The sequence below is a fragment of the Phalangium opilio genome, unplaced genomic scaffold, assembly GCF_054372755.1.
Source record: "Phalangium opilio isolate 3A_F unplaced genomic scaffold, DU_Popi_V2 ptg000042l_1, whole genome shotgun sequence".
NCBI classification, from domain to species: Eukaryota; Metazoa; Arthropoda; class Arachnida; order Opiliones; family Phalangiidae; genus Phalangium; species Phalangium opilio.
In genome coordinates, this window is record NW_028324166.1 from 9,644,562 (window position 1) to 9,716,650 (window position 72,089).

Below are 72,089 nucleotides of genomic sequence, written 5' to 3' on the forward strand. Positions count from 1 at the left end.
TTTCATTTATTTTTCATTAATGTTTTAATATTAAAGTCAATACAAACAGTAACAAATTATTGAAAAACGTAATTGTTAAACCTTTTTTAAAGATGATATTCATGAAAGAAAACAGTTTTATCCTTTAAATAAAATTAGCAAAGAAATTGGTAATCTGGCGGTGTTGAACCCTTCATAAAACTATGCTAAACGTGTTAAACGACACTCTTAAAAAACGAGACTAGGTTAGATACTGGCCTCACAGTAGGGCCAGCTTGAGAAGCCAAAGTGGGGCACTTGCTTTTGTGACATGTTTTATCATTATTTTGAGAAAAATTAGAGTACTAAATGGATTTATTTTTGTAAAATCTGTAGTGCAAATTAGATTAAACGCGTTTCTGGTGCTCGAAAAACTCTTAGTGAAAAGAGATTATTAAATTTAACAAGAACGTTTATATCTACTGCTTGAATATTATAGCCTCCAAAACTAACTTAATACCCTATGCATTTGTTCGAATTGAAAACTTTCTGACTTTTTCAGAAGTGTATAAACCCGTAAAAATGACTTTATATGCAACAAGCCTCGCTTAAAGAGGTATAGTTCTGCATGTGAGAACTTTCCTTCCTATAGGTGATGAAGTTCTCTCAAGATGGAACCCTGCTATGAATACACTCTAAGAAATGGAAGTCTTAAAAAGGTGTTAAAACGGTGTAAACACCGTAAAAACACCCAAAAGAGTGTTTATTACCTGGGGTTTTTAGAGGCCAATTTAAAGTGTAAATTCGGTGTAAAATAACACTATTAAAATACCGTTCGAAATTAAACATGAAAAATTATAATACTGCTAGTTTCTTAAATAAGGTTTTTCATTTATTTTTCATTAATGTTTTAATATTAAAGTCAATACAAACAGTAAAAAATTATTGAAAAACGTACTTGTTAAACCTTTTTTTAAAGATGATATTCATGAAAGAAAACAGTTTTATCCTTTAAATAAAATTAACAAAGAAATTGGTAATCTGGCGGTGTTGTACCTTCATAAAACCATGCTAAACGTGTTAGGCGACACTCTTACAGGTGTTAAGCGATACTCTTAAAAAACGAGACTAGGTTAGATACTGGCCTCACAGTAGGGCCGGCTTGAGAAGCCAAAGTGGGGCACTTGCTTTTGTGACATGTTTTATCATTATTTTGAGAAAAATTAGAGTACTAAATGGATTTTTTTTGTAAAATCTGTAGTGCAAATTAGATTAAACGCGTTTCTGGTGCTCGAAAAACTCTTAGTGAAAAGAGATTATTAAATTTAACAAGAACGTCTATATCTACTGCTTGAATAGTATAGCCTCCAAAACTAATTTAATACCTTATGCATTTGTGCGAAGTGAAAACTTTCTGCCTTTTTCAGAAGTTCATAAACCCGTAAAAATGACTTTATACGCAACAACCCTCGCTTAAAGAGGTATAGTTCTGCATGTGAGAACTTTCCTCCCTATAGGTGATGAAGTTCTCTCAAGGAAGAACCCTGCTATGAATATAGCATTGATTGCTAATAATACTGCGGAATGGCGGATAATCAAAATTTAATTAAACAGGAAAACTATACTCGATATTTGAGTTATGCCTCATGAGTGGTCAAAATGTAGCTACTATAGTTTTTTTACGTCATCGGTTTTGCTCATAAGTCTAGGAAAAGTACTAGAATTTCTACCAAAAAATCTCTCACTCTTAAAGGTGTGAAGCGACACTCTGAAAGGTGCTATGCCGCACCCTTTAAGGAGTTGCACAACACTAATATGAGAGTAAAAATTCACTTTCAGTGCGATATAAGAGTTAAAAAGGTGTTAAACTGCAGCTCTGTTGCACAATTTTATACTTATCTTTAGCACCAATTGCTCAAATAAGTGTTATTAAACCCTTTCAGGGGTGTAAATGTACACCTGTAACGGTGTCAAATTTGGACCCATATAAACTACTTTTAAAGGTGTTAAATCACACTCCAATTTCTTAGAGTGTGATATTTTTCGTTCGTGTATTTTAAAAGGAAGGAAATTATGATAGTTAGGTTAAGCCATTTACCCTCCCTTAAAAATTCCTCTTACCCGTGGACAATAAGAGTTTCACGCTCTCCCTCTTTCAACATTCAAAGAAATCGAGGGAAATTTTGAAAGCAAAAGCAAGTATTTACTGACGTTCTTTTTAGAATGGTCTTAAGGCACGGGGTATTACAATTATTGGGTGTTTTACCGAATTCTTTCTCTTTCAAGCTCTTCTGACCATAAGTTCATGTTAGAAATTTATAAGAAGCGATAAGTGTGCATCGGCATAAGTCTATGTTGTAAACTCATCACTAAAACTACCTGTTCTTCGATTCGCCGGAATATTACAATTACGGCATAAGTAAATTAATACGGGTAATAATTCTATCACCGTTTAGGGTAGGGCATCGAGGGGCTATCCACTCTGATTTTATGCACGGTAATTTATTTAAGCATTGTAAAAGATATCGCTATTCACTCATTAGGGAAAAGTATAGAGGGGTTATCCACTCATTAGGGTAGGGTATAGAGGGGCTATTCACTCCTACGATGTGGCTACTATTACGAGCCCTTGGGTCGCCTTGTTACCTCTCTGAGTGACGATGACGTCACGGAGAGGTATTACATTGAACTTATGTGTGCGTCTGTCTGTGTGGGGGTGTGTCTGTCACCGCGTTCGCAGTTGGCAAATCGGAGAAACGTGTTCGCAGAAAGCAAAATTAGCTTCTACTCCATTATCATCGTTAGGATTAAGGGCATGCGGCGATCGGCTAGGGTTACGAGAAACGTCCAGAAGCAGGGCTTGCACCAAAGGTTCACATAATTGTGTCTCGATTCGGAGAGGTTTATATCGATTTCCCAACTTTGTTCTTTAATGTTTCAGCCAAAAAGAAGCTTTTAGTCAAATACCACAACCCACAAGGAGTGCCATAATTTGTAGCTAGGTATACAATCTTAAAGGGATAGGCGGAAATTTTAGTGTCTTGTAAAACGTGTTTCCTGGTTCGTTCAGAATTTAATGATAGACATGGGTTCCTAAATTTAACTAAAACGTAAAAGACCAACCTTCTAATTGTTGAAATTTCTAACGATCGAACCCGCGTCTTTCTTTCAAGTTCTAGAGAGTAGAATATTAGTTTCTGACTGGGTCCTGACTGACTGACATACTGACTGATAATCTAGGTCCAGCCCAAACCGCTTGCCCTAATAGGCTGAAAATTTGCAGGAACGCTACTCATAAGTAGTAGGCGCGTACTAAGGATTTTTCCAATCCGCCGCCAATTTAATAAATGGCGCCCAGAAATGTAAAAAAAAACTTCTCTATGCAACAAAGTCCGCGCGTTTCAGCCGATTGCACAAATATTTAGTACACTTTAACCTATAGACGGGCTGAATGGTCTTTCGGGTTCGTTTTGATGCCACGTTTTTAAATGGCTGCCAGAAATTTAAAAACCCTTCCTGAAATAATGCCCGCATGAAAAGTACTAATAAATGTCCCGCTGGGGTGACGGGTAACGCCACGTGCCTTCGCTCCTAGGGTGCTACAAAAATATTAGTAATCAGAAAAATCAACCTCTTATTACAGGCGAGCGACGCCGCGGGTAACAGCTAGTTTCAACATAAAAAGAAACAGACTATAAAGACTTAATTTCTGTCAATAACTTTCTTTTATGAAGGACATTCCTAAATGCTACTATCTATTAACTTATTATTGTAAAATTTTATAATACGTAACGTTTATTGAAGGAGAACAACGCGAAATACTTTCATCATTCTACAGTAATGGGACAGTTAAATATGTGAATTTAAATGACTTTGACATTGACCAAGTAACAAGTACAGCCTATATCAGCGGTCCAAGTCAGATATATACCATGATGGACGCTAGCAACATTATCAAATCTAATGAAAGCTCAGGATTGTGAGTATCCAAAGGATTTCGCAAACGTGAAACCACCGCAAAAATATACTAGTATTTGATTCAAATTATATTGAGGAATTATTCTTTCATACGCTTTGACTAAACATAGCAGTCTCGTTTGATGAGAGTTTGTTTAGTTAGTCGTTACCCATTTCTCCAAACGTATGGCGTTCAAATGATTAATTTGAAACAGGGGGGGGGTACGTTTTCAGTACGTAGTGATACTGATTTACTTGGCCGTAAATAGTCTAGTTTCGATGTTCCACGCTTGCGAAATGATATAGTGGAGAGGTAGTCTGATATGATTTAATGATTTAAGGAAAAAATTAATGTTTTTATAGGTTTGTTAGCAAAAATATGATCACTAACGAAGAAGTCGTTCTTTTCGACGATCTGTTTTTGCCAAATGGAGTTCAAATGTCATACGAATATGATAGCCTGCTTATAAACGAGCTCGATAAGTTCCGAGTTTTAAGGTGAGTTCTATCAGGAATGGCTAAAAAGGCTCCCGGTGTTCCCTTGATGGTGGAAACATATGGCGAGGCCTTATTTTTTTTGTTTTGAAAAGTGTAGCTCCTCCCCCATCGTCTGCTTAGCCATCTCCTGAAGGCGGTAAATGTCTAGTCGTTTCAAACTAGGAACCGAGTGGATAGAGGGTGGAGTTTGCGGAAGAATTTTCACTTTTTTGGCAGCCAATGAAAATATTTAAGCGGGAAATAATCGTATTTCGTCAGTCTATGACGTCGCTCACATAAAATAAGCCACGCCAGATGTTTCCAAGATCATTTCACGCCTATTATGATTTGACCTTAGCCATTTCAACTCCCCTCCATTCATTTCTGGTTCTATTTAATTTATTTAATGCACCATTAACAAGATGGCTGCAGGGCGAAATCAAAAACTATTTTGAAGTCACATAAGGTATAATGAACCCGCCTATATAAGGTCAGCCCAATTTGATTCCTTATGTTTTGCCATGCTTTGCAACCCTTTTTTCTTCTATTCGTTGGTGCCAAATGTGCACCGCCGCCAAGAGGAAGGGAAGCTACTTTATTTAAATTGCTCATTGGTTGAACTTAATTAACAACAATGAAATTTAGCAAGCAATGGTCATTTTTTAATATCAGTATTTAACATTAACACATTTCATTTTGAGGAATAACTTATTCAACTTATTCTACAAGTAGGCTTTTAACGACCCTACCTAAATATAGCCAGATGCCGCCCTAGCACTAATTTCCGCGCGCGAAAACCGCGAAACACATTTAAAATAGAAACAAATCAAGGAACACTTATCGCTTCGCGATCGTCCATGGTTCGGTGGCAACGGCAAGGGCTGGTCGATGTGGGCATTAACGCTGTTCTTGAAACAATAGCTACGGCGTGGCCATCGCCTTGGCTATTTTCCTGGTCTGCCGCTTCTAAGACTTCGGGAGGCTAAGTTGGCATCTCCAGGAAGTCGGAAGTCCTCCGCTTAAAAGATGCTGAACGGCTCAACCAGAATCGAATGTCCAAATCGTCAGAAAATAATGCCAGAATGATCTTCTCACCACCTTGCAACTCCTTTCTGTTCACCCTTCTTCCGTTGCCGAACGTGGGCACCAATCATGTTGGTCCAAGTCTCTGACCTGTATTTGCCAACCGCACACAATTCGTCCTCGCTTTCGCGCCAAACCACATAATTGGTTGTGTTTTCGCGTCAAACACTGACGTCAATGTCCAGGGTGTTCAACCCTGGGGTCGCGTAGTCTCTCGACCTTCGGACGGTGCCGGATTACCTAGCTTTGGCAACCTGGCTTGTACCATGCATGGGCGTAAATTCTATACAACATTTCTATCTTGAATTCTATCTTAGAAAATAGTTACCATGGCAGGCTTTCGACCAAACCCAATGCTTGCTAAATTGTTTCATATGTACATATGAAGAAAGAAGGGCAAAGCTATTGACACAAGAGAGATGGGGACGAGCAGAAAAGAGGACCAACCGAAAAGAAAGGGTGAGAACCTTCCTGAGGGCGACAAACTGGCGCCTCTAAACTTTCTCGGACCAATAACCTCTTTACCTTAACCTTGACGACCCCTCTTAACAATCAACTTCCCTTGTCTATATAAAACTACTAGGAATTAAATATTCCTCAAATTCATAAATGTTTCAAAAAACCATAATATTCCAAAAATATCGTTGCAGCTTATTATGAGTAGGGGTCCGGTAGGGGACAATTTCAGGAGTATTGAGGTTTGTCAGCCATATTCAAAAGTTAAGGCCTGAGTAGTATGCAAATTGTTGAAGTGGAAGAACTGACGGATCCCATGTTAAAGTTTTGCTAAAGTGTCCCAAAATAATAAAGAAAACAAAAGGTAACAGGCGGCAAGGTCTTGGAGAAAGTTGGTACAATGTAACCTAGTAAAATGGCTGCTTGGTCTAATTTCACTAAGCCTTGGGACTAATGTTAATTTTTTTGCATCTATTTAGAGTAAAGTTTAATAAAGTAATTAAAAATAGTAAAAATAAACATTTGCGCGTTTGGCAATTGTGAATGTAGATTTTGTTCTTTTGTTTTAGAACTTTTCTGATTAGGGGAATTAATTTAATTTTTAGTTTAATTTTTTAGCTGGGAGAGCTTAATTTGATTTGATTTTATCTTATCTTTTAAACTGACTGAAAAAATTTAGAAGATAAATATTTTATTTTTTGTGCTCTTTGGTGAGCAGCCCTTTTACTTTGGGCTCCGAGAGAATTCTGCCGATTAGCGGGCATACAGGTTACAAGAAAAAAAATAAGGTACACTTTGTGCAACATTTTACAAAACTTTCCACTACACACAGAATAAAAATGCTGTAAAATAAACACTATGGTAATGGCAATAGCGTATGCCATCAAGATGATGTTAATTTAATTGCGCATCCTCCCTGTTTTTAATACCGTCAACAATACTGTTTTTCTAAACAGTGAAACTAACAGTTTTAAGTATTAATTGTTTGTGTATTCAGGGGCGTTTGTAGCTTTTAAAGTAACCGCTTCAGAGGTTGTTTCAAAGACAGTCTTAACCGTTGAATATATTGTAGGGGTCAATGAAAAAACCAGCACTATATGCTGTTTTACTACCAATAAATCACAGTTGCATAAAATGTCTGCTGCTGTAAAACTAACAACAAAATATGTGGTTTTAAACTCACTAAGCACTGTGGATTAAAACGTGGTTTGCTGTGAAAATCAAAACACATCATGCTGTTTCAAACCGCTTATGGTACACTAAAAAATAGGGTTGCTGTAAAAATAACAGCTCTTAGAACAGTTATAAATCCCGGAGATAATTTTGCTGTCAAACTAAAAGCACTCAAACCTTTTTTAAAAACATTAAGCTCTGTTGGTTAAGATACAACTTGTCATTTATATAAGACGACTAGCTGTTTTTAACAGACTGTCCATTTGGGTAAATTAATACTGGTTGCTGTTATACACTCTTAGAAATTCTGTTGTGCTTTAACATCTTTAAAAGCAGTTTCACCTTCCCGAGTGGTTGATTTATCAGCAAATAGCGCTATGTGCTTAGCAAGGTTCAACCTTGAGAGAACTTAAGAGGACATTTCTAACAAGCAAGGGTAGTTCTCGCATCAATGTGAAACCTAGGAGGATATAGGGGTGAAGGAGTCTTCGACTGCCCGATTTCCCATTAAAACGCGCTTACAGATTATCGGCCGTGGTTTCCCTCCGTTCTCTCTCGTTCTGGGAGATTCATAGCCGCGCAACTAGTTCCGCGCACATCGTCATCGGGCGTTGTCTTTTCTTCTGATTTCATTTTTGGTAAAGGCTCAATTTTTTAGTGCTTTAACGGAACATTTATCATTATTTCATTTTTTATTAATTGTAAATTATTTGTTCTTTGATAAAACTGTTGTAGAGGGTACGCTTTTTTACTCTATCCCTAAACCAAACATTTAAGCAAAAAAGTGTTTAAGATGGATTAAAGCCTGTGGGAGAGTAGAGTTAACACCCGATAACATTAAAAAATGTCATTCTTTCCCAAATCTCTTACTTTTTACAACGCATATACATATAGGCGGTGTTGCTTCTAAGGCCTAAGCTAGCATGAAAAACCCGCTCTTGTTTGAATTGGGATTTGCGTGGTCACGTGATGCGCATAACCAAAGTCACTAGGTGCGCGTGAACGAATCTCCCATGGGAGAGGCCGAAACTTGAGCTCTAAGAACGGGCAGTCGAAGACTCCTTCACCCCTATATCCTCCTAGGTGAAACTACATAAAAAGTTGGCCACTTGATCGACTTAAAATCCACTGTGAAACTGCATGGTAAGTTGGTCATTTTCACCGACTTAATAACTTCTGAAAAAGGCATAAAGTTATAAATTAGTATAAATGCATCGGGTATTAAATTGGTTTTCGAGGCCCTAATATCCCAGCAGTAGATACAGACGTATTCGTCAAATTTAATAATCTCTTTTCACGAAGAGTTTTTCGAGCACCAGAAACGCGTTTGGCCTAATCTACTCTATTATATTTAAAAAAGAAAATCCATGGAAGTGCGAGAACTTGGAACAGTTTGACACTAACGACGTTTTTGAAGCGGAAATTTCTCTAACTGTAACTAAAGTCGACGATTTAGAAGTTAGTGTTCGGATTATTTTGAGGGGGCTAACTTTGAAATTTGGGGGCGCTATAGCCCCCATAAAAGGTCTAGCGACGCCACTAAAAGAGTGTCGCATAACGCTTTTAAGAATGTCGCCTAACGCGTTTTGTACATTTTCGGTCAATTTTAGAAATAAGTAGGTTGAAATTATAATGAAGAAGAGAAATTGCAAAGTTAAAAAATTGGTTTTAAAATAAGCAATTCACTGACTTTCCAAAATATTTTTATTTTCATATGGGTCCTTTCATAATAAACACGGACCTTTTCCAAAAGGCTTAGCATGGTTAGGTAAGATCAGGGTTGGCAAAAATCCGGATTTTTCTTGAAAAAGCCACTGGTATGGTTTTTTGCTGGTTTAAACCGGATTTTATTGGTTTTATCCGTCTTTTTTTCAAAAAGAAGAAAACTACTCTCTTGAGCTTAATTCTGGCACACATTGTTTTACATTTAGTGCGAAAGTTGTCTTGCAAGGCCATCTGATTGAGAATCATTTTGAAAGTACATGGTAGTTGATAAAACGCTTTAGACACTTCTCTTTTAGATGAGTAGGGCCCCTAATTTAATCGGCATTTTTCGACCCGACCCGAAAAGGTTTACAATTCCAGGTCGGGTCGGGTTGGAAAAATTATTTGAACTTTTTTGAGGGTCGGGTCCAGTTTTCATATCGTAAAATTAAAATCGGGTAGGGACCGGGTCAGGTTTTTAATTATCTTCAATGGGGCAGGGTCAGTATCGGAATTTTCCTTACGCGTGGTCCGTCCCTAGGTGTCCAACATTTACACGAAATCTTGTACGCTTCTCGCAAAATCGCGGAATCTTTCACTTGAAATTTTTCAATAAATCACGAAATAGGGAAATCAAAGAGCGAATTCCTAAATCTTTGGCGAAATCGTGAAATGAAGAAGAAATCATGAAATCTTTTTAGAAATCGCGAAATCAAAAAGGAAATTTTTGTCAAAACTCGGAAATCAGAGAAGAAATCTTTGGCGGAATCGCAAAATCAAAGAAGAAACCCCGATATCTTTGTCGAAATCTCGAAATTACGAAATCCCTTACGCTTTTATGGGGATGTCGGACCCCTCGGTCCGACGCCACAACTTAGCGTTGCCAAATATACAACTCAGTCTCACAGGTTTCGAGTGGGACGGTGGGAGGAGGGTGCGTCGAACTAACCTAAAAAATATGGTATTAGACCCTTTAGATGCAACTAAGAGGGAAAGACACGTGGGTAAGACTTTGCCTTCAATCTCGCTTTTGGGTGCCTGCGCTGTACACAATTTTTTATTTTTTCGAAAAATCCAACGGATTTTTCAACGTGGTTTAAACCGGTTTAATGCAGGTGGATAAAACCGGACTGGATACCGGCGTGCCAACCCTGGGTAAGATTAGGTTATATTGCTTCAAGGTTTAAATTAAAGCGCTTCAAGGTTTAAAATAAAGCGCTTCAAGGTTTAAAATAAAGCGCTTCAAGGTTTAAAATAAAGCGCTTCAAGGTTTAAAATAAAGTGCTTCAAGGTTTAAAGTAAAGTACTTAATGTTCAAATTATAGTATGCAAAACTTTAATTTACGGTGGATTATACAGTAAAATATACGTTAAATTTATACTTAATAGTGTAACTATCTGTGTTTTTAATTATACACTACTGTATTCTTCACGGCAGAATCCTTTTTTTCCCGGAAAACAGCAACGTTCTATTAATAATAACATATCCTGCACTTCCGTTTGAGAAATGAAAACTAGCTGTTTTTTTCCACAGTCGTTAACATAAAAAAACAATGTTTTGCTGTATATTTAAAATTAAGGTAATGTAATTTCAAAAAACAGCGACTACCTGTATATATTAAGGCTTGTTAGAGGTTTTTCTGGATAACAGCATTAAACAATCAAAAACATGGTGAAAACTATTGTTTTTTTGACATTAGTTTCTCAGTGTGTACCTGCAATAGCATCAATGCAATGGCTATAGGTAGGGAGAAAGGGTTAAAGAAAGAGGGACAGTTTGGGATGTTTTGTTTTTGAAAGAAGTAGGCGGGGTAGTTCGGAGTAAAGGTTGAGAATTTGTGTTAGGGTTTTTTGAACTACACACTGAGAAACTAATGTCAAAAAAACAATAGTTTTCACCATGTTTTTGATTGTTTAATGCTGTTATCCAGAAAAACCTCTAACAAGCCTTAATATATACAGGTAGTCGCTGTTTTTTGAAATTACATTACCTTAATTTTAAATATACAGCAAAACATTGTTTTTTTATGTTAACGACTGTGGAAAAAAACAGCTAGTTTTCATTTCTCAAACGGAAGTGCAGGATATGTTATTATTAATAGAACGTTGCTGTTTTCCGGGAAAAAAAGGATTCTGCCGTGAAGAATACAGTAGTGTATAATTAAAAACACAGATAGTTACACTACACTCTAAGAAATTGGAGTGTGATTTAACACCTTTATAAGTACTTTATATGGGTCCAAATTTGACACCGTTACAGGTGTACATTTACACCCCTGAATGGGTTTAATAACACTTATTTGAGCAATTGGTGGCAAAGATAAGTATAAAATTGTGCAACAGAGGTGCAGTTTAACACCTTTTTAAATCTTATATCGCACTGAAAGTGAATTTTTACTCTCATATTAGTGTTGTGCAACTCCTTCAAGGGTGCGGCATAGCACCTTTCAGAGTGTCGCTTTACACCTTTAAGAGTGGGAGATTATTTGGTAGGATAGTAGTAGAAATTCTAGTACTTTTCCTAGACTTAAGAGCAAAACCGATGACGTAAAAAACACTATACACTCTAAGAAAATGGGGTGTGCTTTAACACCTTTAAAAGTAGTTTATATGGGTCCAAATTTGACACCGTTACAGGTGTTCATTTACACCCCTGAAAGGGTTTAATAACACTTATTTGAGCAATTGGTGGCAAAGATAAGTATAAAATTGTGCAACAGAGGTGCAGTTTAACACCTTTTGAACTCTTATATCGCACTGAAAGTGAATTTTTACTCTCATATTAGTGTTGTGCAACTCCTTAAAGGGTGCGGCAGAGTGTCGCTTCACACCTTTAAGAGTGGGAGATTTTTTGGTAGGATAGTAGTAGAAATTCCAGTACTTTTCCTAGACTTAAGAGCAAAACCGATGACGTTTAACTTTATAGTAGACATTTTGACCACTCATGAGGCATAACTCAAATATCGAGTATGGTTTTCCTGTTTAATTAAATTTTGATTATCCGCCATTCCGCAGTATTATTAGCAATTAATGCTATATTCATAGCAGGGTTCCATCTTGAGAGAACTTCATCACCTGTAGGGAGGAAAGATCTCACATGCAGCAAGCATGCAGAACCATACCTCTTTAAGCGAGGGTTGTTGCATATAAAGTCATTTTTACGGGTTCATAAACTTCTGAAAACGGCAGAAAGTTTTTAATTTGTACAAATGCATTGGGTATTAAATTAGTTTTGGAGGCTATAATATTCAAGCAGTAGATATAGACGTTCTTGATAAATTTAATAATCTCTTTTCACTAATAGTTTTTCGAGCACCAGAAGCGCGTTTAATCTAATTTCCACAACAGATTTTACAAGAAAAAATCCATTTAGTACTCTAATTTTTCTCAAAATAATGATAAAACATGTCACAAACGCAAGTGTTCCACTTTGGCTTCTCAAGCTGGCCCTACTGTGAGGCCAGTACCTAACCTAGTCTCGTTTTCTAAGAGTATCGCTTAACACCTGTAAGTGTGTCGCCTAACACGTTTAGCATAGTTTTACGAAGGTACAACACCGCCAGATTACCAATTTCTTTGTTAATTTTATTTAAAGGATAAAACTGTTTTCTTTCATGAATATCATCTTTAAAAAAGGTTTAACAATCACGTTTTTCAATAATTTTTTACTGTTTGTATTGACTTTAATATTAAAACATTAAAGAAAATGAAAGACCTTATTTAAGAAACCCGCAGTATTATAATTTTTCATGTTCAATTTCGAATGGTGTTTTAATAGTGTTATTTTACACCGAATTTACACTTTAAATTGGCCCCTAAAAAGTCAAGGTAATAAAACTCTCTTTTGGGTGTTTTTACGGTGTTTACACCGTTTTAACACGTTTTTAACACTTCCATTTCTTAGAGTGTAGTAGCTACATTTTGACCACTCATGAGGCATAACTCAAATATCGAGTATAGTTTTCCTGTTTAATTAAATTTTGATTATCCGCCATTCCGCAGTATTATTAGCAATCAATGCTATATTCATAGCAGGGTTCTTCCTTGAGAGAACTTCATCACCTATAGGGAGGAAAGTTCTCACATGCAGAACTATACCTCTTTAAGCGAGGGTTGTTGCGTATAAAGTAATTTTACGGGTTTAAAAACTTCTGAAAAAGGCAGAAAGTTTTCACTTCGTACAAATGCATAGGGTATTAAATTAGTTTTGGAGGCTATAATATTCAAGCAGTAGATATAGACGTTCTTGTTAAATTTAATAATCTCTTTTCACTAAGAGTTTTTCGAGCACCAGAAACGCGTTTAATCTAATTTGCACTACAGATTTTACAAAAAAAATCCATTTAGTACTCTAATTTTTCTCAAAATAATGATAAAACATGTCACAAAAGCAAGTGCCCCACTTTGGCTTCTCAAGCTGGCCCTACTGTGAGGCCAGTATCTAACCTAGTCTCATTTTTTAAGAGAATAGCTTAACACCTGTAAGAGTGTCGCCTAACACGTTTAGCATAGTTTTATGAAGGTACAACACCGCCAGATTACCAATTTCTTTGTTAATTTTAATTAAAGGATAAAACTGTTTTCTTTCATGAATATCATCTTTAAAAAAAGGTTTAACAAGTACGTTTTTCAATAATTTTTTACTGTTTGTATTGACTTTAATATTAAAACATTAATGAAAAATAAAAGACCTTATTTAAGAAACCAGCAGTAATATAATTTTTCATGTTTAATTTCGAACGGTGTTTTAATAGTTTTATTTTACACCGAATTTACACTTTAAATTGGCCTCTAAAAACTCAAGGTAATAAAACTCTCTTTTGGGCGTTTTTACGGTGTTCACACCGTTTTAACACCTTTTTAACACTTCCATTTCTTAGAGTGTATTAAGTATAAATTTAACGTATATTTTACTGTATAATCCACCGTAAATTAAAGTTTTGCATACTATAATTTGAACATTAAGTACTTTACTTTAAACCTTGAAGCACTTTATTTTAAACCTTGAAGCGCTTTATTTTAAACCTTGAAGCGCTTTATTTTAAACCTTGAAGCGCTTTATTTTAAACCTTGAAGCGCTTTAATTTAAACCTTGAAGCAATATAACCTAATCTTACGGTCTTACCTAACCATGCTAAGCCTTTTGGAAAAGGTCCGTGTTTATTATGAAAGGACCCATATGAAAATAAAAATATTTTGGAAAGTCAGTGAATTGCTTATTTTAAAACCAATTTTTTAACTTTGCAATTTCTCTTCTTCATTATAATTTCAACCTACTTATTTCTAAAATTGACCGAAAATGTACAAAACGCGTTAGGCGACATTCTTAAAAGCGTTATGCGACACTCTTTTAGTGGCGTCGCTAGACCTTTTATGGGGGCTATAGCGCCCAAAAAATTTCAAAGTTAGCCCCCTCAAAATAATCCGAACACTAACTTCTAAATCGTCGACTTTAGTTACAGTTAGAGAAATTTCCGCTTCAAAAACGTCGTTAGTGTCAAACTGTTCCAAGTTCTCGCACTTCCATGGATTTTCTTTTTTAAATATAATAGAGTAGATTAGGCCAAACGCGTTTCTGGTGCTCGAAAAACTCTTCGTGAAAAGAGATTATTAAATTTGACGAATACGTCTGTATCTACTGCTGGAATATTAGGGCCTCGAAAACCAATTTAATACCCGATGCATTTATACTAATTTATAACTTTATGCCTTTTTCAGAAGTTATTAAGTCGGTGAAAATGACCAACTTACCATGCAGTTTCACAGTGGATTTTAAGTCGATCAAGTGGCCAACTTTTTATGTAGTTTCACATTGATGCGAGAACTACCCTTGCTTGTTAGAAATGTCCTCTTAAGTTCTCTCAAGGTTGAACCTTGCTAAGCACATAGCGCTATTTGCTGATAAATCAACCACTCGGGAAGGTGAAACTGCTTTTAAAGATGTTAAAGCACAACAGAATTTCTAAGAGTGTATAACAGCAACCAGTATTAATTTACCCAAATGGACAGTCTGTTAAAAACAGCTAGTCGTCTTATATAAATGACAAGTTGTATCTTAACCAACAGAGCTTAATGTTTTTAAAAAAGGTTTGAGTGCTTTTAGTTTGACAGCAAAATTATCTCCGGGATTTATAACTGTTCTAAGAGCTGTTATTTTTACAGCAACCCTATTTTTTAGTGTACCATAAGCGGTTTGAAACAGCATGATGTGTTTTGATTTTCACAGCAAACCACGTTTTAATCCACAGTGCTTAGTGAGTTTAAAACCACATATTTTGTTGTTAGTTTTACAGCAGCAGACATTTTATGTAACTGTGATTTATTGGTAGTAAAACAGCATATAGTGCTGGTTTTTTCATTGACCCCTACAATATATTCAACGGTTAAGACTGTCTTTGAAACAACCTCTGAAGCGGTTACTTTAAAAGCTACAAACGCCCCTGAATACACAAACAATTAATACTTAAAGCTGTTAGTTCCACTGTTTAGAAAAACAGTATTGTTGACGGTATTAAAAACAGGGAGGATGCGCAATTAAATTAACATCATCTTGATGGCATACGCTATTGCCATTACCATAGTGTTTATTTTACAGCATTTTTATTCTGTGTGTGGCAACTAAGACGTTGCAAGCAGAAAATAACCTCTCAGTTTCTGGTCCTTCTAGATTGATTGTTCATGAACTGACGGAAATACTAGTGTCCAAGATTAGAATGAGTAAACTTTCCTTTGGAAATCTCTTTACACTGTGTAAAAACTAGAAACATACTCTTTATATTCGTCGATATTCTAAAATTGTTTCATTCAACGATGTTATTGAAGCAAATAGTAATGATTATTTATTTTTGTCTAGGTATTATATACGAGGGCCAAATAAAGGAAAATTAAGTGTTTTTGCGTATGTTCCGGGTCAACCTGACAACATAAGGCTTAGTTCATCGGGTGGATACTGGGTGGCACTAATCTTGTCTGGAAATAATACTGTCTATGTAAGAACATGTTAATTGTTATGATTTCATATTTTAAGGTATTTAACATGTTTAGCAAAGAGATTTGGTTTCCTTATTAAACTACCTCAAAACTCTTTAATTTCGAATGATTTTAAGTAGGGGTGAGCGAATACCACTTTTTGGGTATCGAACCGGTTATCGAATACCCAAAAATTTTCCTTATCAAATACCGAATCGAATAGTTTATTCCGAATCGAATACCGAATAGTTGGGCCTTAGTTATTTTTTTCCTTCCCGATTAATCACGAATAGTTAAGCCTAGTAACCGCGAATATTTAACCCTAATATTCGCGAATACTAGGCCAACTATTCGCGGTTAATCGGGTAGTAACCCAAATATTCGCCAATAGTCAATACAAAGCAAGGAGAAGAACATTTAGAAGCTCCTAAATTTCAAAATACCTTTCCTCATTGGTGGTCAAGTATTTCTTAAAATTTTCCTATGCACTTGCTGGTAGTTTTTGATGGGAGACAAAAAAATTGGGATGATATTTTTTAAATAATGTGGCTCGCTCTAGTGCCAAGGACCTAAATTTATGGTAGTCGAACTTTAACCGAACAGTCAATTCGGTATTCGATATTCGAATCGAATAGTGAAAATGGGCTTATCGAATACCGAATCGATATTAGATCGAGTTATTCGATTGAAACGGTTAACCGCACACCTCTAATTTTAAGCCCATCTTTAAAGTAAAATTTCCTTTTTGGAAGAATTTCGTTGTAGCAATGTTTACAATCTTATTTCAAAAACCAGTTTAAATATTAGCTGGTCAAATGCGCCTCAAACAAATTCAAATTTCTGTATATGGTATAACGCATAGTAGCTTTTCGCTGATAGTCTAGTGTTTTTGAGTTCCCCGCTAATGAACTAATTACGTAATATTTCATATCCCGTAATATTAAATAACCGTTAATGAGAATTTTATAAAATTTTTAGTACGTAGACTTGATAAATCGAATAGCTTTTCTCAAAATATCTGTTTACTAGCACTTGAAAAGTATCAAAACTTCTGGTACCATTAAAATAGTTGGTCAACTTCAAATTATCAAAATACCCTTAACTATTCGAGGAGGGCCAGTATAGCTTATACAATCCAGCAATAGCTTTACAACCAATTATCTAATTAGATATGGTTATTTTATTTCAGTCGACTGTTGGACAATGCGTGGCGATTGAACTGGACAAAAACGGAAATATTCGAAAACAGATAGCAATATCGGAAGGACTTAATTGTTTCATTTCGGAAGCTAGTGAACACTTTGGAAGTTTATGGATTGGATCGGATAGAAATTCATATCTACTTAAAATAGATCGATATTAAACGAGAAAATACGATGGAAAATTTATAGAACAAAGTAAAAGCGTAAAAAAATATTGATCTTGCATTACATTAATGTTAGGAGTTTCTAACATTCTTTGCATAATAAGAAGCTTTTCTCATCCATTGTCTGACTTATGCAAGCAATTATTAAATCATTTTAGAAGATCGGTGTTACTATAGACCTTGTTAGTTCAAATCTTAATAACAAACAGAATATTCGTGTTATTTTATAGATTTTAAAATATATTTTCTACAATGTTTTAATTAAAACTTACACACTGTTTATTACTAAAGAATAAAGGTGGATATACTCAAGTTCATGATTATTGCATAACTAAATTTATAATCATGAGAGTAGGTTGTCTTTCGGATTTAAATTTATTATTTCTTAAAGAACGTGTTGTAAATGCGCATTCCCGAATTGCAGTAACACAGAAATGGATATTTATTTATTTCATTTCCCAAAACAATCCTGATATTAGAAAACAACAGTTTAAATTTATCAGTAGACCGAGCAATGATACCTAAAATGGAAAATACCGACAATTGCGTTTTTTCTAGGTAATGCATTTCTAATTTTGTTAATTTTAATAAGCACTGCTTTTTCATGGAATTTTAAAATTTTTCCGTTTATTTACAATTACAAATTATTCCGGAAGCTTTCGGACCCCGGCTATTACTCAGCCAAGTTTTAAATCTAAACTCGGTAAGATTAGATTTAAAACTTGGCTAAGGAAGGACCACGGTTCGAAAGCTCTCATATTAATAATTTTTAATTGTAAATAAACGTTAAAATTTAAAAAGTTCCTTGAAGTAGCAGTCCTTAATAAAACCAGGGATAGATAGACTTTTTTAAGACGGAATGGGTAACAGGGTTATTCGGGTGCGCGTCCAAGTCCACGACCCCCTTACCCGTGACAGAGGGATATAAAAGAAGAGGCGGGTCTTATTTTCGTTATGGCGTTGTATGTATATCCGGGTCAAATAAACGTCGTCTGCCCCTTCGTCTGCCAAGTTGGAATGGGCTTGGATTGTAATTTTTGAAATAACATTGTTTAAAAATGGATGTTACGCAAGACATAGGGCTTGCAACTGAAAGAAAAACGGGGAAGAGCCAAGAAAATTAAAAGTGAGTTAGAATTGAGTAAAAGTCTTCATAGATATTACAGAACGAACAGGTTTTAACCAAACACTAAGCTCACAAAACTCCTGCCCATTCACTAAGCCTTGGTTAACTTCATCAAATTCGTTTACAAAATCATGAGGATAGTAGACATGGTTGGCTTAAGAAAGAATTAGTGAACACTTTGCACCCTTACAGATGTACTCCAAATCCAAAACACCGGCACCAAATTCACTAACTACTTCTTAATTGCTATTAAAAACAATTCCCGAATAATTACCGGACCCTCGCATTTAGACGGCTCCATTTTGAGCCCCTGTGAAGACGCTTATCTGTACAACCATAGCCCACTCGATCCGCGCTCCCGCTATAGCGCGAGCAGCTTGCGTCGTGACGCGCGTGATCGAGTGGGCTATGGTACACCGCAAGAGGGGTCGTAGTCATAGCGACAGAGGTAAACAGGAATTACGTATTTTTGGCCCTCCCCGTCAGCAACGTCACCAATACGTAGTTTTTGTGAGCCAATAAGATAATTTAATTTTTTGGTTACGTGTTGAAGGAAGGGGCTATATCAGGGATAAGGGAGTCAGATGGATTGGAAATGATGATGGGCGACCTGCGGCACCATATCTCTCCCAGTGTACCTCGCGCACGCCCCTACCTTTCCGTAGGCGATTGCTAAGTGCTGCCGCGTAGCGCCATTTTATTTGAATGAGAACTAGCTTCTATTTTTGAAATAGAGGGAGCGTCCTTTACAATTTCGTCCGGCACGACCCTACCTAACCGCTGGGGATGATGGGAGGACTATGGTGCCGTAGGTGGGGGTACAAAGGCAACGCTTAAGGTATGGGGGTTTCCACTCCATTACTCTCTCCTTCAAGGCTATATACTCGTCTATGAGTCGGACTGAAGTAAAGGCCAAACATTGTTTATTCCGTCTTAAAAAAGTCTATCTATCCCTCATAAAACTAACAAAATTAGAAATAATAAAACACCATGGATCCAAAATTTAATATCTACGATAGGTAATGAATTGTTTGGTCAATGAAAGAATAATAGTTTTGTAATAGCTACTTTGTTTGAAGGATCATTGTTCTCTGAATTGCTGCGGTTAATTCTGGGATGAAGAGACAGAGAGGTCTTTATAAATTGCGGCGCTTTGGTCTAAAATTTGTTAATACGAAGTTCAAACCAAAGCAAAACAAGATTATTATACATTTTGTGTGTTTCATAATTTTGATTATTTTCATTTTTGGCCACCTCAATTGACGTCAAATGACGCACTTTACAAAGACGTCTCTGCTAATCCTGGAATTAACCTCAACAAATAACAAAACATGCCTGATAGCAAACAAGCCAGGGATGTTATTAAATTCACAATTACAATATCATTTACGGTGTTCATTCTTTTATTCCTCTCAGACATTGATATTGTAAAAACTTCATTTGCAGTTGGTTTAGGTGCTCCATCTTTGATGTAAATGATCCTTCAAAGAAAGCATCTATTTGGAAACAATTATTCTTTCATTGATGAAACAAGACATCATCTTGCAAAGGTGCAAGTGCCAGTGTTTTCCATTTAAGGCATCATCGCTGGGTCTACCGACAATTTTAAACCATTGTTTCCTAACGAGAGCATTATTTGCGAAAAAAATAAATATCGTTTTATCTGTTTCTACAACTCGGGAATGCGCATTTACAACTCATAGTTATTTTATTAATAATAAATTTAAATCCGAAAGATTACCTACTCCCATGATTGTAAAATTAATGCTAAACTCATGCACTTGAAAATTTTCACCTTCATTCTTTAGTAATAAACAATGTGTAATTTGTGTTTAAAATAGGCGGGAAAATGTTTTAATATCTATATTATAACACGAATATTCACTTTGTTATTGAGATTTGATCTAACAGTAACTATGGCAACACCAATGTTCTAAATCGTCGCTTTAGCGCCAAAGGGAAGATTTTCCCGCCATCTACGTTTTGCTGTTGAAGTAAAACATTCAGCTCTCACTTTAACTATATTTCACTCTGGCCAGCGATACAACACGGTTCTCGTCGGGAGTGTGGCGCACTTCTGTAGACCAGGCTACTGGGCGACAAATTAGAGGAAATTACGGACTTGTCGGCGATGCTCCCCTACAGTTATCGACTACCCCTTGTCCGCAGACGGTGACCAACCCAAATTCCATCATCTGTCACCGCCTGTACAAATCTCAACTCCTTGCCTATTTAATCACATACGATCTAGCTCTTCGCTCGCGGCTCCTCAGTAGTGCTCCGCGTTGGGTCCCCCGCTCTAAAATTCTTCCTGGTGCACAAAGCCTATACGCTTTAGTGGGCAGTTGGGAAAAAAATAAATGTATTTTGCCAACTTTTATGTTTTTTGTTTTAACGAATGGTACATAAATTAGTTTTAATTCCTTTCCATGTATTTTATGAGACGAATAAGGTCCTCAACAAGTTAAAAAAATAACACTGTTTTAGAAATCTAATAATTGTCAATTTTTTATTAACTTTAGTTCCGAAAATTATATTTTCTTCTGGTAACATCAGTAAATATTAACTAAACAAACCCTTATTTCAATTTATTAATTTACCGCGGTTGAAAAGAATAATTAAGGTTATAGTTACAAAATTTTACAGCGCACGCCCTGACTCCTTTGCCAGAGTTCGTCAAACAGAGTTGCAGAGGTGTAGTGAACGTCACTCAAGCGAGTTGTGGGAGAGAGAAAAAATTCCCATGCTAGTGTGAGCACTCCATGTGTGTCTTCCACCGTCGCGCTCTTAAACACGAAAGACGAAAGATCCCGTATAAATCTATAAATTTTGCACGCCATCTATGGTGCCCGCGCAAAATTAAAAATAGCACAATCTTGAAATTCACTTAATAGCTGGACAGAAATAAAATATTAAAACTTATAACTACGAGTTACAACTTACAAAAACGAAACTGACCCTTGGCTACCGGACGCCTACCGCGTTGTTTGAATTATAGTCTGTCAAACGAAAGAAGAGCCCTGAGAAATTTGTCCAAATTGGTGTCGCCACCATCGACCCCATAGTAATTTATCAACTTGTTTTGTTTTGTCAATAGTCGTCTGTAATATAGTCTGCTATAAACAGATAGGCTTAATCGCAATAGAGCCAATACATTTTGCAATATATATTTAATATGTTTCATGGTTTTTTACGATCATTGAGCATCAAAGAATAAAAAAAAAAAAAAATTAACGACAAGACACCAGTTTTATCTTTATTGAACTAGCATTGCAATATACAGGGTGTTTGTGAAAAGTCCATCAATAATGAAAGGGCGTATTTATTGGGCCATTTTGAGTCGAAAATGTTCTATGACATTTTGCCGTCCGAGCCACGGTTTTCGAGTTATGATTTGAATTATTTTAGGGATGACCCCTTCATTAAATTAGCGCTGTCTTTCAATTTCTTAATTAAATTTAAGGGGTCATCCGTAAATTACTCCAATCATAACTTGAAAACAGTGGCCCGAACGGAAAAATGTCATAGAACATTTTCGACTCAAAATGGCCCAATAAATACGCCCTTTCATTATTGATGGACCTTTCACAAACACCCTGTATTTTAATGACATTAGTTAAAGTACTTGTCCATAAGTCTAAGTAGTTCAGCATCAAAGCGTCTTCAGTCCACGTCTTCATCAGAGTCTTCGCTGTCTTCTTGCATATTAATTATAAGAGGTTCAATTGTGGTTTCGATGATGGGATCTTTTTCCCAATACTCATGCATTATATTCTCGACGTGCTCTTGCCTTACGCCAATTCTCTGGTGTCACACGTTCAATGGCCCTCAATGTTGCATCTTTGACCGTCGAGAGTTTGAAACCAGAATTCTGCTTCGCAACGTCGTTCATCACTTGTGCCCATATTAGTTCAATCGGGTTAAAATGGCAATGGTACGGTGGAATCCTCACTACCGTGTGACCTCTACTTTTATCAATCTCTTCAATTTCGTACTTCAGGGTTCTGGACTTGTGACGCTTTACTATTTCTTAAAGTTCCGCTTTGAGTAGGGTTTTATCATAGGGAATATCGTAGTCATCCAGCCATTTCTGCATGTCGCCTTTACGGGTTGCTGTGGTAGGTGCTTTGTCCACAATAACTGAATGATATGACGCGTTGTCCATGAAGATGGTTGCATTGTCTATGTTGGGAAGAAGTTACTCGATAAACCACTCTTTGAAACATTTAGCGTTCATGTCTTCATGGTAGTCGGCAAGCCCCGATTTTTGTCTACAAAACCTTTCGAGGAACCCGCGTGAAGTGCAATAAGTCTCTTTCCTTTACCAGAAGGGACCTTTGGACCAGATACTGCTTCGGACTGCCAACATTTCGATACCGTATGGTTTTCGTTCAGCCACGTCTCGTCTATGAAAATAACATTGTCCTTCAAATCAATATGTCTTACTATTTTAAGAAATTGACGACGGCTAGCCACGACAATGGTTCTCTCCATAAGATGCTGGCAACTATCGACCTTTTTATATTCGAAGCCAAGTTGACGTTTAAGTACTTGTCGTAATGACTCACGGCTACCGCTGAAAATCGGTTCTTTTGTAACTTCGTCCACGTGTCTTAAGGCTTCTAGTAATGTATCTAGCGTCGGGAGCTCTTTTTCCATGTAGAATTGGTGTAGTCTGCGTTTAATAGCTTCAAGCTGAAAGCTGTCTAGCTCAGTCACAGGTGATTGGCGGCTTCTAGATTTTCCGGGGCTCTGGGCAACCTCGGCGTATGCGTGTCCTTTCTCTTCCGCGTCTTTAACCTCTTTCCGAATCCTTTTAATTGAGGTTACACTTACTCCAGTTGCTTCTGCAGTGCGAGCTACTACTTGCTCAACAGGATGAAGAACACGATTTTCGTTGCGCTCTCTTTCAAAATAACGTCCTACATTAGAGACAATAATTCGACCTTGACTACGGATAGTTGAGCCTTTACACATTTTCGACATGTTGAAGTAACTAGTAGCAGTAACCTTTCATATATTAATGCTAAACAATCATGTTTCTAATTGAATATATGCTTTGGTCCCATTGAACCGAATTCCCATTCGACAGAAGGGGGGTTTTTTTGGGGTCCCATTCGACCGAACGTAGCCAAAGGTGCGATTTTATTATAGTCCCATTGGACCGAAATTCTATTGAACTGGAAGAAGACATACTGTGTGGTTTTGCATTAAATATATTTTTAATTTCACAACGTATTATTGTTAAAATAAATGTGAGTTGAAAATGTATTACTGCACTTATTTTAACTAAGTTTTAATTACGGCGAACCTCACCTACCCTAGCCTAACCTAACCTAACCTAACCAAACGTAACCTAACCTAACCCAACCCAACCTTCTTTGGAGATAAAAAGATTATTTATATGAGTATTAAAAGCCCGCCTCTTACCGCGAACAATTTATTAGCAATAATAGAAATATTTTGGAAAAGATATCAGATAATTAATTGGAGAATATTTTGGAAAAGGTAGCAGCTAATTAATAGGAGAATATTTTAGAAAAGGTGGTAGCTAATTAAAAGGAGAATATTTTGGAAAATGTGGCAGCTAATTAGTAGGAGAATGTTTTGGAAAAGGTTGCAGCTAATTAATAGGATAATATTTTGGAAAAGGTGGCAGCTAATTAATAGGAGAATTTTTTGGAAAAGGTGGTAGCTAATTAAAAGGAGAATATTTTGGAAAAGGTGGTAGCTAGTTAAAAGGAGAATATTTTGGAAAATGTAGTAGCTAATTAGTAGGAGAATGTTTTGGAAAAGGTTGCAGCTAATTAATAGGAGAATATTTTGAAAAAGGTGGCAGCTAATTAATAGGAAAATCTTTTGGAAAAGATGGCAGCTAATTAATAGGAGAATGTTTTGGAAAAGGTGGTAGCTATTTAAAGGGAGAATATTTTGGAAAAGGTGGTAGCTAATTAAAAGGAGCATATTTTGGAAAAGGTGTCAACGAATTATTGGAACCAAACCAAACCTAACCTAACCTAACGTAACCTAACGTAACGTAACGTAACCTTACGTAACCTAACGTAACGTAACCTAACCTAACCTAACCTATCCTATCCTAACCTAACCTAACCTAACCTAACCTAACGTAACCTAACGTAACCTAACCTAACCTAACGTAACCTAACCTAACGAAACCTAACCTAACCTAACCTAACCCACCCGAAACCAAAATATTAAAATTTTAATTTAAAATTTAAAGACATTGATGGAACTACCATTAAGACTGTACTTCATTTTAAGCACAATTTGTTTATTAATTCTATATATCTCTTGCCTTGAAAGGAATGAATGTGAGGTGTTTTAATTAGTATCACGAAACATTTACTTTTAATATCATTAACATACCTTTCGGAGATTCGAACCAACAAGCTGTCGCTTCGCAGTCCATCATCGTATCCACTACACCACCGAATCGCTGACGGTTACAGTGTTTCAAGTTATATTCATGTATTTTTTAGGGGCATAATCGGACGATTGGGATTTCGGTCCATCGGGAATATAGCCATTGGGCTGGAAATCTAAAATCATTGCGGGATATTCGGTCGAATGGGATTTCGGTCCATTGGGAATTCGGTTGAAAGGAACGATACCGAATATATATCGTACGATTAATAGGTCAACTACATGTTTTTTTCATTTCTTTATCTACTAAATGAACGAACAATGTCGATTGACCAAAAAACAAAGTTAATTGTTAATAAAAATATATCAATCGAGGCGCCAATGTCTTAAAAAATTAATGCGCGTGAAGAACAATTTTATTTTTATAGACGAGACGTGAGAGAATGAATACCTTACAGTATCGAAATGCTGGCAGTCCGAAGCAGTATCTGGTCCAAAGGTCCGTTTTGGTAAAGGAAAGAGACTTATTGTACTACACGCGGGTTCCTCGAAAGGTTTTGTAGACAATGGACTACTGAACTTTCCATCTAAATCGGGGCTTGCCGACTACCATGAAGACATGAACGCTAAATGTTTCAAAGAGTGGTTTATCGAGCAACTTCTTCCCAACATAGACAATGCGACCATCTTCATGGACAACGCGTCATATCATTCAGTTATTGTGGACAAAGCACCTACCACAGCAACCCGTAAAGGCGACATGCAGAAATGGCTGAATGACCACGATATTCCCTATGATAAAACCTTACTCAAAGCGGAACTTTATGAAATAATAAAACGTCACAAGTCCAGAACCCTGAAGTACGAAATTGACGAGATTGATAAAAGTAGAGGTCACGCGGTAGTGAGGATTCCACCGTACCATTGCCAGTTTAACCCGATTGAACTAATATGGGCACAAGTGAAGAACGACGTTGCGAAGCAGAATTCAGGTTTCAAACTCTCGACGGTCAAAGATGCAACATTGAGGGCCATTGAACGTGTGACACCAGAGAATTGGCGTAAGGCAATAGAGCACGTCGAGAATATAATGCATGAGTATTGGGAAAAAGATCCCATCATCGAAACCACAATTGAACCTCTTAAAATTAATATGCAAGAAGACAGCGAAGACTCTGATGAAGACGTGGACTGAAGACGCTTTGATGCTGAACTACTTAGACTTATGGACAAGTACTTTAACTAATGTCATTAAAATATATTGCAATGCTAGTTCAATAAAGATAAAACTGGTGTCTTGTCGTTAATTTTGTTGTATATTCTTTAATACTCGATGATCGTAAAAAACCATGAAACATAAACATATTAAATATATATTGCAAAATGTATTGGTTCTATTGCGATTAAGCCTATCTGTTTATAGCAGACTATATTACAGACGACTATTGACAAAACAAAACAAGTTGATAAATTACTATGGGGTCGATGGTGGCGACACCAATGTGGACAAATTTCTCAGGGCTCTTCTTTCGTTTGATAGACTATAATTTGAAAATGAATTTAATCTTATCAATCAGTCTCGGTTTTTGCCAAAGAGAATGCACCCTTTATATACCCTTTGTTGCCAGTCGTGTTTTTTGCTATGCTTTTGCATTGTTTTCTAATGTAAATATGTCATTTTTCCCATGCTAGTGTGAGCACTCCATGTGTGTCTTGCACCGTCGCGCTCTTAAACACGAAAGACGAAAGATCCCGTATAAATCTATAAATTTTGCACGCCATCTATGGTGGCCGCGCAAAATTAAAAATAGCACAATCTTGAAATTCACTTAATAGCAGGACAGAAATAAAATATTAAAACTTATAACTACGAGTTATAACTTACAAAAACGAAACTGACCCTTGACTACCGGACGCCTACCGCGTTGTTTGAATTAATTTGAAAATGAATTTAATCTTATCAATCAGTCTCAGTTTTTGCCAAAGAGAATGCACCCTTTATATACCCTTTGTTGCCAGTCGTGTTTTTTGCTATGCTTTTGCATTGTTTTCAAATGTAAATATGTCATTTTTTCACTGTCAAGCTACTAAAAACTATCTGCCGGTAATTTTACGGTAATTTCCTATTGTATATAACACTTGAACAATTTATTTTTTAGCTTAAGCGCAGGCAGTTGCTTATAAATATATCAATCACGTAAATACGTGGGTAGTTAGTTATCGTCTCAACTCACAGAGTTAACATTTGGTTTACCAACTTGTTTTTAGCCACATCGTAGTATACGATGAGGCTCTTAGTTTGATCCGAGCCGTAGTAGTAATAGTAGTTGTGGCCGGAGTTTTCGCTTTCGTTATCGTTATTTTTTAGCTTAAAAGGAACTCTATATAACCACAACCCACCCATATTGGTAACTGGGCTCGGTTAGGGATTTAATTTCAATTAAAATTCTTTTTGGATCGCAGCCGGGAATCGGACCCTTGTCGTGCACGCAGTAGACAGACATTCTACCACTGAGCCATAGAGACTTGATTGAAACCCCGAGTTTTTTATCTTTTATTTTTATCTCTAAAATGTCGGGGTGATGTGGGATGGGGTACCTCTTAATCTGTGGGGTCGGATACTTTTGAATTTTTATCTGTGGGATCGGATACTTACGAATTTGTATGTTTGGGGTTTTTATATTTCTTTTCTTTTAATTTATGTGCTAATTAAATAGATAACGATTTTCCCCGTTTCCTACCGCGCTCATGTGTTTCGTTCTCGTTCGGTAGCTTTCGCCATCTATGTTATGTTTGACTGGAACGTTTTGGCGGTTAATTCAAATGTGGGTTTAGATAGAGCTAACATAGTGCTAAATGATCGTTATGCGTTTGATCATTTTAGCATTGCTAAAGGTAATTCGAGGGGACAATCACTAAAATGGGTAATCACTATAATTAAACTTTCTCTTTCAAAAGGTTCTGGGCATAAGTCCGTGTTAGAAATTTATAAGATGCGATAAGTGTGCATCGGCATAAGTCTATGTTGTAAACTCATCCAAGGGATTATCACTAAAATTATCCGTTCTTCGATTCACCGGAATATTAGAATTACAGCATAAGTAAATTTATACGGTTATAATTTTATCACCGTTTAGAGTAGGCCGTCGAGGGGCTATTAACTCTGATTTTATGCACGGTAAATCATTTAAACATTGAAAAAGATAGCGCTATTCACTTATTAGGGTAAGGTATAGAGGGGTTATCCACTCATTAGGGTAAGGTAGAGAGGGGTTATCCACTCATTAGGGTAAGGTAGAGAGGGGTTATCCACTCATTAGGGTATGGGATAGAGGGGCTATTCACTCGTACGATGTGGCTACTATTACGAGCCCTTGGGCCGTCTTGTTTATCTACTAAAAGATTTTACGAAACGTCCCAATTTGTAATGTTTTCTTTTCCTCTACCAGGTAATGTTGTGGAAATCCCAAGAGAACTCCGTGTTTTAAAATGATAATTAGCAAGGGCTAATTATCAAATAGAACAACATTACCCGGAAACGAAAACAGAAGTGTTTCTTTTGTAATTAATGAATAAATACATTTATATCGTGAGTATTGATTGTTCTAGCTTTTATTTGTTACGCTTGCACAAGTGAACATACTAGAGAAGAAGAAAAAGAAACCTGAAAACATTCATGAGATGCGAACCTGCTTAAAAGGTGGCGCTGGTAAATCGCGTGCTATATAGCAGTTAAAACTTGATTGCTATCTTCCCGACTATTGATATATTAACGCATACGTGTAACAAAGCTAGTCGACATTAAGTCAAGATTAGGAAATTTTCACAATCGAGTGTAACACTAAAGAGCTTAAACCAAGAAGTGAAAACAGTTCAATTTTTATGTTGTCGATATATTATAAAAATATAATTTCGATTATTAATTATAATCCAAGCTAATTTCCCTGGTGAGATCTTGGTACCACTTTTCACCTACCAATTTCGACAACCAGGATTTTAGTAAGTGGAAATATCTTTCATTTTAAATTTTGATTTCCCAAGGTTGATAAATGTGATACATTTTTTAAAAAAACCTCTCACTTTTATTTTACGGAAGGGCTGGGGGTTACCGATTATCTTAAAAAAAACATGCGAATACTAAAAGAAAATTAACAAGCTTTCCGTAAAAAATTGAAAGTACATACATACTTAAACTGCTACACTCTAAGAAAGGGAAGTGTTAAAAATGTGTTAAAAGGGTGTAAATTTAGAATACACTTTTATTGCACCGTAAAAACACCCAAAAGAGAGTGTTCTTGCCTTTTGTGGCCAATTAAAGGTGTTAATTCGGTATAAAATGATTCTTTTAAAACACCGTTTGAAATTAAGTACGGAAAATTATAAAACTGCGGGTTTCTTATATAAGATATCTTTTTTATTAATGTTTTAATATTAAAGCCAATCCAAACACTTAAAAATTATTGTAAAACGTAACTGTTAAGCATTTTTTAAAGATTATTTTCATGAAAGAAAACAATTTTATACTTTAAATAAAATTAACATAGAAATTGGTAATCTGGCGGTGTTGTATTCATAAAACACTACTAAAAGTATTAGGCAACACTCTTACAGGTGCTAGGCGACACTGTTACAGGTGCTAGGCGACACTCTTAAAAGTGTCATGCGACACTCTTAAAAAACGAGATTATGTTAGGTACTGGCCTCTCAGTAGGGCGACTATAGACGCCTGCTTGACAGGCCAACATGTTTTACCATTATTTTGAGAAAAAATAGAAAACTAAATGGATTTTTTTTGTAAACAATGTAGTGAATATTAGATTAAACCCGTTTCTGGTGCTCAAAAAACTCTCATTGAAAAGAGATAATTAAATTTAACAAGAACGTCTATATCTACTGCTTGAATATTATGGCCTTCAAAACCAATATAATACCCTATGCATTTGTACAAATCAAAAACTTACTGCCGTTTTCAGAAGTTTACAAGCCCGTAAAGAAGACTTTAAATGAAACAACCCTCACTTAAAGAGGTATAGTTCTGCATATGAGAGCTTTTTTCCCTATTGGGGATTAAATTCTCTCAAGATGGAACCCGTCTATGAATATATCACTAATTGTTTATAAATCTGCGGAATGGTGGATAATCGAATTTTAAATGAACAGTAGTCTGTCAAACGAAAGAAGAGCCCTGAGAAATTTGTCCAAATTGGTGTCGCCACCATCAACCCCATAGTACTTTATCAACTTGTTTTGTTTTGTCATTAGTCGTCTGTAATATAGTCTGCTATAAACAGATAGGCTTAATCGCAATAGAACCAATACATTTTGCAATATATATTTAATATGTTTGTTTCATGGTTTTTTACGATCATCGAGTATTAAAGAAAATAAAACAAAATTAACGACAAGACACCAGTTTTATCTTTGTTGAACTAGCATTGCAATATATTTTAATGACATAAGTTAAAGCATGAATCGTTAAAGTACTTGTCATATATTGCAAAATGTATTGGTTATATTGCGATTAAGCCTATCTGTTTATAGCAGACTATATTACAGACGACTATTGACAAAACAAAACAAGTTGATAAAGTACTATGGGGTCGATGGTGGCGACACCAATTTGGACAAATTTCTCAGGGCTCTTCTTTCGTTTGACAGACTATAGTCGATATTTGAGTTATGCTTCATGAGTGGTCAAAATGTAGCTACCATAGTGTTTTTCCGTCATCGGTTTCGCTCTTGAGTCTAGGATATTTACTAATATTTCTGCTACTATCATACCACAAAATCTCTCATTCTTAAAGGTGTTATTCGACACTCTTAAAAGTATTATTAAGTACGACACTCTCAAAGGTGTTAAGCGACACTCTTAAAGGTGTTATGCGACATTCTTAAAGGTGTGAAGCGACACTGTTAAAGGTGTGAAGCGACACTGTTAAAGGTGTTATGCGAAACTCTTGAAGGTGTTATGCGACACTCTTGAAGGTGTGAAGCGACAATATTAAAGGTGTGAAGCGACACTATTAAAGGTGTGAAGCAACATTCTTAAAGTTGTGATGCGACACTCTTAAAGGTGTTATGCGAAACTCTTTAAGGTGTTATGAAACACTCTTAAAGGTGTTATGCGACAATCTTAAAGGTGTTATGCGACACTCTTAAAGGTGTTATGCGACACTCTTAAAGGTGTTATGCGACACTCTTAAAGGTGTTATGCGACACTCTGAAAGGTGCTATGCCGCACCCTTTAAGGAATTGCACAACACTCATATGAGAGTAAAAATTAACTTTTAGTGCGATATACGAGTTAAAAAGGTGCTAAACTGCACCTCTGTTGGCTGTTGCACAATTTTTATACTTATCTTTGCCACCCATTGCTCAAATAAGTGTTATTAAATCCTTTCAAGGGTGTGAATGAATACCTCAAATGGTGTCAAATTTGAATCCATATAAACTACTTTTAAAGGTGTTAAAGCACACCTCATTTTCTTAGACTGTATGACGTTTTGAGAAAACAGTAACTACGGCTGTGGAAACCTTGATTTTTTTGGGTTCGAGTCGAGCCGCGAGCCTTGCTTTTTTTCGGTTAGGGGTGGTCCATAAACTGCGTCACGCATAAAAAAACATTTTCTGACCCCCGTCCCCCCAGATCACGCTTCGTCACGTTTTCTCAGACCCTTCCCCTAAAAACCACACCACATAATTTGATTAAATTAGAAAGAGACCCATTTTTCATGAGTGATAAGGCGTTCCACTCAGAAATATTTTCAGCTTCGTTACGTTTTCTCGAACCCACCCCTAAAAACCACGTAACATTTGTTTAACTCCCCCACCGCACTATGATGAATGTAGGACATAATCCCCTGACCTAGGCGAGAAAATCCCCATGACAGTTTCCCCTTGAATGAATGTCGAGGAAAAAATCCCCCCAGCCCCAGGTCAGATTCCCCCCAGCCCCAGGTCAAATTCCCCCAGTTCCAGTACAAATTTCCCCCAAACTCTCATTTATAGCGAGGGAAATCTTTATTATATTAAGTATATTAAAATAATGAACAATAGTATGCAAAAATGAGTAATGTTATATCAGAAGTAAATATAAAATGTAATTTTTGGGAAAAGACTTTATTTTGGGAAGTCAATAAAGATAAACAACAATATTTTGGAAAAGGCGTATATCATTTTAAAGTTATTTATAAAATAATTCTAACCAAACCTAAATCAACCAAACTTAACCTAACCGAACATAAACTAACCCAACACAAATAAAATTAAAATATTGTCAAACTGAATGTAAATATTGAATGTCAGCGACACCACCAATTAACAATTCCAAAGCAAAAATTGTTCCGTATTTGCAAAGTTCAACCATATTTATGCTATTAACTTTTACGTAAAGCTATTTTTCTCTAGAAATGAATGAAAGTCAACGAATTAATTAGAAATAAGTCAAATTAAATTTGAATAATATTTATTTATCTTCGGGGAATCAAACCCTCCATACTTAACTCCGCTGTTCCTTCTGTTCACCATGCCACCACATCGCTGAGGCATCCAGTGTTTTAGATAACTTTGATATTGTATTTTTTACGACCTCTTTATTTTACACTGTCGGGGTAATGACCGGAGGATTTTGTCTAGAGCGCGGGGGACAGGGTTGTTGACTTTTTTCATTTAAATCGGATTTTTTTGATTTTAATTGATTTATTTGATTTTTTTGATTTTTATTGAACTACTTGATAGTAAATTATCAACATGAAAAATTTTGAGTCAAAATTAACCAAAGGAAAATAATCATGACATTTAAGCAGCTATTGGATATTTTCTACACAGTTATTCTTATTTTTACTATTCAAATGCATGTATATTAAGACTAGCTTGACCGCTATTTCATTTCCTAGCCTTTCCAGCAAGAAAAACTGGAGTTCTGGAAAAACTTAACTGAAATATACCAAAACCATGATTGTTTTTAATTAGAGGTCTTTTCTAGTCAAGTTTCTTCTCGAGTTTCTTAAACTACTTCTTGGAATCTTAGAAAACAGTGACATTAGTGAGTTTAAGCTGATACTACGAGCACTCTCTATTTAGGAATCCTTGCGCGTACTATAAGCCTTTATCTGCCTTCTTCATTTTTTGTTTATGGGGGTGGGGTGTTCAACATCTTACTAAAGGGGTGAAGATGCAAGACTAACACCTACCTCTTTTCACTTATGATTCAACCTCGCTAACGCTAGACAAGATGTTAGAATGCAGTCAGATGTGGAGAGTTAAGGCCTTTTAACGGGAACGAGGGCTCATAAAATTTCGGAATCAAAAGTGACCGCGCTTGATGGTATTTGTCAATTAAGAGTCAAAATAGATTCTAATCCAAATTTTAATATTCAACATAATATTCAATCTTATTCATAAATTTTCACAAACTTTTATGGGGGTCTAAACAAGAATTTAAACAAAAAATCAAAGTTATATCTAAGGGAGGTTTGAACTTTATAACCTCTATGGAATGTCTCCTTTAAATTTCAAATTTAAATTTTAGGGGTGTTTAGGTTAAAATCGTGCAGTTATGCACTAAAATAATAATGTTCAAAAATAGAAAGTTAAGATTTTTAAAATTGAATCAATCCGTCAACCATAATTTAAGTTCTTTTACCATAGTTTCAAGTCAGTTTATCAAAATAGTTTCAAGTTTTTTAATTTCTTACGACAAGTTGCTCCTCTTCCACATTCTTCTTAAGGGTTAAGGGTTCTTTCTTCTTCTTTTCTCTCGATTTAAGGGTTAATTAATACTATTTTTTTCCTCTTTCGCGATTTAAGGGTTAATTATTTTTTTTTCTTTTAATATTTCGCGCACTCGCGCTCCTTCTCTTCTTAAAAATAAGGGTTTAAAAAATGTCTCCGAGTTTCTCTACCGAAAGATTAAGGATTCAAATTGATTAAAAATAAAGGTATCAAAATTAATAAAATAAAATCTCCGATTCTCTTCCGAAAAGTTAAGGATTGAAATTGATTAAAAATAAAGGTATCAAAATGAATAAAATAAAAGTTTCGATTTAAAATTTACTCCGTACGTCTAAGGATTTCTTAAGGATGAGCCGACAGAGTTTCGTTAAGCAGTTCAGGAATCGACTGAGGGTGGGACAGGAGGGACTTCGTATATGTAACTTCTAGTTTCTCGCAAGGATCTCTGGGACAATGACGCTTGTTGATTGACTTTGGTTTGGCGAATAGTGGACCATATTTATGACGTAGCTTGGCGGATTCATGTTATCAACGAATAGGCAAAACTTTTAAATCTGGGACCAAATTGAGATTGGTCAGTTTAAGGGTTAAAAAAATGTTCTTGAAGTTTCTCGGGCCAGGTACCAGAATAGTGACTCAAGGTCTTGTTGCTTGGGGTCTAGATAAGCGAGACATTTCTCTGGGTTCTTGGAAAATACTTTCGTTGCTAGGTATTTCATTTTGCACTGTGGATATAGGGGTAGGATAGTTCTAGATAGTTCTGTGTCAACATTGATGGGCTAGTTCCTTTTCTATTGTACGAAAGAATTTCTTTTCGGTTTATTTTAAAGGGATAGGTTTAAGTTTAAAGGGCTAGTATTATCTTTATAGTGTTAATTTGAGGTATTTCGTTATTAATTTAAAGATTAATTGAAAATTTAAATTGATTTTCGAAACAAGATGGTTTTAGTACGTGTAGCTACCTAAGTTCTGCAGTGAACTGGTGTCTTTATTTTAAATACTCTGTTTAAATTCGAGCGATTATGAAGCTTTTCCTGAGCCTCGAAAACTTGTCGAGCCATTCAAAAGTTGCTTATCGAGTTTTCGAAGGTTATCGAGCGTCCGCACAGGCCCAACAATAACTTAAACTTTTCCCTAAATTTTAATCTTTGTAATTACTATTAAATTACTCGGTTAATACTGATTTTTAAAATTCCATATCCTTTTGCCATACATTTTAATGAGAAGAATTTATTACAAAATATTTTTAATAGCAAGAATCATAACTTATTACCATCTTCTTACAAGGCGCGAATAATTGAATAATATACTTATAATGGCACTAGCTCAACATTTAGGAGAAAGAATTCTTGCATATTCAGATAAAATAAGCTAATTTGTTATTTTTTGCTTTATCATGTAAAACACTTCAATCATATCTTGGAAACGGTTGCCCGAACAGCAAAATGTCATAAAATATTTTCTACTAAAAATAGCCTAAAAAATGCCCTTAGCATCCGACAGACCTTTTAGAAATACCCTGTATACTACTACATGCCCTTTGAAGTTAAATCCACCCTCTAACCCATTTGTCTTTTTAATTTTTCCTTGGCTGGTTTTTTAAATTCATTCTCTAGTGGTAGGAAAAGCTCAAGAGAGGCCCTAAACTAAAATTGCAAACAAGACTACTAGATTAAAGACGAGTACTCGAAACGTGAAAATCAAAATTTTAGGATTTGAAAATTATTTCAAGTCCATTAAAATCCTCACTATTGGACCCGAGGTTGACTTGAACCGAGGCTTGGCGTCCTATCATCAAGTCCAAAAATATATAACTTAAACTCGGTGACCCGGAGAGGGCCGCATTTAGTGGGGTTTTACCAGGTTTGTTTGGTTTAAATCAGTTGGATTTAAATCAAGCAATTTTTTTACACCAGGCGACATTTTATTGATTGATACCACTAACACCAGGAGACCTGGCTACTTGGCGGACAAAGTGCAGCACTAAGGCGCCTCGCCTCTTGGGGTAAATGTTATCAATCCTCTTAGTCTGAAAACTGTGTATTATCCTTTTACTCCAGGGGGTTTCTTATATGGTTCGTGGGTTGCATTGAGTTAGAATTTCTTGCGAAGTATGCTTTAAGATTAGTAGTGGTAAAATGCGGATTCGGTCACGGCAGCTGAAAACTATGTATACAATCAGAAGACCATTAAATTAGCCAAGGAAGTAAACAATTACAATAGCTGGTATAGCGTACGTCTCTGCTGGGGTAAGAACTCCTTCTAACTCCATAGATAGGGGGTTAAATTTTTCCCCCTTTCCTAACACTGTTAGAAATCTCTAGGGAGTCTTTCTTTCTTGACGTGAGCGGGGCGTGACTTCTTCAGCCCATGAGTGCTGGATCTCTAAAGGGTAGATTGTTTGCTTTATTAAAAAAAAAAAAAAAGGAACGGCCACGGTCGTTAAATAATTTTTTTTCAATACATTTTTGAAGAGTCATAAAAAACTGAATGACCTTGACTGTTCTGGAATTCACCCCCCCCCATCACTTCTCCTGATTCTATGGTAAAGAGGGCTCGGTTTTACAGTGGAAGGGGGCGTTTTCCGGTCCCTTTAGAGATAAGTGTTCATTTTCAGCCAATAGTTTTTTCGCTCTCAATAGGGCAAATTTTGGCGTACGAGTCGCACCTAAACCAGAGATCTGAAAAACAATATCGCGAGGTGGCAAATGTGTCGCCCTTCAGTATTGCTACACAAGAGAGGGGAGTCCCAAACCCCGCTTTTGGTTACTTCCTAGGCTAATTTAATGGACTTCTGATACAATGCATCCTTAATGTTTGGGCACACAGTTTTACTTACAACGCACATCTTTAATAACTCATTTCATATTCCAGTTAGTTCAGTAAAATGGCTACAAGTGTAATAATACGACTTTTCGTTGAAAACGTGAGTACAGTATAAAACAGTAGACAAATCAGGAAAATGCGTTTGTGGATATGTAGAGCTTCGTTTGTCTATAGCACTAAAACGCATCTTCTTGTTCTTATTTGATTTATGATGTGCATGGAAGTGTTGAATTTAAAATTAGTAACGAACGATTTAAAAAATAAAAACTAGTACAGAAAATTTAAATGAAAAAATTAACGATAATAAAACCAAGAAATGCCCCAGAAAATAGTTATTAGCCAAATCGTATGATGAACATCTACGATGTGAGTCTTAGTTTGACCTGCCCTGTTGTCGGTGGTGGTGGCAGCCGGCGTTGTGAAAGAGTACCGCCTTTGGCAGTGTAAAATTTTTCCTTCGTAATTGAAGGGAGAGTGAATGGGAGAGAATTGCTTCCCGTATTGGCCTTACCAGAAATGTATGGAGGGGGGTTGGAATGGCTAAAGGGGCTGCCGGTGTTCCCTTGATGGTGGAAACATATGGCGAGGCCTTTTTTTTTTCTTCTGAAAAGCGTAGCTCCTCTCTCATCGTTGGCTTAGCCATCTCCTGAAGGCGGAACATGTCTAGTCGTTTCAAAGTAGGGACCGAGCGGATAGAGGGTGGAGTTAGCAGAGGAATTTTCACTTTTTTGGAAGCCAATGAAAATATTTAAGCGGGAAATAATCGTATTACGTCCGTCTATGACGTCGCTTACATAAAATTAGCCACGCCAGATGTTTCCAAGATCATTTCACGCCTATTATGATTTGACCTAAGCCATTCCAACCCCCCTCCATTCATTCCTGATAGTAAGTTTAGGCATTGCATTTGTACTAGTAAGGTTAAGATTTAAAAAGAAAAAGCAAGTTTATACCGACGTTATATTTAGAATGGGCTGCTTAAGGCGGTATTTAGTATTAGAAGTTACAACTATTTCTCCACAAATCGAGAAGAAATTTAATAGCAATAGAAAGTACTAGCTTGTGGCCCCGTGGATATTACAATTATAACGTTAGTAAATTTATTGAAGTAAGGATTAAGGGTACTTCTTTTAAGGGGCATTTACGGGTATTTCGTTTTACCACTGTTAAAGTATGCGCATCGTGGGTCTACTCACTCAAGTTTTCCGTTCGTGTCACATTATTATAAATATAACAGTAGTAAAAACAATTGAAGTAATGATTTTAGAACAGTTAAAGGTAGCGCATGGAGGAGCTATTTGCTCAAACATTCTGTACGCCTTTTTAGTACGGTACGATGTGGCTACTATTATGAGCCCATGGGTCGTCTTGTTAGAAGATAGAAATGTATAGGTAAAAATGCCCGAACTGGTACAGTCGCCGCAATTAAAAACTTTCTTTCTTGCGACGTCTTGTTTCAATCATAAGCCGCAAATTATTGATCTGATACGATGGGTATAAAAAAACGGATCTTATATTGTTGTTTCAATAAATTTTTTACTAAGCGTTTTTTTTACACTCTCCGCTTTCCATTTCCAACAGCTAAATAGGGGGTTTTGAATGATTGGGATGATTTTAAAGAGAATGTGAACATTTCAGCATAGCTCGTCCGAATTACCGAATGACATTCCAGTAAGGGGAGAGTGATTTTAATTGCAATTTTCTGAATACACGTCCCCCACGGAATCAATGCCTTGAGCCATATTCTTATGGATAGAGATACCCTTTAATGTTGCACAAAGATATAATCAACAATTGTGGAATGAAACTTCAAATCTTCCTCCGTTGAAGATATGGCCACGGGTGCGACATTCTGTTCCACTATGGTTCGCAAATGCCAGGGGGTGGACAAAGTTTTCTATCTAGATTAGTGGGCGATTCTTGATGTCAGATTCAACATAAGTCTGCAGGAACGTTTGGTTGAAAACGGCGCATTTCGGAGAGAACCATCTAGAAATTCAATGGCCAACCAATTCCCTCAATATGTCACCCATTGAAAACCGCTTGGTGGAGGAAATAAAGGTTCACTGAAAGGAGAATACCCACATTCAAAGTATAGCATGGGTCACAAAGTGGTGCCTACATTTGAGAAAGTGGTTGTGTTCATTGTCTTCAACTAATTGGGATTCGCCATAATCAAGATGACGAACCTTTCTCAAGAAACACTTTAATTACAACGCGAAATTAGTACTATACTAAAGTTCCACTAGTCTTAGCAGTGTATCCGATGACAAATTATGGTCTTTTTGATAATCAATGGAATCTGCTGAGCTGCACGAAGTATTTAATCCTTGAAGGTTAAGTAAGGACGCAATTAAGGCAGAGTGTGTATATATTTTATTGAGAACAACCCAACCAACATAACAAGTTAAATAAAGAATAAAAACACTTTGCTAATTACTATCCAACATTTATTCTTAATTATGAACATGGTTAGGATAAATACATTAATACGTTTTCATTTTTAATTTCATTATGCGATTAATATTTGATCATTTTACTGTTGGCGTTTACAACCTGTTGCATTCTCTGCGGCATTGATGAAAACAGATTACTTATATAATCGGGCCGCTCACCAACCTCTTCCCATGCGGCCTGGATGATGGTGAATAGTTCGTCCTTATCATTGGGAATTATTTTGTTCTGGAATACAATCCTTTTCATAATCGCCCAGACGTTTTCGATTGGAGATAAGTCGGGTGAATTTCTTGGCCAGTTCATTAGATCTATTTCCGGATGATTCTCATTCAAATACGCCATGGTTGCACGTGACTTGTGTATACTCGAATTATCTTGATGAAATATAAATTTACCGTCCGGAAAATGATTGTCTACGACATGAGGGAAAAACGTATGTTCCAATACATCAATATATTTATCGGAATTAAGGTGCCCTTCTATTCGCGCTAAGGTGCCAATTCCATGTTTTGAAATATAACCCCACAATGGCACAGAAAACCGTCCGCTATTCTGGATTGAATGAATGTTAGCCGCATCATATCGGGTCCCTTTCTCTCTCCACACTCTTACGTGATGGTCCGTAGATGAACAAAATGTTGATTCGTCGCTGATGACAACTTCATTCCATTCGTTCCTCCAGTGAAGGTGAGCGCGCGCAAATGCTAGGCGTTCTTGTTCGTGCTCTGGTTTGAGATATGGCTTCTCCGCGGCGATACGACTGTGTAGCCCAACGTCACGTAATCGGTTTCTAATCGTTGTTTCCGACGCTTCCAATTCCATGATGGATTTTACAGATCGAACAGTGGTGGTAGGATTATTCACAACAAGAGCAGCAATAACGTCGTCTTCTTCTGCAGTGGTAACGCGTGGAGTTTTAGGTCTTGGTTTTTCTGTCAATCGCCCATTTTCACCATAAGCGGCTAGCCATGACATCACGGTTGGCTTTGAACAGCCCAGTTGCTGCGCAATAAAAGGAATACCCCTACCAGCCTCATGTAACGCAACGAGCCTATTGCGTTCTTCCTGTGATAATCTTGGCATACTGACTGGTGAGAGAGTGAGACAAACTGATAGAACAAATATATGTTAGAATATATTTCTTACCTTAAATTGTTATATAAAGACTATCAGTTTGTCTCACTCTCTCACTTACCTTCACTGGAGGAACGAATGGAATGAAGTTGTCATCAGCGACGAATCAACATTTTGTTCATCTACGGACCATCACGTAAGAGTGTGGAGAGAGAAAGGGACCCGATATGATGCGGCTAACACTCATTCAATCCAGAAGAGCGGACGGTTTTCTGTGCCAGTGTGGGGTTATATTTCAAAACATGGAATTGGCACCTTAGCACGAATAGAAGGGAACCTTAATTCCGATAAATATATTGATGTATTGGAACATACGTTTTTCCCTCATGTCGAAGACAATCATTTTCCGGACGGTAAATTTATATTTCAACAAGATAATTCGAGTATACACAAGTCACGTGCCACCATGGCGTATTTGAATGAGAATCATCCGGAAATAGATCTAATGAACTGGCCAAGAAATTCACCCGACTTATCTCCAATCGAAAACGTCTGGGCGATTATGAAAAGGATTGTATCCCAGAACAATATAATTCCCAATGATAAGGACGAACTATTCACCATCATCCAGGCCGCATGGGAAGAGGTTGGTGAGCGGCCCGATTATATAAGTAATCTGTTTTCATCAATGCCGCAGAGAATGCAACAGGTTGTAAACGCCAACGGGAAAATGATCAAATATTAATCGCGTAATGAAATTAATATTGAAAACGTATAAATGTATTTATCCTAACCATGTTCATAATTAAGAATAAATGTTGGATAGTAATTAGCAAAGTGTCTTTATTCTTTATTTAACTTGTTAAGTTGGTTGGGTTGTTCTCAATAAAATATATACACACTCTGCATTAATTGCGTCCTTTCTTAACCTTGAAGGATTTAATACTTCGTGCAGCTCAGCAGATTTCATTGATTGTCAAAAAGACCATAATTTGCCATCGGATACACTGCTAAGACTAGTGGAACTTTAGTATAATACTAATTTAGCATTGTAAATAAAGGGTTTCTTGAGAAAGGTTCGTCATCTTGATTATGGTGAATCCCAATTATTAGTTGAAGACAATGAACACAACCACTTTCTCAAATGTAGGCACCACTTTGTGACCCATGCTATACTTTGAATGTGGGTATTCTCCTTTCAGTGAACCTTTATTTCCTCCACCAAGCGGTTTTCAATGGGTGACATATTGAGGGAATTGGTTGGCCATTGAATTTCTAGATGGTTCTCTCCGAAATGCGCCGTTTCAACCAAACGTTCCTGCAGACTTATGTTGAATCTGACATCAATAATCGCCCACTAATCTAGATAGAAAACTTTGTCCACCCCCTGGCTTTTGCGAACCATAGTGGAACAGAATGTCGCACCCGTGGCCATATCTTCAACGGAGGAAGATTTGAAGTTTCATTCCACAATTGTTGATTATATCTTTGTGCAACATTAAAGGGTATCTCTATCCATAAGAATATGGCTCAAGGCATTGATTCCGTGGGGGACGTGTATTCAGAAAATTGCAATTAAAATCACTCTCCCCTTACTGGAATGTCATTCGGTAATTCGGACGAACTATGCTGAAATGTTCACATTCTCTTTAAAATCATCCCAATCATTCAAAACCCCCTATTTAGCAGTTGGAAATGGAAAGCGGAGAGTGTAAAAAAAACGCTTTGTAAAAAATTTATTGAAACAACAATATAAGATCCGTTTTTTTATACCCATCGTATCAGATCAATAATTTGCGGATAATGATTGAAACAAAACGTCGCAAGAGAGAAAGTTTTTAATTGCGGCGACTGTACCATAATATTAAATCAAAATGGACAGTTTGTAAATCCCCAAAAGTATGAAACGTTGGGTTTTTCTGTGGTAATTGTCGTTCGGGTGTATTTGGTTGAATCTTCAAAAGGTATTATTTAGGTCATTAAACACTCATTCAATCATTGAATCACAACAATGTGAAGAAGCATATCGGAGATTGATCAGGTTTCAGCTACCGGGCAGACGTGGACTAGACTAGAATCTTAAGGCTCTTTCAGACGATCCAACTTTTTGACTCAGCTTGATGGGTCAACTCGAGTTGAATAAAATAGTTGGATCTTGTGAATAGACGCTGAATAGTTGAGTCACCAAAAAAGTTACCCAGGAAAAATTGGATCAGTAATCCAATTTTTGTTGACTGAACTTTTTAATTTCATTTCTTCAGCCAATCAAAATTCGAAATAAATTACAAAAAAAGCCCCTTTCGCGGGTTATTTCGTAAGTGCCAAGGTAGGTGGTACTTAAAAAGTTCCATTTGGCGGTAAAAGTTTAGTCGTGTGAAAAGGAAGGATTTACTACTACACTTTTCCCTTCAAAAAATGGGCAAGTTGATACAACTTTTTGACCCATCGAGCTGAGTCAAAAAGTTGGATCGTCTGAAAGAGCCTTAAGAGACAGTGAGATTATTTGTAGGCCATAAACTTGTTACACCTAGCTGAAAAGAACAGACTTTATAGATGATCATGGCTAAAAGGTTTTATTTTTGGACCTAAAATCAGTTAAAATATTCCAATTGAAAAATTTTAATTGTGTCTCTAATGTACCATTTTAAGTGGATCAGTTTGCGTCAAATAATTTACGTATATGTTTACATAACTTCGTTTGAAAACTAACTATAATTTCGATTTCAATTGGTAGTTTATTGGCTTAGTGAAATATCAGAAAAACTCCTTAAAGCAAGGCATTGATGCCTACGATGGTGTTATTGTGGATATCCTAAAGTCTATACGAAAACATTTAAAGTAAATACTATTTAATTTGTGTATTTAAAGTCTGTATGAATAAAAAAGAGTAGCTGAAAAATGGGCGTCGTCTGGTTTGAGTTCGTGATGTTATCAACAACGCAGTTAAGGCTTAGAACCTTTTTTGTTGTTATTTAAGATGTTAATTATCAGTTTCAAAACAGATTCTACGCAGGGTTGTATGATTTAAATCAGTTGGATTTAAATAAATCTTGATTTAAATCAAGCGAATTATTTTAAAAAATCATTTGATTTAAATCAAATATTGGTTTTTTAAAAATTAGCAACAAATATTTTAAGAAATTAAACTAGAAATTGCCTCTTATTAAAAACAATCATGGTTTTGGCATTAATAACGAATGCGCGCTAGGAAATTTGTTTTCACGCCACAGGACAGGCAATTCTCTGACTCCGACGGCAGCTTATTCCGTAGTAGTAGTTCCCTGACTTGGGCTGCCATTAATCTTGCAAATAACGTCTTCATTACTTATCCCTTCTTATCTTTAAGTTGGGAAAATTTCCTCAAATATTTAAAAAAACATAATTGATTCGAAAAAACGTTTCAAGGTCACTTTTAAACTAAGGTGCTGCTCAATTTTAGAACTTTAAAAATAGACTATGGGTTTATTTCTGACAAAAACTAGCTTCGTTTCGACATGAGTAAAACCAGGAATTCATAGATTTTTCTACTTGGAATCTTTAACAGGTCATTTTCTGGGTCTTTCTGCTTGACTTAAAGGGGGGGAGGTGTAGAAATCGTCACCGATGACGTCATGTACTTACAAACCAAGTGATATTGACATAGCTAGCAACCTGCGCCGCGATTCCCGCGACCCACGAGCGCCAAACCCTAATGTAAACAAATTCTCTTTGCGTGCGCTGAACGAGTAGACATAAGGTTGTAGATATTTTTTAAGTTTTAATTTTTTGAGTTAAAGTTGGGGTTCGCCTTGTTTGAGCTACTTTTTTACTATTATTTTTTGTTTTTAATGGCTAGATATATTGACAACAGAAGTTTTCTGTATAAGCGTATGAGTTATTTAGCGTCGTTGCGAGAGGATTTATTTTGTTGTTTGATTGATTAGGTGTCATTTTGTTCCTGTGGTTTTTACCTCTCCGAGTGACGTATGTCACGGAGAGGTTCTGTAACGATCGTGTGTGTGTGTCTGTCTATGTGTCTGTTGTTACACCCACGTGACCGAGTTCGCAGTTTCCAAATCGGAGCAAACGTGTTCGCCATTTCTGAACTGCTTTCACAGTCACGGAAATGGCTCATCTACTTGAGTTCTCACACCACCATCTTCTGGTCTTTGTCCATCCCACACGGACACCAGTCTGTACTTACTGGCTTCTAATCACCACCATCTTTTGATCTTCGTCCATCCCACATGGACACCAGTCTGTACATACTGGCTTCTAATCACCACCATCTTCTGGTCTTTGTCCATCCCACTTGGACACCAGTCTGTACATTCTGGCTTCTTAACACCACCATCTACTGGTCTTCCGTCTATTCCACATAGACACCAATCTGTCTCATTGGCTTCTACTCCATTATCATCGTTTGATTTTAGGATACACGCGGCGATCAGCTAGGGTTACGAGAAACGTCTAGCCTCCCTAAGGTGGGATCGCCACCAAAGGTTTTCGCAATTGCGCTTTTTCCTTACTATTATAATGGAAACGAATCGTATATATACCCCAAAATTTGAAGAAAGCGGGCAAGAGGGGTACCCTTCACTTTAAACGTCAATATTAGCAAAGTTTGAGATGATAATAGGTATAACTTTATTTTAAACGATTTAACTATTATTAATGTTAATTATTGAAGATTAAAATAATTAAAATTATTATATTTATTTAAATATTAAAGATAATCTTGTTTCTCAACTCAAAATGAATACGGAAAGAGTTTAAAAGCAGTCTATGTTTTTGTCTGTGTGTGTCCGTCCATTGTTACACTAGTGCGTCGCGTTAGCAGTTAGCCTTGTGTTGATGTGTTAAGAAATCATACAGAACCTTAATATTCCCTTTTTACCTCTCCGAGTGACGTATGTCACGGAGAGGTTCTGAAACGATCGTGTGTGTCCGTGTGTGTGTGTGTGTGTGTGTGTGTGTGTGTGTGTCTGTTGTTACACCCACGTGACCGCGTTCGCAGTTTCCAAATCGGAGCAAACGTGTTCGCCATTTCCGAACTGCTTTCACAGTCACGGAAATGGCTCCTCTACTTGAGTTCTCACACCACCATCTTCTGGTCTTTGTCCATTCCACACGGACACCAGTCTGTACTTACTGGCTTCTAATCACCACCATCTTTTAGTCTTTGTCCATTCCACATGGACACCAGTCTGTACATACTGGCATCTAATCACCACCATCTTCTGTTCTTCGTCCATCACACACGGACACCAGTCTGTACATACTGGCTTCTAATCACCACCACCTTCTGGTCTTCGTCCATTACACTTGGACACCAGTCTGTACATACTGTCTTCTAATCACCACCATCTTCTGGTCTTTGTCCATCCCACTTGGACACCACTCTGTACATACTGGCTTCTAAACACCACCATCTACTGGTCTTCCGTCTATTCCACATAGACACCAATCTGTCTCATTGGCTTCTAACTCCATCGTCATCGTTTGGTTTAAGACATTCGCGGCGATCAGCTAGGGTTACGAGAAACGTCTAGCCTCCCTATGGTGGGTTGTCCACCAAAGGTTTTCGCAATTGCGGTTGTTCTTGCTTTTAACTGTAGTTCGACACCCTTATATACTACCTATTTGAGTAAGGCAAAGCAACCGGCGTATGCTTCATTTCAAACGCCAATATTAGTCAAGTCTCTGAAGAATGTTTAATTGTTCTTTATCAAAACGATGTAACGCTCAATAAGGCGAACAACTAACGAAGAAAATATTTAATATTAATTATATTTATTTTAATATTTAAGATAATCTTGTTTCTCAACTCAAAATTAATACGGAAAGAGTAAAAAAGCAGTCTGTGTTTTTGTCTGTGTGTGTCCGTCCATTGTTACACTAGTGCGTCGCGTTAGCAGTTAGCCTTGTGTTGATATGTTAAGAAATCATACAGAACCTTAATATTCCCTTTTTCTATAATATAAAGTGAATATGTGGAAGTATTTTTCGTAATTATGAAGTATTTAGTACATTTGTAGCTTTAAAGCTCTGTTTCATTTTGATATTCCAAAGATTTTTTTTAATATTGTTATTTGAAATGGCTGTTTATATATTACTTAAGCTATACTACATCTGTATATAGAATAATCCTTGATTTAGTGATTTCACGAAGAAAACTAAGACCTAAACTCCGGCGGGTATGTCCAGTATTATCCGCAATAGGGTTAGTGAAACAACGAGTAAATAATTGAGACCTGAGGTGAAGTAAACTTTGGGCTTTGATTTTCGTGTCTGAAATGAAGAGACATTAACGGTTCAGAGTGAGCCGAAAGTTAATTACACTCTTAAATAATCAGGTTAAGATTTTATGATAGAAGAAAAGATCATGGTGGCAATTAGACTAGTAAAAGGGCTAATGGTAAATAGGTAGTAGCTACAGACTTTTTATTCTCATTATGGTGCGCATTGACTATTAGTGCGTCTAGCTACAATTTAGCTCTGGTGTTATTTAATGTTAACATTCATGTTGGCAAACCAAGAATATTGTTGAGGTGAGACGAGACGATAGTGTTTACACTGCAAACCAGTTGTGAATGTAGCTATCAGAATATACGGTAAACAGCTGAAGCGTAGACTTCATTTCCTGTTCTCTTCCCCATTGATTTATCCTTATTGGATGTAAAATGTCGTCTGCTTTTCTGTATATTCGCTATGCTTGGAATACTTTTTCAATATTTCGTAAATTTTTACTTCAAAAAGAGAAATAATTCCATATCTAGGTAAATAAGTTTGTAGTAGTAGACCTCTTGACTCGGAGAGGTAATATTTTGGTTTTCCCAACTTGTTCCATAATATAAAGTGAATATGTGGAAGTATTTTTCGTAATTATGATGCATTTAGTACTTTTGTAGCTTTAAAGCTCTGTTTCATTTTGATATTCCAAAGAATTTTTTTAATATTGTTATTTGAAATGGCTGTTTATATATTACTTAAGCTATACTACATCTGTATATAGAATAATCCTTGGTTTAGTGATTTCATGATGAAAACTAAGATCTAGACTCCGGCGGGTATATTAAGTATCATCCGTAATAGGCTTATTAGTGAAACAAAGAGTAAATAATTGAGGCCCGAGGTGAAGTAAACTTTGGGCTTTGATTTTCGTGTCTGAAATGAAGAGACATCAACGGTTGAGAGTGAGCCGAAAGTTAAATACACGTTTAAATAATCAGGTTAAGATTTTATAATAGAAGAAAAGATCAGGGTGGAAATTAGAATAGTAAAAGGGCTAATGGTAAACGGGTAGTAGCTACAGACTTTTTATTCTCTTTATGGTATGCATTGACTATTAGTGCGTCTAGCTACAATTTAGCTTTGGTGTTATTTAACGTTAACATTCATGTTGGCAAACTAAGAATATTGTTGAGGTGAGACGAGACGATAGTGTTTACATTGCAAACCAGTTGTGAATGTAGCTATCAGAATATACGGTAAACAGCTGAAGCGTAGACTTCATTTCCTGATCTTTTCCCCATTGACTGATTTCCATGTGTCCAAGATTTATCCTTATTGGATGTAAAATGTCGTCTGCTTTACTGTATTATTCGCTATGCTTGGAATACTGCTTCAATATTTCGTAAATTTTTACTTCAAAAAAGAGAAATAATTCTATATCTAGGTGAATAAGTTTGTAGTAGTAGACCTATTGACTCGGAGAGGTAATATTTTGGTTTTCCCAACTTGTCTTAAATTGTTTTTGTTCTAATACATGTGAACAGCCAATGAAACGCAGCGCGGGCTGTTAAACAAATTTTTAAGCCCTAACCCTTAATCGGTAATTAGTATTGGGTCTATGGCCTCTTAAAGATTCCAAGAAGAAGAAATCTATGTATTCCTGGTAAAACTCACTTGCTCGAACATTTGATGAAAACCCTGATGTTTCAAGGCTAGACGTTTCTCGTAACCCTTGCCGGTCGCGACGTTGGTGGAGAAAGAAGAAAATGACTTCAGATTTCTGTCTAATTGAAAAAGGAGAAAAATAGTGGAAAGAAATACTAGGCTGAAAAGTAGCAGATAACATAATTGTGAGCTTTACATTAGTAATATAGTGGAATAAATGTCGTAGTGCCATATGACTGATCTGTGAACGCGGTTCACAAATTGCAGATAAAAATGCTCCGAAATACAAACTGCAAAAGCCGTGAACTAGTGTAACAACAGACAGAGACATACACACGGATACTTCCAGTGTAATTCCTGTACGTGAAAAAATATCACTGCACTTTCTACTCCATTTTGTTCAAGTCTCCCATCTCTGAGGAACCCTCACTTGGTTTTCATTTTAGGTATAGGTCACTGTCACATTACAGTTTTGATCTGTAGAAACCGGCTATTTAAGAAAAACTAAATGTGTATTTAAACACATTTTTTTTTACTTTTTCAGCGTTACATTTGTCACTACTGCCAGTGTGAGTTTTCATTTTTTACCAATAAATATCATAATTAGACGTTTGGGCATAGGTAAATTGTACTATCGCGGGGCTTCTTAAATTTCTCCCGGAAGAATCTAGATATAAGACTTTTTTAACTGCCTGCATTGTACCAGGAGTTCATAATAACCCGAAGTACGAAACTGGTTAAAAAGCCCGTAACAACAAAGTTTCGCCGTAAAACTCAGCGGATTCATACACCGCTTAACTCCCTAAGAAATAGTTACCCCATTTTTAGCGCCCACGCGCATTAACTTACACACTTCCGGTTTAGCACTATTTTTATCTTGTGATCTTGGGAGCGAAAATGGCTCTCGTCTGCTTCTGTCGGAACGGTGTAAATTAAGCCTTGGCTAAGAAGTTGGCTTTTAGTCGGGGTTTCTAGTTTTCTACAAAACATTTAAACGATCGTCACTGATGTTTTGTTGTGATATGTGTGAGTGAGAATACCGTGGTTCAATTAAAACGGTTTGGACAAATTTATTCCCAGTATCTTTAATATAAGAAATGCAACGTGTTTCTACGTCCACCATATTACCATTTTTCTTTTCGACGGAGATCCCGTCAACGGAAGTTTTGGAACGAAAACCAAGGAGCATAGATACCACTACGATATACTGTAAGGTTGTATGTCCATAAACAGGCTTATCCTTTCTATGCGCAACGACAGAATCTTGTTGTTCGCGATTTTTACCATTAGCCCTATGGCCAGTTTCATACTTCCCCTCCCCCGAAGGGGGGTTATTATGAACTCCTGATTGTACGCAAAGATATATGGAATCTAAACTTCACACTCTGGCATGCTTGTAAAGGCTCTTTCAGACGATCCAACTTTTTGACTCAACTTGATGGGTCAACTCGAGTTGAATCAACTAGTTGAGTTGGCTAGGAAAAATTGGATAAGTGATCCAACTTTTTGACTCAACTTGATGGGTCAACTCGAGTTGAATCAACTAGTTGAGTTGGCTAGGAAAAATTGGATAAGTGATCCAACTTTTTGACTCAACTTGATGGGTCAACTCGAGTTGAATCAACTAGTTGAGTTGGCTAGGAAAAATTGGATAAGTGATCCAATTTTTGCTGACTCAACTTTTCAAGTTCATTTCTCCAGCCAATAAAAATGAATTACAAAAAAAGCCTTTTTCGCGGGTTATTTAGTAAGTGCCAAGGTAGGTGGCGCTTAAAAAGTTCCATTTGGCGGTAAAAGTTAAGTCGTGTGAAATCCTGATGAAATGGAAGGATTTATTTCACTTTTCCCTTCAAAAGTTGGGCAAGTTGATACAACTTTTTGACCCATCGAGCTGAGTCAAAAAGTTCACAGACAGTAATTCGATCCTGGCAGATGGAGGTCCCTCATTTTTTGTTTTTATTTTTTATTTATTAATATAATTTGTGTGTTAAATATTACAGATGGAAGACCCATGGGATATTAAACCATATCCGCACGTTATTACATATGAACGGTCGATGTCATATCACTTTACGACCGAAGTGTATTACACTAAAGCAATACTGCTTTCGAAGATACCTCAGACGAAGCTTGGAAATCCCGTTACTAATATTGCAACCATACCTCTATGGGTGAGAAATATTTATATATTTAATATGAGGTTTTCGGAATATATTCTAAAGTCTAGGGTCAAAAAGGGTTTACTGCTTTCATTCGCTGCCGAATTATTGTTTGTAGTAAACGCAGTTAAAACGGGAATATCTTTATGGCTACGATGAGACATTTCATTACACTTTTTGTTATTCAGTTTTTAGGATTGCTGTTCATGTGTATTTTGATTCTCGCCGCTCTCACCAAAGGGTTTGAAAGGTCAAATAAGTTTGGATCGTTTGTATTTATGTACTTGGCCTCTGTGTTTCAAAAATGTAAGTTGTTACCAAAGGTTTGCCGAATTAATAGTAGCTAATTCTTTATCTTCCGCAGGTTGGAATCAAACAAGATGGCCCCGGCCATATTAACGTTTTGCCTTGGCTAGCTAAATTTATTGTAAGGTGACCCCGGCCTATATACTTTACGGTTATTTTTTCTTTTAAATATCAAATATCATTCCAATTATGAACAAAAATAATCTAGCTTGATTTTGGGTTATAGATTATGAAACAAGTAAATAACCAACTTCTGTCCTATGAAATGGAACAATTTTCTTGATATTTTTGTTGCAAACCTAATATTTGTGGGATAATTGATGCGTTTGGGTACTAAAATTATTCATTGAGTGCACGCTTATGCAATATGCAATATGCAACAAGCGCTTAGAATTAGCCCCGAGTCATGTTCTCTTGAAACTTGAAGCAATAGAAATGAAGTAATTTGCATAAGCCCTAAAGAACAACGCTAGACGGGACACGGAAACGGATGGTGGAGATAAAGATCCTTTTTGTTTATGATGTACTAAGCGTTAATTAATCAGAGAAGCTGGAACCGAAAAAACTTACAAAAATCTCATAATATTTGTGCCAAAAAAGTTAATTTAAAAACAATTTTATATATTTTAATTTAGTATAAAACAATTTTAGAACTAAAAATGGGGTTGACGGGACGCCCAGCCTGCCAGCCAGGGTCGGACCAATACTTTTCCGAACCTCTAAAACGCGCGAAACTAAAAACTTAGTAAGGAAATAATTTATAAATAAAAATGTGGTAGAAGGTACGCCCAGCCTGCCAGGCAGGGTCGGACCAATACTTTTCCGAACCTCTAAAACTCGCGAAAGTAAAAACTTAGTGAGGAAATTTTTCTCAGATTCCGCGCCTAGAACGAAAAGTTTCACTAGTGCCATCGTCCGGAGAAAACGCGAAGCTTGATCTAGGTGAAACAAAAATGGCAGGCCTGAGACCTGTAGCATCAACGGCAGTGTATGTGACGTTTAAACTTATAATTAAGTGCCTAATGAAAATTAGTACTCGAAATTTTTTGCAATGAATGAACCACAATTTCAGAAGAGAATATTTTCAAAAATGGTAAGTGTTGAAAACCTAATCACCCTAATATTAACCAGATTAGTTATGTAAACTCTTAAGCCTTGGTCATAACACGAGTATAAAATTGGTCATACTGTTTTGTTTTGTTTAGTACCTGTTGCTCTCTCTCTTGTGAAAATTGCTACGAGTATTACACATATTTTCCAAAAGATCCTACTGAAAAAATTCGAAAAGCTCTTCAGTCAAACTTTAAGGGAAATGAATTCACACAGTATGGAATTATAAACGAAAAAACTCTTGTTGCTTTAAAAAATAGTCTAATTTAAAAGTAACGAAGATTGGTTTGAAGTCAACCCTTCTTATCGATTCTTGGGGTGTTCCCCTGACGGTCTAGTCAACGATAATTTGGTCGAAATGAAGTGTCCAGTAATTGGTGAAAAAGGAAACTTAGAAACAGTCCTCAAGAAAACTCCTTACGTAATCAAGAAGGACAGAACATTTTCTTTGAAACCCAAACAAATGTATTATGGGCAAGTGCAACTTAGTTTGGCCCTTTTAGGACTTCAAAGTTGTCATTATGTAATTTATTCAAACTGGAAGATGATTGTTTTGTTATATGTGCCTAAAGACCAAAAATTTATTAACAATCAATTAACCAAGATTACAAATTACTTATTTCAAAAGGTTTTTTTGCTTATTTTAATTACTACATTCCAAATTATTTGAAATGGAAAAATAATGGAGTAAATAAGGCTGAAGTGATATTTTTAAGTTCCTTAAAATGTGATAGAATCTTACAAATTTATTAAATAAAATTGTTTTACAAAATTTCACGAGTCTTGGGTGCATTATTCATTTGCATTTTTTTTCACGGGTTTTAACAAGCTTGGGAACTGCGTAAGAGTTAATTTAAAATGATTTGAGGTCTGAACTTTACTTATTCCAAACAAAGCTGATAGAGCGGTGAATGAAATGCCAAGTTTTAGTTTCATGAGTGTCAAAAATACCCTATCTCGAGACTCGTAGTTTCCCCCATTCTTGGCCCATGCTTCCTCTCTACCTTATTTGTCCATGAAAAGGGGTATGAATTTACTGTTAATATTTTTAATGATTGCATCAAATAGACCAGTACTCTTTAATCCTGTTAATGAAATTATAGAGGGGGCATTCAATATTCCATTAGAAGCATTAACATAACATGTATGATTTTCCAAGGTGTTGACCATAATGCATTTACAGGGTTGCCACGGAATATTCAAAACCAAATTCCCTGACTTTTCCAGGTTTTCCCTGACCTTTTTCTGAGATTTTCCCTGACCTTTTCGGCCGAAAGTGTAAATGTTTACAGCACGTTTTAAGTGGTGCTTATAATTAAATAAAGTCTCTACATTTAAGTTTTCCAATGTATTTTTCACACCAAAAAGATTAAGAAACATTTTCACCTAAATGATTAAGAAAGATTTTATCTAGGATATAAATAACAGTCTGAGAGATTTCTTTAGAGAGCATTAACTTTACAAAAACAATTCTAGACATTTTTTAGGATTGCTCTAGAGTTCACTCTGTGTTAAGAGAGGATGAGAAGAAACTTTCATTACTCTTTCAATAAAGACTTATCCCCAGAAATTTTACCTACTAAAATAAAATTCCCTGACTTTTCCCTGACTTTGCTGAAATTTTTCAAATTCCCTGACTTTTCCCTGACCTTTTTGGCCCATTTTCAAATTCCCTGACCCGTGGCAACCCTGATTTATCATTGGGGTTTGGAGTGGTGCATTTGTCGGTCGTAGTTTCCTCGGTAGTTTGTTGAACCGCATCAATCCCCAATCTTTCAGCTAGAATTTCTGCGTCTGCTGGTCCATTTATTTCAGCTGTTTCACTTGCATGCAAAGTTGGAGATTGTGAGAGCTGATTCCTTTTTTTTCAGTCTTTCCAATCTCCCATTAGCCTTGAACTATTGTTGTAGATCATGTTTCCTTAACGGGAGTTTTTTGGAAGGAACAGCCAAAGGTCCAAGTCTGGGAGGGTAACTTAACTTATCTACAATAATAACTCTAATTATAATTGGTTTTAAATTAATATTATACGCTTAAAACATACCTGAATGTTCATATTTCGGAATGGAGCAGACAACCATGGACTTGGTGTGTGGTTTATTCATTTTTAAAGCTATATCCCATTGTTTCGACAATTTAACGTCGCGCGGAAATTGGTGAAAGCGGACACCACTCATTATTTATACACCCATACACGCTGCAGTATTTAACCATTGTTTAATTACGTTTAAATAAACAGCAAATCTGACAAAAACTAGCCAAATTATCATTGAGCAGATAGTTGAGTTGTTGATTTAATTTTATAATTATCTTTGAGCAATTCAATTTAATTAACTTTAATTAAACCATGAGTATGTTGATTGCGTTTGTCATTAATGGTATCGCCGGAATCAAGTTACATTTAAACACCTGATTAAACTAATCATCGATCATCCACCTTGCAATAGGCAGACAACAAACTAGACGGAGTTCGCAAACTTCGCAGTCTATTTATGACATCTCATGTTGCCCTCTATTGAATCTCTCAACAACTATCGTTAAATTTATTACTTAAATAATATAATTTTTTTTAAATATAATAATCATATTAGCTAATTATAATTATTTAACTTTAAATGAGTATGTTTCATTGATTTAAATCGCATTGCTAAAAATTATTGGCGGGCGCTAGGCAGTCATTCTCTCTACTCTCTCTCCTCTCCCACTTACAAAATCCAGCCGCAGCTGGTTGCCGCGCGTCGGGAAGGGGAGGGTGGGTGGGGATCCACAAACTTCTACCTCTCTCTCTACTCTACAGTCTAACTTAACTCGGGTTTTGTACTAAGCAAGCGTGGCTTCGTGGTAACGCGCCCGCTCGGATGTCTTCACTGACGTCTCGTATGGATTGGGACATGGCAGGTTCGAGGCCCGGCGCCGACGGGAAAAAATAATTTCAATTGAAATTAAATACGTTACGCCACCTATGAGGAGTAACGTGAACTACGGATGAATTTCGAGTCGAAAAATCGCGGGAAATTTGAAATTTAAAAAGTTTATTTATGAAGAATCTTATTATGCGGTTACACCAAATCCAGCCAGCCGACCAGCCGTCCAGCCAACAGAGGGCGGAACAATAGTTTTCCAGCTCTAAAGAGCGGCAAAACTAAAAACGAACCACAGAATATCAAAGCATTTACTGAATGCTTGGTTCGTTGCGTTAATAGTGACGAACACAGCTTTGTTGGCATACATCACTGCTGATGCCCTGATTGGCAAGACATTGATCATTAACCATTTGCACGACCTACTCAGCGTTCAAAACCTTAAATTCTACGCTAGTTTTCGATCTTTACCTTTGAATAACGCCATCAAAGTAAGTTAACTGTCAAACAAGTGTAACCAGAAACCTATGCAAGAAAAAAGAAATGACCATAATTGGAGATGTGAGCCGGTAATTTACCGTCCGTAAATTACCGGTAATTTACCAAATACCGCGTAAATTACCGGTAATTTACCAAATACCGCGTAAATTACCGATTTATATCTTACCGTAATTTTAGAATGGTAATTTACCGGTAAATTACAAAATTACCTCGGTAATAAGCCTGTTAAAACATAAAATACCATAAATTACGGTAATTTTTGTAATTTCAAAATTTTAATCGGTAATTTACCCGGTAAATTACCATTTTTAAAAATTACGGTAATTTCACATCTCTAACCATAATATCATAGAGTACTATGCTTAATGACAACCATGTTTGCCGACTCAATGACTTTGCGCATAATAAAATTGTTTAACACCCAAAATGTAAAAATTTGTTCTCATCGGATTTATTCTTTTTATATTTAATTGGTTAAATATTTGAAAAGATTGGCAGCTAGATGGATATTTTACTACTAGCAAAATCTCTAGAAAACTAAGAGACAATATCGTGTAGAACAGATTCAATGGATGCCCTGCTTCGTCCATGTAAGGCGGATGACATATTTAATGGATATCAAGGGATGTTAACAATAGCATTCGCATATTTCACGTCACACAGGTTTAGCGTCACCAGAAATTTAAAATGAATTGTTAAAATTTCTGGTAAAGCTTCTAAATTTCCAAATTTATATAAAACTCAATTTAGACCTAGATTAAGTTTTATTCTAACACTGTTAAGTGTTGATTCTAAATATCGTCTTTCCAGAGCAAAAGGTTCAAGGGCGAATCGTCGCTAGCATTTTATCAAAAGCCGATTAGGATTCACACCAAGCTAAGACTTCATACTGGTTTTAATGTATAAGGATGGTTTTTCGGTTGGAAGTAACTTTTTTAAAAGTTTACGGCTTTGATAAAAATACAGAGAACTACAATTGGGCTCGTAACGCGTGGTTAAAATTTTAACTGAGATCCTTCGAATAGTTTTTCTTGAAAAAATAGGGTGGTTTTAATTTGCATAAAATTACTCACAGATTTTGACGAAAAACTGGAAATTTTCCCGTAGAAATAATATATTAAATGATTCCTGTGAAAGTCGATTTTATGAAGATTATACCTTCGATAGGTCTGAAAACGATTTTAAAAGTAATGTTGGTGCCTTATGAAGGTTTCATTAAAATCGATTAGTTTTAACATAAGTTTATAAGCTATGTTCCATAAGTGTGTCACTCGTTAATGAGAGCTTGTCATGAAGTGACGTAGGTGAAACGTCATAGATTCTTGTAAAGCGACGCGTAGTGAGGCCTTGTCAAAGGCTTAGTACAGACTAAAGAGGAGGATGGACTGCAAAACCGAGTGTAGTCAATTCTCACGTCGTTCTTGAACTAGCTCTCATTAAGCCTCTAACATTACGAAGTATGGGTAGTGACATACTTATGGAACATATCTTATAAACTTATGGTTTTAAGTATTGCTTTTTGTACTCTTAAGTATATACTATAACGCTGCTGGACTTATGGCGTTTTAGCCTATATTTATTGAACCATAGGGCATACTTTTTTTAGCGCGGATGCGGACAGAGTGGCCTAAACATTTTGTGATAAGGGCTATGGAGTATTTTTGTGACATCTGTTTGTGTAAAAGTCTATGGAATCTATTTGTGCACAACTATATGGCATCCGTTTTTGCACAATTCTCTGGCATCTGTTTGTGCTCAATTCTATGGCATCTGTTTGTGCACAAGTGTATGGTATCTGTTTGTTCGCTCGTCTTTAGCATCTGTTTGTGCACAAGTCTGTTGTATATGTTAGTGCGCACATCCATAGTACTTATATAGGTGTATAACGCTCAAAGAGATTACATTTTTAACTATCGCGTCTACTGTGAAAAATAAGTTCGAAGCCACTGAAATGGCATAACTATCGCTTCACCTACGATTTGCGTGTAAAAACGATGGAAAGCAATTTGAGTTTTACTGGGCGTTGATTGTCTAGTCATGGTTTGTCCTTATATAAAAGATGCTTAGTTAGGTCTTAAATCACCAAGTATTTTTTCTTAACAATTTTATTTAAAATTAAGACTGAAGTCACAGATATTAATAAAGACTGCCTTTATAGACAAAGGAGCGAAAAAGTAAATGATAAGTGTAGAAAATTAACTGATAAAAGTTTTGTTCGTTTTTTCATAATTTTTTAGCTAAAGAAATTTTGGTGAAAAAAACAAAGATAAGAATTTTTTATATCATGTCTTTTAAACTAAAAGTTATAATATCTGCAGTGAACTTTCTATACTTTTCTTTTACTTTCTCGCGCCTTTGTCTAGAAAAACAGTTTTTATTAGGAATGAACCTCTCCACACGCAGAGGAAAATAATTAGGTAACGCCGCTCCTTAGGATGTCACTAATTTTAGAACCGATTTACTAATAACATAAATTTGACAACTTCTATACAAACCGAGTAGGGTCTCTAAAATATGCTTTAGATAAAACTTTTCACAATAACAAATATAATTTGGGACAGCGGCACGGTGTTCTCCCATTGGATAGAACCCCATTAGACAGATTTTATCTGAAATAACAATCCTGCCGTTTGTGCGGTTTCTGCGTATTGGGATTTTTTTATTAGGAATATTATTATTACTTCAAGTGCTATATAATATATCGTCAAAAGTTAATTTAGCGATTGTAGCTTTCGTCTCACCTAGGCGCAGTGGTAGAGTATCGGACTATCCTAAGACAGTCCCGAAAAAAAAAATGAAAATAACGTAATATTAGATTTAAGCGATAGATTATTAATTTCATTTGAACTTAATTGCAGTTACGTTGGACAGTGTGGGTAACTATAAAGTAATCAAATTGTACACCTATTGCCATAAAGGCCTTTGAGTATTTGAATTATTTGGAGTAAATTTTATTAAAATTACTTTAATATTTTTCTGGGCTAAGGTTAGGTCAATTCAGGTTAGATCAGGTTTAGTTGTGTTCGGTTAGGGTTATTTGACGATGTAGCTGCCCCTTATTTTAGTGTTTTGTCAGGAGCAGATGACAAAGGAGTCTCGGACGCTAGCTTCCACAATATAGAGGGCAACGGCACCCGCGTACGTCACAGCTGTAGCGGTATCGTTTGCCATATCAGACATTACAGCAGACGATGCTTTGGGGGATTATATCTGGCACCAATGTCTGCTGGGAATTTGTTTTGTAATAACGGACTAACGGTGGCTACTGAGGTTCGTCTTATCCGATCGCGACATAAATATACACAATATAATTACTTTATTCAAACAGCTGTAACCGTTGGTATTAAGATAAAAGATAAGACTAGGCCTACATTTTGTGACTTTAAACCTACTAAATAGTAAATTAAGTCCAAACTAGCAGAGAAACCCAGGTAAGCCAAGGCTTAATTAACAATTTGTGCCCACTGGAATGATTGGGCTCGGGTTTTCAAATTATAAAGCAAGGTTTTAAAAGATGCGGAAACACAATGTTATATATGTGTTTTAGGGCCAAAATATTCCGTATGTTTTTGAATTAATTGACTGCTACAAGAGGTTGGAAACGAAATCACTGTCTCTTACTTTTTGGGTTTTAAAAGATCGTGAGTGATTTCTTTTCCCAACCTCTTGTAGCTATCATTTAATTCAAGACGAAATTAAGAAAAAATTGGCACTGAAACACATTTTAGTTTTTTAATAGTGTACATACGTTACTCGCTGGGCTTTTCATTATCAATTTTAGTCTAAAAAAAGATTAAAAAGCTGTTGAAATCCATTTTTAACGCTAATACTCGTTAAGCCTAGGCTAATTATAAGCAGACGATACGTATTTTTAAAGAGAGGCTCCAGACGCGATTTCCCAGATCTCCTTTCGAGACTTTGCAGCCCCGCTATTGGTTGGAAAATAAAGCTCAAATTTCCTACGAGAGGTGGCACTGGCGTAATGATTTTGGTTAATAACCGTGACGTTCGCGGATCCCATTGCCCTCTACATTATGGAAGCTAGCGTCCGAGACTCCTTTGTCATCTGCTCCTGGTTTTGTTAATTATTAAGATTTATTCTAGTAATTTCAGTACAGATAAATAAATATATCTCTTTTTTAAGGCTATACCTGGAATTGAAGGAAAAGAAATCCGGAAAAGACGTCGTAAAAAAATACCTAGAAGCATACGGAGATTTCTATCGAGTGTGGAGAAAGGGGAAAATGTGTTTCTTGTCTGGCATGACGAAGTAGATGACGTCGATAAATACTGCGAAAATCGTCTGAAAGAAAATGGTGAACAGCCCATGTTTTACATGTCACCATTTCCCTTGACACAACTTTCTTGCGCATTTCCAATGAAGCAAAATCATTCCATCGACAAAGACACCCTTGAAGGCATAAACAGAATGTAAGACCACTTCATATACTTCATCTCAAATGTAGCAAATAACTTTCCCGGGTAAAATGTATTCTTCTCTCGCATGAGTTAGGCCTAAGACCTTTAAGCATAAACTAGAATGGAATGGAGATACGGCGCGTTGTTCTTTTAGGGCAGCGCCACGTCGACACCCGTATATTGAAATTTTTCGATTCAAACCACAACCATAACATGGTCTATGAGTCGAAACCTTTCAGAACTGATTACTCTCCCCTATAACATCTTTATACTTTCCCCGATATTCATGGAATATAAACGGAAAACAGGTTTGTTGGAGCCGTCGTTAATAAAAGATTCGCTGCCATACCAGGTAGAATAGAAGAAAGATGGACTCGCGCTTTTAATTCGTCGACATGAACCTTACACTATGACGGAAAGCCTCACATTTTTATGTTTTAATTTGATAGACGGCTGTATCGAGGCTAATTTTTTGAAAAGTAAATAAATTCGAAATAGCTTCTTTATAGTTCGCTTTTTCTCTTTCTTTTGTTTTCGCTGGAGGAATACGGGCACGGTGGGTATATTCTTTTTGCTCATGCGTGGGAGAATCCGCCCTCGCACGAGTATTGTGCGGGCTTTTCAAGGTCTCTCTTACCCTAGCTTTGGAAATGTATGCGGACAGGAATACCGTGTGTTCGGGGCTTTTCATCCCCATCATTCCGATTTCGATTTTTAAAGTACACTTTTATTTGCTGAATCCACCAGAACAAACTCTAGTTGAATCCCAAAAAAGGGTAAATAGAGTCAGGGCCGGAAATAAGCACAGGACACTGGACATTGTCCAATAAAAATTTAAAATGTCCCATATATTTTCTTAAAACTAAGGGGGTCACTGGACGGTTGACCAGTAATTTTTTCCGAAGTTTTGATAGCTAGACTATGTAGACGCGACACAATTTTTGCGCAGTCCAGTGGACTATGTCCTATTAATTTTCCAGTCTAAGAGGGTATCTCTGGACACATGTCCTATAAGATTTTTTTTTATTTCCGGCCCTGAATAGAGTCCGCCTCCGCCGAGGCGCGCGATGGTGCTAAAGACTTAAGCTGCATGCTGCGAGTTCTACAGTTAAGTTAATATTTATCTGTCTCGCTCAGAATTGGAGGTATGGCGTCTAGTAAAGAATGAACAAATTTTCATCTATTTAACTTTGTCCATCATCAACCATCAAAATGTAAAGTTTTTAGTGTATATAATTATTTCTTGTAATATCAATGTGTTAAAAGTCTGCTTTAATGGTTCGACCAAAATATTCCACTAGAATTTTTACCTCATGCTCGTTTCTTTAACCCCTTTTGTTTCACTTTTTATTACCTTACATATCCCGCACGAGTTTCCTTTCTGCCGAGGCAGCTTGTTGTCTGTGGATCCTGGGTTATTATTGTCAAATCTTTTCAAGAACATTTTAGTTTTTATTTACGTGTGGGTAATATGGTTTTCTAAAGTAAGTTTTCAAGAAGAAAGCCTTATTTCATGGGAACTTGAACTGTACAATTTTTCTTTCATAACAGTAACATTTCGATTTCCCTGTTCTTTGCTTTTAGTACGGAATTCTGATTTACAGTTGACAATGGAAGAGCTTTAAATGTTTAACATATTCTGTCTAGCCGAAAGCCTCACGGTTCTATTTAGTACCTAATATTTCTTTCATTATGCTAGACAATATAACTTAGTAGTAAACAATTCAGTTAATCATTGCCATTTGGTTTCTGAGCTTGGTTATAAATTGGCAGAGTGCATTTTGATTTTATTATTTATATAACTTGAGTTCGAAAATTAAGGTAATTTCGGAAAATGGTAAACTTAACTCGAACTATGTACTAAGCGACCGCAGCTCAGTTAGCTGGGGCAGTCGTCTTCACTGGCGTCAAGCATGGATCAGGAGGTCGCGGGATCGGTTCCCGATGTGTCAGAAAAATAATTTCATTTGAAATTAAATGCGTTACGCCACCTAGGAGGTGTAATGTGAACGATGGGTGAAATTAGAGTCGAAAATTAGAGGGAATTTCAAAATTCAAGATGTTTATTTATGAAAAATTCATCAGGTCACACCAAAATTACCATCGTGGTAATTTACCAGTGTAAAATACCGTTTTCGTAATTAACCCTAGAAGATCTTAAATTACATTTACCCTGATAAATTTACCGATTTATAACCCCACACCCAACCCGTGTAGATAATTTTCGTGTATTTTTCTGTTTGCAGAATCCGATTCGCTGCTGCAGCAAACTTGTGCGATAAAGCTATTAATCTGCATTATTGGATTACGAACTTGAGATGCACCTCTTCAGAAACTGGCGTCGACGAATCAAACAGATATGCCGACCTAAGTAGTCATTTGATGACCGTTTTTGCTGTTAGTCTAATTCCAGCGATGTTAGGTTTAAGCTACGAATGGATCAAGTGGTGTTGCTGTTCTTCTATTTAATTTTGATCACGGAATCGGTGTTCACGAATTTTATAAACCGGTTACAGAAATGAGCCGTCAAAACATTTTGTGCAAACTGAGCACTATTCTCCAATAATATATCGATAAATTAGCTTGATATCTGCAATATGGTATAGTTAAAAAATGTACAAATTAACATTTTAATTCTCATCTTCTTCGTCGTGATCCGCAACTTTTAAATAGCAAAGAGAAACCTGTAAACCGGAAATTCAGTAAACCCTAATAGTTTCCTCAATATTCCGCAAAGGTCGCTAGGATTGCTCGTAACAGAAAATCACGAAAAGTAGAAAGCTTGCGTTGCGAGTCCCGGGTGTTGTTAATGGTCTTAGGTTCATGGTCAACAACGAAGAACGAATAATAACGTTGAGAGTTTTCATATTAAACAGGAGAGAAGGTCCTATTCACCCCAATGTTTTCTTCTTTTTGAATGAATAAAAATTCTGCTACTCCATTCCATTAAATAATTTTAAGTCACTTTCTAAATTGCAAAGGGGTGGTAGGTCAGAAATGGAAATTTTACATTGTATCACCAGTTTTCCTTGCCCATTAAGGAAACTCTCAAAATTTGTATTTAGAAATCAACCTAATTCCAAGGCACTAACGAACTTTCCTGTACTTTTTTGTTGGTCACTTTAGATCGACTTAAAGACGTTGAAGGTATTCACATAAAGGAGTACGCAATATTGGACAACGGAACCCAGATTGCGAGGCCACGAAAAAAAATATTGGTCTAATGACAATAGAATCGTTAGCTGTAATGAAAAATTGGAGCAAATCGGTTCACCATCAAGGAACTTCTACGCGTGGCAAGTCACGTAGTTGCAGAATTGGACTGTCCTACTGTGCCGATTCCAGATGCTATACATGCGCAAACAGCGGCGGCAGCAGTTCGTCCAGCCCCGGCAAACAACATAGGTGTAGTCCACGCACCACGATCCAGCTCTGGCCCACGCTATCGGTCCAGTTCTTGCCCATGCATCCCCAGCGCCGGTACCTGATGTCGACTCAGCCCCGGGCATCGGTTCAGTTCTAGACCAGGCACCAGGAGTTGCCCCAAATCCGGCCCCATCCGTCTGTGGAATCCATGTCCCACAAATACACAATTTGGGCACGGTATGAATGGTCAATAGAAGAAACACTGTGTTTGCACATGTGGTCATACTTGCGCCAGCGAACGACCTAATCATGAATAATGATGTGCAACATAGGAATTGGCCATATTGCAGGACCACCGCCACAGCAGCATGCAGGACTTAAATGTTTTTATTTTTTACCATTAATTTTTTTAATTGGGTATTATACGCCATTCCAGTAAGATTTTTATACAGAGTCTACGATAGCTATACGTTATTCCACCAAAGAGAATATACTAAGAGGAGCAGAAAGATTAGCCTTTCACAAGGCTTTGGAAAAGCCCGGCCACGGTTTTGGAGTAACTAGATCCGGTTTTTGTTTATTGGCTAAGCAGCGACGCCTTTTATTGGTTAAATTATGTCGGCTGCTCATTTTTGGTGGTGGCAAAGGGTTGATCTCTGGTTTGACCCTTACGTACAAAATGGAGTTCTTAAGCAACGGTCACGTGAACAACCGGAACTTGTTTCTCAAAATTCAAAGCCGGTCCCTATTTACAAAGTTTCTGCTCCTTTTGGTATATATTCTCTTTGATTCCAGTTGTGAAACTTCGCGTTATACGTACGTCCATTATGTTTTAATTCGGTTATACTTTATTCCGGTATAGAATTTCGCGGTTATACGCTAGTCCAGTTATACTTTATTCCAGAATTGGCTTCTTGGTCATTATACTTTAGTCCAGGAATGACAATCATTTTGCTCCTTCCCCATTATATATTTGAAAAGTTATACCATATTCCAGTTTTCAAATACGACGTTATACACTATTCCAGTTATATTTTATTCCAGTTCGTTATTATGCCTTGTTCCCAATATACTTTATTCCACCACCCCATCATGTGAAAGGGCATTGACGTCATCATGGATAAAAGATTCAACGGGAAAATTCTGTTTATTCTCTGTTGCAATGCTACGTCATAAGTTGTTGAACGCATTTTTGGTATGATGCTCTGTTAAGATAAAACTGGCATCTTCTGCTTTATATTGAAACAGCTCAAGAAGTACCAAGTTTTAACCTATTTCATTCTAATTTAAATAATTTCTGAGATCAGTGGGCAAAAACTCTTTGGAATTTAAATTAGATTTATGTTAGAAATAATTCTTATGTAAATGATGCTTACAAAGAGAGTGTTAGGTATAAATCAGGGTTAATAACATGTTACTGGAAATTGTTTAGATATTATTGAATTCTTAATGAATGTTTTGTTTGTAGTTAAAATTTTGAACAACAGAATCAAGCAATTATAGTGTAGAATTAATTTGGTTATTATTTGCCATTCCTATACCTTGAGCCGTTTAATGATGATTTAACCATGCTTGATTGATTTTAACACATTTTCCGAAGACTTTGTCCTAAAATCTCCCTTGAATGGTTTCTCACATAATGTCCCAATAATTTTCCAAATAATTCTTAAGAAAACTTTTCCCAAAAAACTCCCTTAAATGGTTTTTTCCCATAACGGCCCAATAATTTTCCTAACACTTCACAATGATAATTTTCCAAACACTTCACAAGAATAATTTTCCAAACACTCCACAAGAATAATTTTCCAAACACTTCTTAAGAATAATTTTCCAAACACTTCATAAGAATAATTTTCCAAACACTCCTTACGAATAATTTTCCAAACACTCCTTACGAATAACTTTCCAAACACTTGTTAAGAACACTGTTCCTAAAAACTCCCATACATGGTTCCTCCCATAACGTCCTAATAATTTTCAAAACACGTCTTAAGAATGCCTTTCCCAAACACTCCTTTGAATGGTTCCCCAATAATGTTCTAAAGACTTCTTAAGATTACATTTCCCAAACACTCCCTTATAAATGTCTCCTCCAAAACATACAAAGAATTTTTTAAAGACTTTAAAGATTAATCTTCCCAAGCTGTCTACCCCCAAAACCTCCATCCAAATCCCGAGTATATTCTTAAGATTTCTTAAGAAGTTTTTGTAAGGAAAACTGCATCCCATCAAAAGTAATTTCAAAAAACATTCACTACAAATAATTTTTTTAAAAGAATGATGTCCTATTCTTGCTCTCTCACTTGCACACATAACAATTACGACGTATCTTTAAGATAGTGTAACGTTCTTATTTCTGAGCAAGTTGGCGTAACCAGCTTAAATCATTTTGATCAGCGAGCTAGTTTCCGTCACACGGTAACGTATTCATTAAGTTACGCCATTGGTATTTAAGTTAAAATACTCATTAAAGGGTGGGTGAAGTGGAAAATCAAGTGATTTTTTTTCGATTCTTCATCTAATTATAAGATCAGTCTGCACAGTGAAACATTCAGGAAATATCTCCGAATGATTTTAAAATTCAAATTAGGTTCCGATTTTAAGAATAATTTGAAGTATCTTCCTCCGACCAATCGCGTAACGCCCTGCCTTTTTATTAATAAAATTCTCGTGGCACGCTGAGTGTCGAATGAAATTTATCACGAGATTTGATAAAATTTGCGAGCGACGTGACAATCGTGGCGCGAGATACGGAGCGTGCCACGAGAATTTTATTAATAAAAAGGCAGGGCGTTACGCGATTGGTCGAAAGGGGATACTTCAAATTATTCTTAAAATCGGAACCTAATTTAAATTTTAAAATCATTCGGAGATATTTCCGGAATGTTTCACTGTGCAGACTGGTCTTATAATTAGAAGAAGAATCGATAAAAATCACTTGATTTTCCACTTCACCCTCCCTTTAAGTTACGCGTTTTCATATCAATTTAACGATTACTTAAGTCAAACGAGAACTAGAACTATTCAACATACTCATGTGGTTACGCGATTGCAGATTAATTCAGATCAGCCTAAAATTTAAACTTTTTTGAGTTAGAATTATGTTGACTGTTTTTACCATAAGTTAATAATATGTTAGCTCCCTATAAGTTACTCAGGCAATTCATTTTCATACTCCAGTGTTTTCTCCCGCGCCGCCGGCTTCCCAATTATATGCGACGCTCTGCGGCCACCACGTGAACGAAAATCTTATTTACTCTTCTTTCCGGTTTTTCTCCGGAAGCGCGTGTAGTGGAAGCTAGCCATTGATATCGGAGCTATTTAAGCAGCCGAATATTTCGCTCAGTAGCCTCGGTTAAGAAAACAGTTAAGAGATCACTGGATTGGATTTAGCTCAGTTGTATAATTTTCTGGTTTCAAGTCACAATAACAACTCTTTTCTTTAGAATTTTTTATCAATATTGGTAAATTACATTGAATTCCTGCATTTTTTGGTCTCAGTACTGACACAAACGCCATGATTTAATGTTAAATTGTTAACACAAAAACATTCACGAGTAATTCACTTTTTTTTTTGAAAAAGCAGCCGACGACCCGAGGTCGAGGAGCCGTACAAGCGGTATTTTTTTCGACAAGAGAGAGCGCGACATTCGGATTTTTTTCCCGCGCGGGCGAAATGAGAAGAAATCGCTGGATACATTACGCCTATGGAGCCTGAGTAACTTATAGGGAGCCAACATATTATTCACTCATGTTTTGACCAATAAGTAAGTTTTATATCAAAAGGTATTAAACAATTAAAAAAACCCCTTAATAATGATTTTAACCACCCACTTTCTAAGGTTATTTTCAGTTGCAATTTTTGTTTATAATTTGAAGTTCAAATTTGCCTGTAAAAGTTAATAATAATTGACTTAAATAACTTAAATTCATTTTATTCAATTTAATTTTAGCTTGCAATAGTACACACTGAGAAACTAATGTCAAAAAAACAATAGTTTTCACCATGTTTTTGATTGTTTAATGCTGTTATCCAGAAAAACCTCTAACAAGCCTTAATATATACAGGTAGTCGCTGTTTTTTGAAATTACATTACCTTAATTTTAAATATACAGCAAAACATTGTTTTTTTATGTTAACGACTGTGGAAAAAAACAGCTAGTTTTCATTTCTCAAACGGAAGTGCAGGATATGTTATTATTAATAGAACGTTGCTGTTTTCCGGGAAAAAAAGGATTCTGCCGTGAAGAATACAGTAGTGTATAATTAAAAACACAGATAGTTACACTACACTCTAAGAAATTGGAGTGTGATTTAACACCTTTATAAGAGTAGTAGGGACTACCTAGATATGCAGACATCCAAGATGGCCGCCACCCCAAGATGGTCGCCCTCACCCCATCCACCAAACTTCCACCCAAAGATTAAGCTAAACTCCTACCTGATCAACCCTACCTTCCAGCATGCTATGACTCTTTAGAGGGGTTTTACCCACTTTTCCCCCAAAACAAGCTCGGCTTAACCCTCAGAGGCTGTAGTTCTTTTAATAAACCAGTCTAGTTATTTTGTAAGATTCTTGTTTGAATTTCCCGCCATAAACCCATGTCTGAGAAACAAAGACAAATATATAAATAAAGATTTTTTAATAACAAATACCAAATAATATATACAATAAAATAGAGAATAACAAGAATATAAATAGAGAATAACAAGAATATAAATATAAACAAAAATTAAATTAAAACCAGAAATATTTACCGCTACTTTTACCGCTAATGAAAACCAGTCTTTAAATCGAAATTTTGAAGGTAGTTGTTTTTATCTCTGGCGTAAAAAGCATCTTGCTCAAAGTGACATTTTGATTTTCAAAACTTGATATTTTAGTCGAAAGCTTAACTGAAAGCCGCTCTTTAAATCGTAATTAGCGCCGCGTTTTATTAACAATTTCACGACATCAACGTGGCATTCACTCTAGCGGGGCGTCGGCCACTAGCTTTTTTCAGGCACTCTGGTGGTACATGCCTCCATTGATTCATGAAGATCTTGGGCCTTTCGGCTCCGAATCCTATCCACGTTGATCGAGCGAACAGCTGTTAAGTTTGAGAAGGACATCGAAGTCAAGGCCTCACTGAAGAGAACGTGCTCCATTTGGTGCAGGGTACGCAGAACCTTATGCGGTGGCAGGGCTTGTCAGGTTGTACGGGCCATGTCCCATAAAATTCTTCGTTGACCCTTTACCTCCCGAAGGAAGTTACATCCGAGCCACTGCGAGGCTTGGCCTTCTGTTCTGGTCTGGTTGTTTGAGCCAGAACTTCTCCTTCATTGCAGCGTCAGCCCGACATTGCGAATGAAATCGAACCACAACCAAAAGGCTTTGCTCATGCATTCTGATGGCTGAGGCGACTTCACACAAATTTTACGCAACTTTCAAGAGACCAATGAAAAACACGTCAAATTAAGTCTTGCCGCGGAAGAAGTAGCGGTACTTAACTTATTTTCCTTCATTGCAATAGTCCGTTGTATGGACGCATATCACACTGCAATGAAGGTCGATTCATGAACCTCCTCAACATCATCCGTGACCAAATTCTCCGGATTTCTCACGTAAATTTCTTGCATTTGGTCACGAACTATGGCCGACGTTGAGTGGTGGGACGCGAAAAAAAAATGCGACTTCACACAAATTTACGCAGCTTTTCGGTGCAGCCACATGTAGCAAAGCAGAGATTGCACCGAAAAGCTACGTAAATCTAGCCCATGAATCGAAATTGGTCCCTTTTCAGGCAATGCCCGAGAAGAGACAGTTGGCATAATCGAAATTGGTCCCTTTTCCGTTGGAAAATTGAGTTTGGTCTTTACTCACCCAACAAAAGCGGCACGAGTTAAAGCAAGACATCTTTAGTTGGACTTTTAAGAGCATAGCTGGGCAACTGATAACTTTCTTCATGAAACACGGAGCTTATATACTAAATGACCGAGAGCAGATTTAATATTAAACAATTTCTCTAGATAAAAAAATTATTTTTTACCGACCACACCCTGTCGACCACACCCTGAAACGTACTATTAAAGCCCAACGTCTTATATAATAACCGCTTGAAAACAGGTTGAAACCGGCTCAATCTAACCAGGGCGTTGTCTTTTTTATCGGAATCGGGTAAGGTCAATTACCTAGCTACGTAGATTTTTTCAAGGGTAACGACTTTTAAAAGTTTAAGAATTTTTTAAAGTTTTTTTTGATGAAGATAAACGGCGTGTATTTTAAGATCGTCCATAGCTCAGTGGTTAAAGGCAGGGTCTACTAATGTAATACCTAAAAAGGTTGCGAGTTCAAATCCCGGCCAGGCTACCGAGCTATGGACGATCTTTTTTATGTATAAAATAAGGTTTGTTTAAGAAGTTGGGGTTAGTTGATAAACAGGCGTTAGTCATGAATGACGACTTTTTTTTAACTTTAGCGTCTAATACGTGTTTAGATATATACCCAAACAATACCCAATCAAGTTTTAAAAATTATTTGCATCAACCTCTTAACTTGAGTAGCGATTATGAAGTTGGGCTGGCAGAAATCATATTTCCAAATCATTGGGTGAATATAAGCGAAGAGTTTAACAAGTTTGAAATTCAGGTTGTAAGTGACCCAAACCATGGCAACTATGCAGCTGTTCGAGAGCCTGTTGAATATCAAAAAATAGAGATACCTGTCAATCGTTATACCAAGACCAAAGAGTACGAACTGCCCCAAAATTTTGTCGAGCTGTTAAATGATGATGTAAACAGTCATCCGTATTTAAAAGGCAAATTATCTTTTAAATTAGTGAATAAATATAAAGACGGGGCCCTGGGAAAACAGTTAGATACAAACTTTCCCGTTTACCTGCAAGTTTTAGGAGAGGAAAACATACGGTTCAAAATACCAGCTGATTCCCCCTTGACCACGCTATTTGAATTTAAAGAGAATAATTACGAGGATGTTCCATATATATCAAAATATCCTGTATCAAAGCATGCTAAAAATATAAGTTTAAATTACACTAATAATTACGTGGAAATCGAAATTGATAATGTTGGAGATAGTTTTAAAAAAAAATTTGACTACAAGTACATTCCTAAAGCTGCCATTAAACGTAAAACAAGCCACGAGGTTCCGTCGATAAGAAAAAAGCCCCAGCCAGAATATAGACCTGTACCGCCATCTATACCTATTTTACCGCGAACTACGCCTTTTCTTCCGATACCTATTGCTACGACTGAACCCGTAGTATTTGTACAACCACAGCCACCCAAAATAACCCCTCCTCCAAAACGAAAACCTTCACCACCACCCAAAATAACCCCTCCTCCAAAACGAAAACCTTCACCACCACCCAAAATAACCCCTCCTCCACCACCCCCGAGACGCTCCTCTCCTCCACCACCCCCGAAACCTCCCTCTCCTCCACCGGCACCAGCACCACCAGCCCCGAAACAAACCCTACCACCGCCCCCGAAAACCTCTTCTCCGCCACCACCCCCAAAACCTCCCTCTCCTCCACCGGCACCAGCACCACCAGCCCCGAAACAAACCCTACCACCGCCCCCGAAAACCTCTTCTCCGCCACCACCCCCAAAACCTCCCTCTCCTCCACCGGCACCAGCACCACCAGCCCCGAAACAAACCCTACCACCGCCCCCGAAAACCTCTTCTCCGCCACCACCCCCAAAACCTCCCTCTCCTCCACCGGCACCAGCACCACCAGCCCCGAAACAAACCCTACCACCGCCCCCGAAAACCTCTTCTCCGCCACCACCCCCAAAACCTCCCTCTCCTCCACCGGCACCAGCACCACCAGCCCCGAAACAAACCCTACCACCGCCCCCGAAAACCTCTTCTCCGCCACCACCCCCAAAACCTCCCTCTCCTCCACCGGCACCAGCACCACCAGCCCCGAAACAAACCCTACCACCGCCCCCGAAAACCTCTTCTCCGCCACCACCCCCAAAACCCTCCACTCCACCCCTCGCCCCCTTTGAACCATTAACACCCACACCTTCGCCCACACCCCCCTCATCTCCAGAGCTACCCGTATTACCGACTCCCTCCCCACAACCGGTTGATGAAAAACCCTTGTTTCCGCAGCCGGTTGATCCGCCGAAAAAAAAGCCCGAACCAATTATCTCTGAAAAGCCTAAACAAATTAACCCCGAAGATTATGATAACTATAAAATATTGTTCTTACCGCAAACTTTTAAAGCCAGTAAAACGCCAGAGAAAAACGCCGAAGGGCTTTATCGAGCCGTAGCCAACACTTTAGAAAAATTAGTAATAAATAAAATTCAATTCACATATCACGTAGTAGATAATTGGGGCTATGCTATCGTGTATAATTTCAAAACACCGGAATGGGTGGAAATTAAATTTTCTCCCCAATTAGCTAAATTGCTCAACCTCGACCCCGATAAATATTATACCGGAAAGCAGCAATGCGGGCCCTTAAGCCTCACGATACAAGAATATACCATAAATGAAAACAATGCCTATCTAGAATATCGAATCAATAGAACCATTAAGCATTATACCGCCTGGGAGGAGCCATGGATTTATTTATTGTTCTTGGTGTCAGGCGAGTTTAAAGCGCAACAATCTTTGGAGGATGATTTTAAAATTTATTATGAAATCGCTGAAGGGCTCAAAATAAGCTCGAACAACCACGATCCTTTAAGATTGCACAATGCTGAATTTAGCGTTATTAAACAAGGAGCGGAGCATTATTTTAGAGTCCATTGTCCGGCAAAAATTGAAATGAAATTTTCGCCGGATTTGCAGGATATATTAAATTTAGAAAATGAATACGTTGGGGGGACGTTTCTATCCAAGAGGCCTCTAGAGCGTAATTTTACGCATTTTAAAACTACTAACAGTACAGGAGTGTCATATCGCGTCCACTTTTCATTAATGTATCTTTTTACAAAGACGGAGACAACGAAAATCAAAATACCGGCGCGTGAATATACCTGTGATCTTACCCCGACCGGTGCGGTAATCCCCTTTTCGCTACATTTGAAAGTGATTAACAAATTATTAGAAGTTCAGCAATTTATGACTCGCCGTCATTTTAAAATCTTTATTCTCAAAACGGCGCCAGAAAATAGATACTACACGCGTCTCGAAATAGAGCGAGGTGTTCGCGTATCGGTAGCTGGACCGATGGCCAAGTTATTTAACATTCCCGAAGAGGGAGAAGTTTTGCAACATAGCCACTCGGGTGTAGCGTTGGTGAACCCCCGATTGAGATCAATGACACTGACAGAGGCTAATAATTTTTGGACTAGCGAATACGATGTTGATAGATTTCCAGAAGATCCAAATATGGCTGACCAGCCGTCCCTACCCGGATATCAACAGGATAACCCTCAAGGCAAACGAGTCGACAATTACGCGTGCGAGATTCCTCCCGGGGTTTATTATCATATTAGCGATGTTTTAAGTGCTATGAGCGAAGCCATGTCCCCGACGCATAGGAAAAGTCTAAAATTTACGCAGAATGTAGACGGAACCGTGACGGTTTCAAAACTGAACGATACGGTCTCCATTTTGTTTCCCAAAACAACACCCGGGAGGGGACTGGGACGATTGCTAGGCTTTAGTGCCAATCAATTAGATCGGTATCTTAATAACGAGACTTCGGAGTATCCCGCTGATATCATGAGAGGCGTCGATGCCATGTTTGTTTATACCAATATTATTCGGCAACAGGTAGTAGGT

At 36.9% G+C, this 72,089-nt stretch overlaps 2 protein-coding genes and 1 long non-coding RNA gene across 3 annotated transcripts; 2 read left to right on the plus strand and 1 right to left on the minus strand.

Annotated features, from left to right (window-relative positions):
* The first annotated feature begins 24,963 nt into the window (after positions 1-24,963).
* Positions 24,964-50,179, plus strand: LOC149679047 (uncharacterized). The gene is made up of 7 exons (XM_089835976.1): positions 24,964-24,997; positions 25,112-25,714; positions 28,589-28,652; positions 48,166-48,190; positions 49,622-49,792; positions 49,969-50,086; positions 50,145-50,179. The coding sequence occupies exons 1-7, from the start codon at positions 24,964-24,966 to the stop codon at positions 50,177-50,179; spliced, it is 1,050 nt and encodes a 349-aa protein (XP_089692102.1).
* Positions 50,180-51,922: 1,743 nt separating this feature from the next.
* Positions 51,923-53,469, minus strand: LOC149679048 (uncharacterized). The gene is made up of 2 exons (XR_016366204.1): positions 53,241-53,469; positions 51,923-53,180 (listed from the first exon to the last, which is right to left on the minus strand). It is a non-coding gene; the product is annotated as an uncharacterized LOC149679048 (long non-coding RNA).
* A 342-nt stretch (positions 53,470-53,811) lies between these two features.
* Positions 53,812-59,215, plus strand: LOC149679049 (uncharacterized). Its single transcript, XM_089835977.1, has 4 exons — positions 53,812-53,815; positions 53,868-53,948; positions 54,400-54,548; positions 58,703-59,215. The coding sequence occupies exons 1-4, from the start codon at positions 53,812-53,814 to the stop codon at positions 58,991-58,993; spliced, it is 525 nt and encodes a 174-aa protein (XP_089692103.1). The 3' UTR covers positions 58,994-59,215.
* The last annotated feature ends 12,874 nt before the right edge of the window (positions 59,216-72,089 follow it).

Bases quoted from the DNA above. Each gene is read 5' to 3' on its own strand.
- LOC149679047 (XM_089835976.1), top strand. From the start codon at position 24,964: ATGAACGAACAATGTCGATTGACCAAAAAACAAA. The intron at 24,998-25,111 runs GTTAATTGTTAA...AATACCTTACAG, and splicing joins TCGATTGACCAAAAAACAAA to TATCGAAATGCTGGCAGTCC. The intron at 50,087-50,144 runs GTAAGTTGTTAC...TATCTTCCGCAG, and splicing joins GGCCTCTGTGTTTCAAAAAT to GTTGGAATCAAACAAGATGG.
- LOC149679049 (XM_089835977.1), top strand. The intron at 53,949-54,399 runs GTGGGTGGGGAT...TTGCGTTAATAG, and splicing joins CGCGCGTCGGGAAGGGGAGG to TGACGAACACAGCTTTGTTG. The intron at 54,549-58,702 runs GTAAGTTAACTG...CTCTTTTTTAAG, and splicing joins CTTTGAATAACGCCATCAAA to GCTATACCTGGAATTGAAGG.